Below are 72,089 nucleotides of genomic sequence, written 5' to 3'. Positions count from 1 at the left end.
TATTCACAGTCAGATAAAGTTTGAGGTGAATGTGTATTTAGTGTAGTGCAGCAGGGACTCCGGCAGGACTAATTATGACAGCCTAACTAAAAGGGTGGGTTCAGAAGAAAACACAGACATGAGGGCGCACTGGGATGTAGAGCAACCAAACACTTCACCATCAACAAACCCGAGTGATCAGTGAGAGTTGGGAAGACAGCATCTAAACATACCAGTTCACCATAATGCTCTACGTCCATGAGTCCTTCCCAGATCTATTTACTCAAATGCTTGACTAAATAGGTAGGTTTTCAGCCTAGACTTAAACACTGAGACTGTGTCTGAGTCCCGAACGCTATTTGGAAGGCTATTCCATAACTTTGGGGCTTTGTAAGAAAAAGCTCTGCCCCCAGCTGTAGTTTTTAGGATACGAGGTACTGACAGGCAGCCAGCATCCTTTGAGCGAAGTAGGCGTGGTGGATCATAAGACACTAGCAATTCCCTTAGATACTGCGGCACAAGACCATTTAATGCTTTAAATGTTAAAAGTAGTATTTTAAAATCAATGCGAAATTTCACGGGGAGCCAATGAAGTGTAGATAAGATAGGCGTGATGTGATCGTATCTTCTGGTTCGAGTGAGGACTCTCGCTGCTGCATTCTGAACTAACTGAAGCTTGTTTATGCACCTGGCTGAACAGCCAGACAGTAAGGCATTACAGTAATCCAACCTAGAGGTGATGAAAGCATGGACTAATTTTTCTGCATCATTTAGTGACAAAATATTCCTTATCTTGGCAATATTTCTGAGATGAAAGAAAGCTGTCCTGGTGATATTATCTACATGAGCTTCAAATGAAAGACTGGAATCTAGAATTACACCAAGGTCTTTGACTGTTGCACTAGATGTAACGGAAAGGCCATCTAGAGTTACGGTGTGATCTAAAATCTTGCTTCTAGCTGCTGATGATCCTATAACTAGTACTTCTGTCTTATCAGGATTTAGCAGAAGGAAGTTAATTAGCATCCAGTCTCGTATATCCTTTACACATTGCTCAACTTTATTAAGCAGTTTGATCTCATCTGGTTTTGATGAAACATATAACTGTGTGTCGTCAGCATAACAATGAAAGTTAATACCATGTTTACGGATAATGTTGCCCAGAGGAAGCATGTAGAGGGAAAAAAGCAGGGGGCCTAAAACTGAACCCTGTGGAACACCAAACTCCACTGGAGAGCATGTGGAGTAATCGCCATTTAGATCTACATACTGATAACGATCAGTCAAATAGGACCTAAGCCAGGAGAGGGCCGTTCCCCTAATTCCAACAACATTTTCTAGTCTGTGAAGGAGAATACTATGGTCAATGGTGTCGAAAGCTGCACTGAGATCGAGTAGCACAAGCATAGAGACACTACCCTGATCAGAGGCCAATAGGAGGTCATTTACTACTTTAACAAGGGCCGTCTCTGTGCTGTGATGAGGCCTAAATCCTGACTGATAGAGTTCATGTATGTTATTTCTATGAAGATACGAGGATAGCTGCCCAGCTACTATCTTTTCGAGAATCTTTGAGATAAAGGGGAGGTTTGATATCGGCCTGTAATTTGACAGCTGACAAGGGTCGAGATCAGGTTTCTTGATTAGCGGTTTAATAACTGCTAATTTAAAACACTTTGGGACATACCCACAGCTGAGTGAGGAATTTATGATTGTCAGCAGGGGTTCTATTATTTCTGGCACTATCTGTTTTAGAAAGTGTGTCGGTATAGGGTCTAATGTACAGGTTGAAGATTTTGCAGAAGAGATGAGTGAAATTAGTTCATTCTCTTCAAGAGGAGTAAAGTAATCTAGGTACTGATCTGCTGAGGTTAGCTCGTCACCTGCGTCAACTAAATTGTCTGGTTTTAAAGCTTGAATTTTCTGCCTTATATTTACAATTTTGTTACTGAAAAAGTTCATGAAGTCCTCACTACTGCACAACGTTGTTGTGGAGATATCTGCAGTAGTTTTCTTTCTAGTTAATTTGGCTACTGTATTAAATAAAAATCTAGGGTTGTTTTTGTTGTTTTCTATGAGAGTGGAGAGATACGTTGATCTAGCTGCACTAAGAGCTTTTTTATAGTTCAGGATGCTCTCCTTCCACGCTATCTGGAATACTAACAATTTAGTTTGGCGCCATTTACGTTCTAACTTTCGAGTAGTCTGTTTTAAGACGCGCGTGTCATCGTTATACCAAGGAGCAAGTTTCTTATCTCTAATGACTTTTCTTTTAACTGGAGCTACTTTATCTAAGGTATAACGTAATGACGACTCGAGATATTCAGTCGCCTGGTCTAGTTCTGTGGTGTCAGACGGTGATCCAATCAAAGTTGATAACTCTGGAAGATTACTAATAAAGCTCTGTGCGGTAGTTGATGTAAATGTACGTTTAATGCGATAGCGCGGCGCTGAGTATACATTGTTAATATGACACACTGTAGTTGAAACAAGATAGTGGTCTGAGATAACTTCAGACAGTGGGAGCGTAAGTAAATTTCTTATACTTAAACCGAATGATATTATTAAATCTAAGGTGTGACCCGCTTTATGAGTGGGTCCTACTACACACTGATCTACTCCTAGTGAGTCCAATGTGGACATAAATGCTGTTCTCAGAGGGTCTTCTGGATTCTCAAAGTGAATATTAAAATCTCCAGCAATTAACGCTTTGTCTACAGAAACAACTAGGTTAGAAAGGAAATCTGCAAATTCACAAAGAAATTCAGAGTAGGGCCCTGGGGGTCTGTAAATGATAATTAGCGGGATCGGCTGAGCAGACTTTATATTTGTATCTATACTTGTTATGTTACTATAAAGACATTCAAAAGCTTTAAATTTGTGTACATGCTTTTGTACGATAGTCAGTTTATCATTATAAATAACTGCGACACCTCCTCCTCTACCAGTCAGACGAGGCTGGTGAAAGTAGCTGTATCCAGGAGGAGTTGCTTCATTTAAAGCTACATACTCGTCCTGTTTAATCCAGGTTTCTGTTAAACAGAGTATATCAAACTCCTGATCTGTGATAGTTTCATTAACAGTAAGAGCTTTAGATGTAAGAGATCTAATATTTAACAGTCCTAACTTCAGATCAGAGGTGCTGGCTGCACAATCAGTGTGCTCTGAATTTGAGGTCTGTATGTTAATTAAATTATTAAAACATACTTTCTGGGTTTTTCTAGCTTTTTGTTTAGCTCGAGGAACAGACACAGTCTCAATATGTTGAACCCTGAGTGACGACTCTGTGCAGCTAGCAGACACTTGGTTTAGCCTGTTTGTCTGCTCCCTGGCCTGGACTCTGGGTAGTCAGCGACTAGCTAGGCCTGATCTTAGACTATGAGCTATACTGCAAGAAATGAGAGCAGCACCTTCCCGAGTGGGATGGACACCGTCCCGCCCTAACAGGCCAGGTTTGCCCTCAAAGGTCCTCCAATTATCTATGAAGCCCACGTTGTTTTCGGAGCACCACCTGGACATCCAGCGGTTCAGCGACCATAACCTGCTGTAGGTTATGTCGCCTCGTCTCATTGGGAGGGGGCCAGAGAAGAAGAAGTTATAAAGGCAGTGTATAGGATTAGTACAGAAATTATTATATGACCAAAACTTTGTGTTAACAATTGATGAGGGAACAGTATTAGTTCACATACCTTGTTCTCTGGGGTTAAAATGTTTAGTTGATGTAGGTGAGATGACAGATGCCCTGTCAGTTAGTATTATTAGATGACATCTATGGTGATTGAGGAAGAAAAAGCTTCCATTATGGCAGATTTTCTATACTAACTGGAGTAGTAATATTCACACACTGTAAAATTTAACTTCAACTTCAAAAGCTGCTTTAAAAATTTTACTTTAGGTCAACAATTTGTTCTTCTGAGACACCTAAAAGTTATCTTAAGTAAGTATTGTATGCTATGTAAACTTGTGTTTTTGGTTTGGTTGATTTAGGGTTAGGGTTAGGTGGTGGGGTGTTTACTTCTTCCTGGGGGAAGCACTGCAACCTAACTACTGTCACTAGAGCTATACCTTACTGTCTGGCGAGTGACAGGGAAGTGTCAGTTCAACAATCCCAAAGTAAAAGTCTCGACATAAAGGGAAGTGCATTCCAATAGGGAGCCTCGTCTCTGACCAGTGAAGAAACCAACAATACTTGTGGGATTTTAGGGACTCAGACGCATCTCAGGACACTCTTCCAACATAGAAAACAGATGTTAGCACTCATTTAGGAGACCACCTTGGTGTGGCCTAAGGTTAAAATTACTGATACTTATGGTTGTGACTTGAGACTGTGCTACTTGGTCACAAGCATTGTGGATCACAGGGTTGGATGCTTGACATGTTGCGCTCTGAAAAAAAAAAAAAGGTGGGGGTAGGGGTGCAAAATGTTTAGGACCTTTTGTTGTACATTTCTTCCAAATAACACAGCCTCTGATGGTAGCATTAACAGAGCATTAGAAGGATTAACAGTTTTGTCAGAGGAATTGGCCAAAATCTCATAAATGACCCTTTTAAGTATCTTCTTGAAGCATGGTTTGGCAGGTGGAGCAGATTAATCTCCTCTCTCCTAGTTTTTCTTGCAGTGGCTGTAAGTCTTATCCTGTTGTGTGGGTGTTGCTGCATTCCTTGTGTCAGAGGCCTGCTACAACGGTGGATAGACACTGCCATGACAAAGACTATGCATCAACAAGTAGGTGACGAGGAGTCAGCTGATGACGACCTGTAAAATTGTAAACAAATGACACTAGATGAGCACAAATCTGATTGAGGACTTAAATTTCACCTAATGTTTTCTGTGTCCTTCTCACTTCTCCAATGGTTGCACAATTTGTCACAGTTGAAAAACCCCTATCAGCTTCACATTTTTTTTTTTACTTTGGCTTGGTCAGGGGATGTGCCACTGCCCGTTTGTTTTGTCATTATTATAAAGAGTCAACATTCAATTCAATTTTATTTGTATAGTGCTTTTTACAATTGACATTGTCACAAAGCAGCTTTACACAACCAAAGAACAGTACATGAACAGTGAATGTGTATGAATCATAAAATCAGATTGTCCCTGATGAGCAAGCCGAGGGCGACGGTGGCAAGGAAAAACTCCCTGAGAAGGCAACAGGAAGAAACCTTGAGAGGAACCAGACTCAACAGGGAACCCATCCTCATATGGGTGATTACATGCTGTGGAGGCTGCAGGCAGTTCAGTATAACAATTTTGTCTTTAAGGTAATATGGAGTCCAGTTAGGTATTTGAGACTCTGGTAGACTTGTAGGAAATTCCAGTCCTGGAATTTCCTACAAGTCTACCAGAGCGGCGAGTGAAACCACCCGCCGCGAGGGATGTTCAACCCAATTCAAATGCCAGTACCAGAATTCGTGGTTGAACAAGCTCTTTATTATAGATTATGAATGTATGGGTAGGAGTCTGATTGCAGGAACCGGGTAGCCAGAGTGTGTGGATCTGCAGGAGCAAAGCAGGGTAAGATTGTGAACGAGAATGAGGGAATAATGTGCACAAGACATGAACTGACCTATGGATAAAGAGAGGAGAGCTGATGATGAAGCAGGTGTCGGGAACAATGGTGAGTAGCCTGTAGAGGCCCTGGGTCAGCGAAGAGGTTAGCCAGGCAAAGTGTGGTGTAGCTGGTTGGATTAGGTCCTCCTCTTCGTGTGCACACAACATACAGACAATCCAAGAGAAGGCCAGAGAGAGATCCCACAGATATACAAGGTACACGTCCAGTACTCACTACAGTCATCCAAAATCCATATACAAAAGAGGGAGATCCGGTACTCACAACAGTCGTCCTCAGTCAGTATTTTAGACAGTGGCAAGAGCTGGAGAGCAGGTCCAAACAAGAGCAGGGGTCCAAAACCGGAAAAGGCAAAGAGAATCAATTCACAGTCTTTCTAAGGAGCAGGCAAAAACTCAGGGTAGAAAATACAGTCCAGTCTGTAACACATAAGCAAACAAGATGGCTGGAAAGTCAAACACAGGGTCAGGACAATCTGGCAACTCTCTCAGGGGAAGGTTCAGAATATAAAGGGAGCTGGCACCAGGTGAAATCAATGAGCACAGCTGAAAGTGATTGGATAATAGAATCAAGCTGCCAGCAACAGGAAAGAAAAACAAGAAGTCAGCCACCAACCTTAAAATCAGGACAGGAAGCCCTGTAGGATCATGACACCTGGACTATCGAGCGTTGAGTCGAGACATCTGCCGAGGCCAGGACCGTCTTCATGGTAGCGTGGAACCAACCCCAGTCACCCATCCCATAGAGACCACATGGGGCATCCAAGCGATGAGATCTCCGACCAGAAGTGGGGCACCAGTACAATCACTTCACCGTCAACAAACCTGAGTGATCAATGAGAGTAGGGAAGACAGCATCTAAACATACCAGTTCACCATAATTTTTTTCTTTGGGGCTTTGTAAGAAAAAGCTCTGCCCCCAGCTGTAGTTTTCATAATACAAGTTACTGACAGGCAGCCTGCATCCTTTGATCGAAGTAGGCGTAGCGGATCATAAGTCACTAGCAGTTCACTCAGTATGTCTAGTACTTCTGTCTTATCAGGATTAAGCACAAGGAAGTTAATAAGTTAATTCTACTCTCGTATATTCTTTACACATTGCTCAACTTTATTAAGCTGTTTGTGTCAAAAATGCCAATGCCACTTGGACTATTCGCCCCACCACCCTGGAATGGTATGTTCCGATCAGACCAGCTAAGGGTAATTGATAGCCTGAGCATTTTTGAGACCGTATTTTGCAGCGCTTTAATATGGTTCATATATTCTGTATTTATTGTTGAGTTGTCCAATGCTAAGTACCATTTGTTATTAATATGATTGATTTACTGGTTTGGCAGACTTGTATTTGCTTTAGCTAAGAAAATTCAATAGAAAGAATTGTTGTAAAGTAAGAGCTCCATCTTTTGAGAGCGATATGCGTAACGTGCATGGTAAACTCAGTCATGCTTAATGTTATGGGTAAAACGTCTTTATAACTAGTTGTAATTGTTCTATTTATCATTGATTTTGTATTTTGTATTTCTTTCAGAAACCACACGCACACATAAAAACACATGAACGTGAATATGATAGTAATAAGAAATGCTGGAGTAAAGCTTTCCTAAAGGAAAAAAAAGCAACTCCAAGTTTTTGAGTGATCTAACAGTCACTTCAGTGGTGGGCAGTAAAGCATCCGAAACCAAGTACAAGACAGAAGCCGTTGTCAGCCAACTCCATTTTTCAGTTTGATCTCATCTGGTTTTGGTGAAACAGATAACTGTTTCATCAAATATGCTTACGGATTATGTTGCCCACGTAGAGGGGAAAAAGCAGTGGGCCTAAAACTGAACCTTGTGGAACACCAAACTCCACTGGAGAGCATGTGGAGTAATCGCCATTTAGATCTACATACTGATAATGATCAGTGAAATAGGATAGGATCTATCTCCTACAACATCTTCTTCTCTGTAAAGGAGAATGCTATGATCAGTGGTGTCAAAAGCTGCACTGAGGTCGAGTAACACAAGCATAGTGACGCTACCCTGATCAGAGGCCAATAGGAGGTAATTTACTACTTTAACAAGTGCTGTCTCTGTGATGAGGCCTAAATCCTCACTGATGGAGTTTGCGTATGTTATTTCTATGTAGATACGAGCATAGCTGCCCAGCTACTATCTTTTTGAGAATTAGCAGTTTAATAACTGCTAATTTAAAAGATTTTGGAACATACCCACAGCTGAGTGAAGAATTGATTATTTTCAGCAGGTGTTCTGTTATTTCTGGCACTATCTGTTTTAGAAAGCGCGTCGGTATAGGGTCTAATGTACAGGTTGAAGATTTTGCAGAATAGATGAGTGAAATTAGTTCATTCTCTTCAAGAGGAGTAAAGTAATCTAGGTACTGATCTGCTATGGTAATCTCATCATCTGCGTCAACTAAATTGTCTGGTTTTAAAGCCTGAATTTTATTTCTTATATTTACAATTTTGTTATTGAAAAAGTTCATGAAGTTCTCACTACTGCACAACGTTGTTGTGGAGATATCTGCAGTGGTCTTCTTTCTAGTTCATTTGGCTACTGCAATAAATAAAAATCGGTCTGTTTTAAAGTGCGTGTGATCGTTATACCAGGGAGCGAGTTTTTTTTTATCTCTAATGACTTTTCTTTTACATGAAGCTACATTATCTAAGTTGTAACGGACTGTCGACTCTAAACATTCAGTCACCTGGTCAAGTTTTGTTGGGTCAGATGGTGATCCAATAAAAGTTGATAACTCTGGGACATTACTAATAAAGCTCTGTGAGATAAGATAGTGGTGGATAGTGGTCTGAGATAACTTCAGACAGTGGAATTGTAAGTAAATTTCTTAAACTTAATCCGAAGGATATTATTAAATCTAAAGTAAATGGTAAATGGTCTGCACTTATATAGCGCTTTTCTACCTAGCTGGTACTCAAAGCGCTTTAAACTGCATCTCATTCACCCATTCACACAAACAAGCACACACACACTCACAGCAGAGCTGTGATGCAGCTGACCTGACTCACCGGGGGCAACTAGGGGTTCGGTGTCTTGCCCAAGGACACTTTGGCATGTGACGTGGCAGCTGGGAATTGAACCACCAATCCTATGATTGGCAGACAACTTCTCTATCTATTGAGCCACAGCCACCCCGAAAGTGTGACTCGTTTTTATGAGTGGGTCCTACTATACACTGATTTACTAGCGAGTCCAGTAAGGACATAAATGCTGTTCTCCGAGGGTCTTCTGGATTCTCAAAGTGATGGTGCTGGTTAGTGTAGTGGTAACCAGTAGGGGTCCTTAGGCAAGACCTCCTCACGCTTACCCTGCCTAACCTTGTACCCTACTTGTAAGTTGCTTTGGATAAAAGTGTCGGCTAAATGACTTAATGTAAATGTAAACACAGCTGCACTTAGCATCATCAGCATGTCTTCACATTGGCCACACTGCTATGCTAGCTTAAACCACAGGGGTGGCACATAAGGACGCTGTCATAGTCTGTCAATGGAGTTGATTAGCTGTGTAAATACATATGTGACTCACATCATTGGCTGGAGGAGCCCACTGACTCACACTGCAAAATAGCACAGAATGAATTGTTATATGTTTACTTTATTTTCAATTCATGATTCATTTTTTTGTTGTGCGCAGTGCAGATTTTCTGTGCGCGAAGACCATGACAGCAGTGCACAATTGGTTTGCATCACCTAAGTTACAAAAGGTTCTAGTTTTAATGTTAAGGTTGAAACATTAAAACTTAATAATGTCTTACCTGTGCTTCGCCATCATCACCTGACGCCATCATTACCACAGTGATCGAGCGCCATCCCAATGCATCTAAATGTCATGTTAAAAAATGTGACTGTTGAACTGCACAATGCAACATTGCTGATGGACTGTTTTACTCACTATTAATAGTTTGTCCCAATAACTCCTTAAAAAGCCTCCAGTTAATCTAAAATGCTGCAGCCAGAGTTCTGACTGGAATTAGCAACTGGAATTCTCTCCATGGGTCCCTGTAATATCTAGAATAAAGTTTAAAACACGTCTTCCCATATTAAGCACTTAAAAAGCTCCATCATATCTTAAAAATCTCATAGTTCCATATTTTCCCAGCAGAACTCTTCGTTCTCAGAGTGCAGGTCTACTTGTGGTTCCTAGAGTTTCCAAATATAGAATGGGAGGCAGAGCCTTTAGCTACCAATCTCCTCTCCTGTGGAACCAGCTCCTAATTCAGATTTGGGAAGCAGGCACCCTCTCTACATTTAAGACTAGACTTAAAACTTTTCTTTTATAAAGCTTATATTTAGAGATGGCTCAGGTGACTCTGGCTAATCTCTTAGTTATGCTGCTTCTCTCCTCTCCTATCCTCTCATCTCTCCTTTCTTTTCTCTTTCCAATATTTGCGCTTCCTCCTCTCTGTCGCCTTATCTCTGTACTTTTCTGCAGGTATCCTCAGCCTTGAAACTGTATCTCCAGAGTGCAGTTACTGGCCTTACCGACCTACCCATCATTTTTGCTGCTCGTTGTTCTTTTCTTTCTCCTCTTTCCACTGACCCCATCCGATTGTGACAGATGGCCGCTCACCCTGAGCCTGGTTGTGCTGGACGTTTCTTCTTCTAAAGGGGGTTTTTCCTCTCCACTGTCGCCTAGTGCTTGCTCAAGTGGGGTTGTGGGATTTTTTTGGGATGTTTCCTACGCGAGAACGTCCTCTCCGCTTATTGCTCAGATTGTTCCTGCCACGGGAACAGAAAAGATAAATACAGGAAGAAAGTTTTGTGGACTACTGTACATTTGTGGACAGTAGGGAGATGAGTTCACTATGAATGTTAACGCGGATTGCTAATCCCGTTGATTATTGTTTATTACGTTACATCGCTTGCAGAGTCATCAGACTTGGTGTCTGTGAGGAATTCACCTCCTCACGTCTCCACTTTTGTCCTCCATTAATCTGACCGCATGTTTTTAGTGGAGAAACAAAAAAAAGGAAAATTTACACACTATACAAAATCCGTTTGGTCCCGTTTAACGTTCTCACCAGGAGGACCGAACCAGAGTTCGCTAAGTGATTCGGATTGAGACCACCTCATTTTGGGGGTCTCGGTGCGGTTGTTTTGGTGTGCATTCGAGTGTGATTACCGTGTTCACACCGGACAAAACGAACCGCACCAAGAGGGAAAACGAACTTGAGTCCGATTTAATCGAACTAAATCCTGTAGGTGTGAAAGCAACCTTAAATACATGTCAACAGTGCCGTCTTTTTTTCTGTAAGTTTCACCATTGTTGGCTGTACAGTATAAACAGGGTCAATAATATTTGAAACAGAATGTGGAATGTCTGAAAAACGTAATCTGAATCCCTGCAAGGACAGAACCCAATATATATATTTTTTCTTCAAGTTATGGGTTTTCCACAACCATACACAGTAAATTCTAGGTAAATAGAGTGTAAAACTCCTGGAAAGTAAATGTTAGTGATCTCAATTTCAACTACCTGTTACTTTTAGCTCTTATGCATCTGGAAAAAAAAGTTAAAAAAGTGATTAGTACCATTAGGGTCCCTCCCTGTAACTGCACAGTTACTCAAGGTCAGTGGGGAGACTGATAGGCCTTGGGGCAAGCACACACATATTTCATATTTCATATTTGCGCCAACACATTCACTTGAATTTTTTTATTTAGTTTATTCTACTTGAGCTAGATAACATGCCATCAGTACTGACATTGGGTTCAACTGAAATCTCTTCTCATGTTTGGAACCTTTGGATTGTTTTTCCAACATTATCTTGTGTTTTTATAAATGTGTTCATTATTATAAAAAAAATAGTAAAACACTCATGTCAAACCCTCCAGATTGTTTGACTCATATGAAAACTTACATTGAATTTCCACCTCACTGTGTTGTCCACACGGAGCCTGAGTAAGCATCATTGTCATTACAAGTTGTTTATACCTTTTATTTCAAATCAAATATATAAAATTGAGTCTTCTAATCCAAGATACATTTCTCTTAGACAATACTAGTAACCTTGAACCTTAAAAAAGTAAGATATGGATGTATTTTCTTACATTTTTAGGTTAGTGAACTGAACCCTAAGCTGACCCCCGTATATTAAGCCAGCTGCATGTGAGCTCCACCATCATTACATGGACGTGTGTGGTTGTTTGTAAATGGGTAAATGAAAAGCAGTGTAAAATGCTTTGAATAACAGTAAGATACTTATAACAGTATGATGCACATCTGTCCTCTAGCACCAGAAATGTCATATGATTGTGTTTTTAGATTGCTTTTTCCTGCACACTAATAAATAACACATACTGAAGACAGAAAAGTTGTGCTGCAAAGTGAACTAGTACCAATGCTATTTTACTCTATTTTACTTGATTAAGTAAAAATAAATCTTTTTTACTTAATCAAGTAAAATAGATCAAAACAAATTAACTCATCAAGTCTTCATCAAAGAATTGCTTTTTCGGATTCCACTTTGCCACAGATGCATGAACTGTAGACATAGCAGAATTAAATTGATGGATAGATTGCAGCATCATTAGTGTCACAACATTATCTGTGTGGTGTACATTTGACTGAAGCAGAAAGAGAGCTGACCCTATGAGAAGAAACTTGTTTGTACAAGAAACACTGATAAGAGCACAGAATAAGGGAGCCAAAAGAGAGGTGGACAAAACTGAAAAATGAGGATGAGAGAACTGGAATATTATTATTATTATTATTATTATTATTATAGTACTAGTAGTAGAACATCTTGAAACACACTCTCTTTTGTAGAGTTAGAGACCTTGGTAGAGAAAGAGTGAATAACTGAAAAATCCTCTAACCTTCAGAAAATGTGTGCTGCGTTAGAATCCAAGAATCCTGTTAAGATTTGGGTCTTGCATTTGGGATAGCTATTTGAAAATCAGAGTTGTTCTGTGTAGTAACTTTCTAAGGGCATAGAAGATCAAATACTTCAACCAGAAGTACAAAGCATTGCAGGGGTTTGAACTCTTCACAGGGAAATAGGTGATTTGAAATGATACAAATATTAAGGTTTGAGGTGTGAGCTGAGTAGAAGAACATGGCTTTTTTTATCAGTTTTGTTGAATCCCTGGATCTCTGAAACACAGATCCTATGCTAAACAAAGCATTTACAACAAGCATACTTAAAACTGCTGTGTCTTCCACAGCAGAAACTGTGAAAACGCATTACATAACCATATCCGGAGGATTTCAGGTGAATAATGATCCCCCGGCACAGTAAGTTATGCTGCACACATCATGAATAATCTGCGTTGGCATTTTAACACTTGAAAAAACTGGAACTGTGTCTAACAAAATTATGATGGACTCAACAGATACAAGCCTTCCAAGTAGCAGGTTGGGTGTCAGCAATGTCATACATTTTTTGTAATGTGCACTGTGTCTAAAGACAGATGTTCTCTGTTGGGTTACAGTTTATAAAGAGAATCCTATCATATTGTTACTTTACAAATAAAACAAATATTTCACGTATTTAAGCACCACGCTAAAATGTTGTTTCATTGAAAAGTCAGAAAATAGACCAATAAAAATCTAATGCAATGACAGATGTTCTACTTTTTTCTGGCTTTGTTTGACTAAGATTTTGGTTCTGCTTTTAACGTATAAATAAAGTTTTAAGTCAACACCCACCAACTGATGTATCTAAATTGTCTTCAAAGATTTAAGATAAATGGAGTAAAGTGATGCGATTATAACAACCAGGCATAGTTTCCTGGTCAATATACAATATATGTTTTACTACAATAAAACTAGCCTAATTAAAAAAATAAAAAAAATAATAATAATATAAAAAAATATTTATATGAAACTGTAAAACGAAAGCATTTCTTCCTATGGCAGCCCACATTGCTTTAATGTTTTCTCCTTGACTTGTGTTTGTTCTTGTGGCTTTGGATAAATGTGTCTGCCAAATAACTAAATGTACTGAAGGCAGTAAAAAATGCAAAAATCACCAAATCAGAGCGGAAATGGAGAATACTCAAAACAGTCTCCAAACAACCTCATGAATGCCTGGGTCAGAATAAGAGAGGGGGATGAATGGAACACGACCTTTAACACTCCAGCAGGTCATTACGAGTAATTGGTTATTCCTTTTGAGCTGACTAATGTCCCAGCTGTTTCAAAACTTGGTCAATTATGTTTTGGGGGATATACTGAATAACTGTGTTTTTGTTTATCTTTAATATCTTGATCTTCTCTGGTTTGAGACAGAGCATGTCAACCAAGTCAGGACCTTTTTATAACAATGACTGCAGAACCATGTTTACCTGAAGGCATAAAAAAAAGTCCCCGTCCCGTTTTTAGGATTCATCATCTCTGCCGGAAACATTGAAATGGATCCGTTCAAGGTCCAAGCCATCCTCTCCTGGCCTGCCCCTGAAAAGCAAAAATAACTACAACGATATCGCCAAGTTCCACAGAAAGTTTATCCATTTTGTCCCAGAGATTGGAGGCAGACAACAAACTTCACCGTTTTCTTTCTTTTTCAGATGGCTTACTTTTGCTGAAAATAACTACTGTGAGCTGTTGGCGATCAAACTGAAGGAATATACTGTACATTGACTTGAAGATGCTGCCTTGCCGTTCCAGATTATGACAGACCATAGAAATATTGAATACCTACTTTCAGCCAAAAGACTGAACCCCAGGCAGGCCAGGTGGGCACTATTTTTTGATCATTTAGATTTTTCTCTCTTCTACCAACCATGACTGAAAAATGGCAAGGCTGACTTCAGCTGGCTTCAATTTATTCATCTGCATGAGATGCAACCACACACACCAGTCCAACTTGGAGGGCATTATCACAGTGTGTGCTGCCATTTCTGAGAATGGTGTAAGCACGCACATTCCTTCTATTTTAGGAAATTTAGAGTATTTTAGAAAGTAATCTTTTAGATGTTTTTAATGAACGTATGTATTAAGTTCATTGCCACTGTCCTGCTTTAGGGTTGTCATTACACTACTGCTAAAAACCGGAATCTGCAGAATATTAAGAACTGGCTCTGTGTTAGTTTTTTGCACCAATTATAAAATTATGTCAAAAACCCATGCCAACATAGAGAGAACCTATGGAGCAGGCCATCAATTGGGACCAAACAAACTGATATTTCGTTGGACCACCTTTAGCTTTGATTACAGCCCACAGTTTTTCCCTGATCTTCACCCAGCTCTGTGGAAAAACATTTAATAACTACTATTACAATTTTTTTGTCATTTTTATTGAAAGAATTTAGCAATATTTTCAAAATAGGTTATGAAAGGTTACCAGTTGGGGTAACATTTTTAACAGATCCCTTTACACTACATTTAAGTGTAATACATGACCTCTCTGATCTAGCGGCCTGACACTGGAGGTAATGGCTTTTGATGGTTCCCCACCAAAAAAAATCAGTTTTGGCCAAGTCCATGTCGGCTAATGTTTCCAGTTCTGTTGTGTTTATAGTGGTAAACATATGGGATCAAGGTCTTGTCCAATCTTGTGCTATAGACCAGTGGAGCCGATGAACAATTTTAAATTGGATTACAGTAGGCAAAGTACAAAGGCAAACTGAGGACTCTTTATATGATCTTTTGCCAAAGTTTATCTGATATTGTTTTATCTAGAGAAGAAGGATGACAGAGCCTCACCTACCTGGTTAGCAGCATGGCTACCTCTAGATTACAGGATTTTCAAATTTGTCCAAACATACTTGACAGGTCCATCAGATCTAGTGTGGAGGAATGTAGCTAGTTTTATTTTCAGATGGGTGAATAGCCTGGGACAAAATATGTCTCTGTTCTAAACTGATCCCAAATTTTTTAAGTTAAGTGGGCTACCTCTGTTTTATTAGGGTGTTTTTAAATCCTGGGAACTTTCTATTTGTTAAATGACATGACAATTCTGACCCTCTGCATTAGTTATTGATGGAGGTGCCATTGGACATCTGCAACAATGTGACCTGTGGTCTAATGAGAGTGCTGCGTACAAAAAACATTCTGTGTCTAAAACAGCTGCTGGATACTGCATGCAACTCTGAGAAATTAAGCAAAAAATAAGACTATATGTTAACGGTGTGAAGAGCTTACATAAAATGGAACTGTGTAATGGACAGCACACTATGTGGACAGGTAGACTGAGTGGAGGCAAAGGACTGAACCCACAATGAAGAATAGGCTATTGTAACAAATGCTTTTATCTCACTACTTAACCCTACTTTTTGTAACAAATGCTCTTTCTGTGAATTACAAGAGACTGTTTTCATGTTTTAGTTAATGCAGAAGGCTAACAGATTTCTTTATTTTTTAACCCAAGTCTTTAATTTATTTGGTGTAACTGTTCTGTCTTTGTTTTTAATATATTCTGTAGAATATCCCTGTCTCTGTGCAAAAAAAAAAAATATTTATTGTTTTTTAAATGTTATATTATATTTTTATGGAATTATTTCATTATTTTGTAAAATGTAGCTATATATTTTTATTTGTAGTACATGTTTGGTAAGGGTAGGCCAGTCACCCCTAGTGTTATTGATTGCTCAATAGACCAGTCAGTGATGCACCCACCATTATACCGGGAGCTAGCTACACACCAGCGACTGACAAACACCACATGCCACCCCAAGCTGGCACTACACAGATGTTGGTTAGCTTACTGATTTGGCAAAGAAAATTGGGGAAAATATCACATCCATCCTTAAGTTCATGCATCAGCCAGGCCCCAATCAGCCACAGTTGCGGTGATCTGTCCCAGTTGAAGGTTGTTGTTCAGTCACACACCAAAGCTCCACTATACTTCAAGGAAGACCAGATTTATTCATAAGACATGATGAGATGTTATCGGCACAGAATGAACTGCGACACATCTGAAGAAATGTTTGCCCTACTCATATCTAGACTGACTGGCAAAGCCATTGATGTAGTCCAAGTGTAACTTCACTGCTGCTCTGAAGTGAGTGGGAGTGACTGCTGTGTCACTGCTGTGACTTGTCCTGATCCCAGTCTTGTTTTGTCTTTTCAAATGAAGGCTCCTGAAGAGTAAAGTTCATAACCCTGCCCAGTGACACTGCGACTGACAAGTCTTCCATTGTGTTGCTGTAGAGGAATTGCCTATTACCCAAGGTTTCTGCACAACTTTAAAGAAGCAGCATACTAGTTATTCCCCCTCATCAGACCCTGTGCGGGTTGGCTGATACAGAAATTGAGGTATGTGGAGTGTCACATGAGTGGGGGAGGAAATTGGCTGAGCTTGTGCTGACATACCAACACGTATCCTCAAGAGACAAAATTAATTGTGGTAAGGCTAAAGACTTTGTCCATCATATTCACCTTTCTAATGACCATCCATTCCATATCGCAGAGAGACACCAGCTCACTATTATATAAGTTAAGAGAGGTGCTGTCAGACATAGAGATGAAAGGCAGCATTAGTAAACCCATCAGAGATTATGCATCACCGCTGGTGATAGTCTGGAAGAAGTCAGGGGACACTGGGATATGCACTGACTTCCGCTGGCTCAACGCCAAAACTGTTAAGGATGCTCACCCACTGCCCCATCAGGCTAATTGCCTTGATCTAAGGGATGCGGATGGGTGCACCCTACCCATCCAAAGTGAGTATCATTCCTTCACATGGTAATGTCTTACCAGCATTTCATTCGAGGATGTTCTTGCAAAGCCACTCATTGCTCAGACAGCTGGTTAGAAAAGGAGGAGTAAGGGCTGCCATGGACGTGAAAGAACTGGAACCTTTTCATGAGCTGACCCCTCAAGACTGCTTGAGAGAAAGCATTTGACAAACTCAAAGGTACACTCCGTAGCTGTGTGGTGCTGGTTCACCCGGATTCTAAGAGGCTTTTCATTCTTTCTACCGACGCTTTCACAGATGGGCTAAGTGCTATCTTATTCAAGGTGCCAGCTGGTGAGGAAAGGGTGAGACCTATATCTTTCACTACTAAGTCTCTCAGCAGTATCCAGCACACGCACTTAAATTTTTGGCTCTGAAATGGGCTGTCTCCAAGCTTGCTCCATATCCCTATGAATATGATCCTGGCAAGCTGAACATTGTGGTAGACAGTCTGAGTAGAAACCCATTTGTGAAGCCTATGGCCCTACGCCTTTTTAGAACAAGTCCAAGATGTGAAAGGACCCAGTGTCCAGGAGGCCTTCCGTTTAACCATACACAAGAGATTTTAGATTTTGGTGTACTGTCTGGTGTTCATGATGATGCTAGTCATTAAGGTCAACTTTGTATACTCTCCTTGACGCTCTTTAACGTTTCTGCACGTTCCGTTTTTTCTGTTTATGTCTGTTCTCTCATCTGTGGTCCACTTCTCATTTCAGATACAAACCCCCTCCGCATGTTCCCGATCATCAGTCTCACCAAATCTCTTTAACTCTCATCTGGTTCACCTGTGTCTCATTGTCTCAGTCTCATCACTACATAAGCCATTTTTCAACTTACTCCTTCAAATCAGCTTTTTGCCTTTGGATGTAACTCTGGATTATGATGCCACCCATCCTGTTGTGAGTGTGGTCAGTGGCGCCTTTGACCTTGGTTGGCACAGGTCTGTGATATCAGTTGTTGACACAGGAGCTGCAACAGCTGTTGAGGTCCAAAATACTGGACAGGCTAGATTCACAAAGAGCATTGGCAAGGAAAGGTAACATCAAATAAAAATAAAAAAAGGGGTCAAAGTAGTTTCCGCACTGTAAGGCGCACTGCATTATAAGGCGCACCTTCAATGAATGGCCTATTTTAAAACTTTTTTCATATATAAGTGATAAATGAACAACAATAAGTTGTGACAAAGGCAGCTAAAAAGTATTATAGTTGTTCTTAAAATTTGAGTGAGTGAGAGTTGTGTATTTTAGTTGATCTTTGTTAAGATAATTAGTTGCAGAGTGAGCGCTCTTTCCACTCTCTGTTCAATAGTACAGCTTTGACGTATTTTCTCCGTCGGTAAATTGAGCTAGTTTGGTTTCCACAGTAAAACGAACTGGTTCATGTCTATGCTGATTGTGCTTTATACGTTTGTGCCTTGGATAGCATTTGTCTTTGTAAGTGTTAACATGTTTATTGTCATTAGAAGTATGTTAGTTGTTACATGTGATAAATTACGTGTGCGTGTTATTGTAATTACCTTCATTCAATTCAATTCAATTCAATTTTTTTGTAGAGCAAAGCAAACAAACAAACAAAGCAGCTTTACACAACCAAAGAACAGTACATGAACAGTGAATGTGTATGAATCATGAAATGAGATTGTCCCTGATGAGCAAGCCGAGGGCGACGGTGGCAAGAAAAACTCCCTGAGAAGGCAACAGGAAGAAACCTTGAGAGGAACCAGACTCTACAGGGAACCCATCCTCATATGGGTGATTACATGCTATGTAGGCAGCGGTCTAGTATAACAGTTAATGTCTTTAAGTTAATGTGGAGTCCAGTTAGTTAAATGCAGGCAGATTTGTTCCATTCCTGGACTATCGAGCGTTGAGTCGAGACCTCCGAGAAACAGCTGCCGACGTCCGCCGAGGCCAAGACCGACTTCATAGTAGTGTGTGACCAACTCCAGTCTCCAAACGCATCCCAAAGGGCAAACGGTGGATCCAGGCGACGAGATCTCCAGCCAGAAGTTGGGCATCAGGACGAGTCAGACAGGTCCAGAGGGCAAAGGGTGGAATGACGTGTAGCTCGACAGAGAGACAGGAAGAGGAGAGATAGACAGGTAGAGAAAGAGAGAGATGGCAGTTAGTTGTATTCACAGTAGGATAAAGTTTGAGGTGAATGTATATTTAGTGTAGTGCAGCAGGGACTCCGGCAGGACTAATTATGACAGCCTAACTAAAAGGGTGGGCCAGAAGGAAACACAGACATGAGGGCTCACTGGGATGTAGAGCAACCAAACACTTCACCATCAACAAACCTGAGTGATCAGTGAGAGTTGGGCATACAGCATCTAAACATACCAGTTCACCATAATGCTCTACGTCCATGAGTCCTTCCCAAATCTATTTACAAAATGCTTGACTAAATAAATAGGTTTTCAGCCTAGACTTAAACACTGAGACTGTGTCTGAGTCCCGAACGCTATTTGGAAGGCTATTCCATAACTTTGGGGCTTTGTAGGAAAAGGCTTTGCCCCCAGCTGTAGTTTTTAGGATACGAGGTACTGACAGGCAGCCAGCATCCTTTGATCGAAGTAGGCGTGGTGGATCATAAGACACTAGCAATTCCCTTAGATACTGCGGCGCAAGACCTTTTAATGCTTTAAATGTCCAAAAGTAGTATTTTAAAATCAATGCGAGATTTCACGGGGAGACAATGAAGTGTAGATAAGATAGGCGTGATGTGCTCATATCTTCTGGTTCTAGTGAGGACTCTCGCTGCTGCATTCTGAACTAACTGAAGCTTGTTTATGCACCTGGTTGAACAGCCAGACAGTAAGGCATTACAGTAGTCCAACCTAGAGGAGATGAAAGCATGGACTAATTTTTCTGGATCATTTAGTGACAAAATATTCCTTATCTTGGCAATATTTCTGAGGTGAAAGAAAGCTGTCCTGGTGACATTATCTACATGAGCTTCAAATGAAAGACTGGAATCTAGAATCACACCAAGGTCTTTTACTGTTGCACTAGATGTAAGAGTAAGGCCATCTAGAGTTACGGCGTGATCTAACATCTTGCTTCTAGCTGCAGGTGATCCTATAACTAGTACTTCTGTCTTATCAGGATTTAGCAGAAGGAAGTTAATTAGCATCCAGTCTCGTATATCCTTTACACATTGCTCAACTTTATTAAGCTGTTTGATCTCATCTGGTTTTGATGAAACATATAACTGTGTGTCGTCAGCATAACAATGAAAGTTAATACCATGTTTACGGATAACGTTGCCCAGAGGAAGCATGTAGAGGGAAAAAAGCAGTGGGCCTAAAACTGAACCCTGTGGAACACCAAACTCCACTGGAGAGCATGTGGAGTAATCGCCATTTAGATCTACATACTAATAACGATCAGTCAAATAGGACCTAAGCCAGGAGAGGGCCGTTCCCTTAATTCCAACAACATTTTCTAGTCTGTGAAGGAGAATTCTATGGTCAATGGTGTCGAAAGCTGCACTGAGATCGAGTAGCACAAGCATAGTGACACTACCCTGATCAGAGGCCAATAGGAGGTCATTTACTACTTTAACAAGTGCCGTCTCTGTGCTGTGATGAGGCCTAAATCCTGACTGATAGAGTTTGTGTATGTTATTTCTATGAAGATACTAGGATAGCTGCCCAGCTACTATCTTTTCGAGAATCTTTGAGATAAAGGGGAGGTTTGATATCGGCCTGTAATTGGACAGCTGACAGGGGTCGAGATCCGGTTTCTTGATTAGAGGTTTAATAACTGCTAATTTAAAACACTTTGGGACATACCCACAGCTGAGTGAGGAATTTATGATTGTCAGCAGGGGTTCTATTATTCCTGGCACTATCTGTTTTAGAAAGTGTGTCGGTATAGGGTCTAATGTACAGGTTGAAGATTTGACTTGAAGGTCATTCAAGTCAAGCTAGCGTGTGCGAGTGTAACAAACCAAATGTGTAATGATGTGTATTATTTGTTAATTTAGTTTCTTTCAGTTACATAAAGAAAAGATAGGATAAAATGTAGTTTAGAGCAATGTACTCCTCAGTTCACAACTCCAGTAAAGACAAGAAACCGCACCATTGATTCAGTAATGTTAAATTCTCTCGCTGCTGGTCTGTTCCCTTGTTCTACTTGTGACTGATCGCCTTGAGTTTAAACTCTGCGTCGTAACCGTGTCTCTTAATAGGAGCCATTTTGGAGTCTTTGCACAAACACACAAATGGAAATGAAACGGTGTTATGCAGAGTTTTGCATGCCTGCTGACATCTGTATCCCCCACTGTAATCAGGGAGGAGGATGCAGATTTCGGCAACTCCGAGTTGCCAAATATTGCACCCCTTCCCGTATTAACTGTAACACATGTTACCTTTGCGTTACTAAAAATGCTAAAGCAGATTAGTAGTGTTGTGTGTACAAGATGTGCAAACTTCGGTATGATTTGAGCCACTCACACTTTTGCGTGTGTGAATTTTCACTGTCAGCTTAAAATAATCTAAAAGATGGACAAATGACAGCATTTTGTCATAACGTGTGTCACAGTTAATAAGGGAGGGGGGGGGGGGATTTTTGGCAACTCGGAGTTGCAGAGGTCTGCATCCTCCTCCCTGATTAGAGTGGGGGATGCAGATGTCGGCAGGCATGCAAAGTCACATATCCCAGCATGCACCGTGCGCTACTTCTTCTACGAGGGAAAATTGAGTCGGCGGCTGCTTACCTGTAGTTGCGAGACCTGTTGCGGTTCAATATTGATCCATATATAAGGCGCACCGGATTATAAGGCGCACTGTCGGCTTTTGAGAAAATAGAAGGCTTTTAGTGGCGCCTTATAGTGCGGAAAATACGGTAATTGCAAACAGAATTACAATGACTGCCAAATGACTGCCACTATACAAAAATGAGAGCCAGCTGTATTTTCTGTGAAGGTTTGGGTACTTCAACAGTGACTCAATATCAAGAGCAGTTGTCTGCCAATCATAGGATGTCACAAGTGTCCTTAGGCAAGATACTGAACCACAAGTTTCCCCCGGTGAGTCAGATCAGCTGCACCGATGGCAGCACTGCCATTGGAGTGAGTGTGTGTGTGAACAAGATGCAGTGTAAAAGTGCTTTGAGTAGCAGTTAGGTAGAAAAGCGCTATACCATCTACCATTTCCACTACTGTGTAGACGACAGGTCCCCATTTGTCAGCAAACTTCAGTTTACCTCTAACTCCTTTATAAACTAATAAAAGAGACTAACTCCTAACAAAAGAGACAGCCCCTTTGCCTTTCTGTTATATTGGTCAGTGTTTCTGCTCCACTGTGCTGTGTTCTTGAACCAGGACATTTACCATGCTGCAAAGGCTTTATAAGTTTGTTGTGGCCAGTATCATCTTTTATGCCTTGCTGAGTTTCTTCACCTGAGATGCTTTGCCAGGCATAACTGCAGTTGCTATCAGTTGCTGCTTGTATGTGGGTATTTCTGCATTTGGTCAGCATGTGTATCAAGCAGAAAGCATGCTCTACTGAGTTGAGATCAAATTACAGATCTGGCCAGTGAAGAATATCCCATTTATTTGGTTGTGGAAAGTTTTGGGTAGCTTTTGCTCCATGTTTTGGGTCACTATCCTTGCGCAATATGCAGCATTTCGCAGTCTTCTTCTCTTTGGGCTTTTCCCATCAGGGGTCGCCACAGTGAATCATCCTTTTCCACCTAACTCTATCATTGGCATCTTCTACCCTCACACCTGCCGACCTCATGTTTTCTGTTAACACATCCATATATCTCCTCTTTGGTCGTCCTCTTGCCCTCCTGCCTGGCAGCTCCATCTCCAACATCCTTCTACCAATATATTCACTATCCCTCCTCTGCACATGTCCAAACCATCTCAGCCTGGCCTCCCTGACTTTGTTGCTAACACAGGCAACATGAGCCGTCCCTCTGATGTACTCGTTCCTTATTCTGTCTAACCTGGTCACTCCTAAGGAGAACCTCAACATCTTCATCTGAGTGTAGGAAAACTGAGCGGAGACGGAAGAAAACTGGACTTCAAGTGCATTATGAAGCTATGAAAGCATTACTCTACTACAATATGACCATAAAGAATGCCAGAGCTGAATACTTCTCAGATCTGATCACTGCTCAACCATAATCCTGTTGACAAGTTAGAAAACCAAACAACTCCTACCATCCCTGCTGAAAGTGATGCAGAGTGTGAGAAGTTCTTAACCTATTTTAATGACTGGTTCTCCTCATACCTGTCCAACAGATCGTTTTGTGTTACCGTTAATAACTACAAGTCGTCTTTTTCTCCTGTAAAGTACGTCCCACAAGGTTCAGTGGTGGGGCCAATCTTGTTCTCTTTGTATATGCTCCCTTTGGGAAATATTATTCGCAATATGGTGTTTCTTTTCATTGCTATGCTGATGACACTCAGCTGTACTGTCCCTTTTACGTTAAAAGACCACGGGGGACTGAGTTCCTTACATGAGTGTATAAACGAGATAAAAAGCTGGATGTCTCAAAATTTCCTGTAGCTGAATTCTGACAAAACAGAAATAGTTGTCATCAGTCCACAGCGTATAACCAAACACATTCTGCCCTGCACAGATTCTCTCTTAGCTAATTCGAAGCCCACTGCAAAAAGTCTTGGTGTTTCTTTCCTGTTGCTGGCAGCTTGTTTCTAATTGTCCAATCCCTTTCAGCTGTGCTCATTGTTTTCACCTTTATATTCTGATTCTTCCCCTGAGAGAGTTGCCAGATTGTCCTGACCCTGTGTTTTGACTTTCCAGCATTTCTAGTCATCTTGTTTGCTTATGTGTTACAGACCGGACCGTATTTTCTACCCTGAGTTTTTGCCTGCTCCTGAAAAGACTGTGTATTGATTCTCTTTGCCTTTCCTGGTTTTGGACCCCTGCTCTCGTTTGGACCTGCTCTCCAGCTCTTGCCCCTGTCAACAATACTGACTGAGGACGACTGTTGTGAGTACCGGATCTCCCCCTTTGTATATGGATTGTGGACGACTGTTGTGAGTACTGGACGTGTACCTTGTATTTCTGTGGGATCTCTCTCTGGCCTTCTCTCGGATTGTCTGTATGTTGTGTGTGCACACTAAGAGGAGGACCTAATCCAACCAGCTACACCACACTGTGCCTAAGTCTGAAGTTTGGTTTGATAGTAAACTTAACTTGTTCAGGCATGTTTTTATCATCTTAGAAATATCTCCAAAATGCGTTCAATTCTTTCTTTTCATGACACTGAAGTAATCCTACATGCATGTATTTCCTCATTGCCTTGACTAAGTCTGTTCACCTGTCTCAGCCAGAAATCTATTAATCGGCTCCAGATTGTCCAGAACTCAGCTGCAAGACTCTTAAATAGAAAAAGAATATACGATCACGTGACTGCTGTCTTAGCTTCCTTGCACTGGCTGCCAGTATGTTTTAGGATTGATTTTAAGATTTTATTAATAACTTTTAAAGCTCTGCATGGCATTTCCCACAGCTATTTATCCCAGCTTTTAAAGCCTTATGAGCCTGCACGTAGCCTGAGATCCTCTGGTAGAAATCTTCTTTATGTCTCTGATGTCAGAATGACTACTAGAGGTGACAGAGCCTTTTCAGTTAGAGCCCCTAAACTCTGGAACAACTTACCCGAGGAAATTAGATCAGCTGACTCAGTAACATTTTTTAAATCTCTCCTTAAAACATACCTCTACCAGCGAGCCTTTTGCGATCTTCTGTAAATTAAAATATCTGTCTTTGGGAAGACTCTTCATTAGATTACTATGTCTTTACGTTGGAACTGGTCTTCCCAAGGACTGATGCAGCTGAGTGTTGTGAGTTGTGTTTGTATTATTGTTTTGTTGTATTACTGTTTCCTGCTCCCCAACCGGTCGAGGCAGATGGCCGTTTAACTTGGCCTGGTTCTGCTGGAGGTTCCTTCCCTAAGGGGAGTTTTGTCTCTTTTGTGAAGCACTTTGTAACTTATGTTTAGAAAAGTGCTCTATAAATAAATGTATTATTATCATTATTATTATCTCTGCTACCTCCATCTCAGCCTCTTGTCTCTGTCTCACTGCTACTGTCTCTAACCCATAGAGCAGAGCTGGTCTCACCACTGTCTTGTACACCTTTCCTTTGAGTCTTGCTGACACTCTTCTGTCACACAACACTCCTGACACTTTCCTCCACCCACTCCGACCCGCCTGCACTCGCCTCTTCACCTCTTTTCCACACTCCCCATCACACTGAACTGTTGACCCCAAGTACTTAAACTCCTGCACCTTCTTCACCTCAGCCCCCTGTAACCTAACGCTTCTACCTTGATCCCTCTCGTTCAGACACATGTATTCTGTCTTACTACGACTGACCTTCATGCCTCTTCTTTCCAGAGCAAACCTCCACCTCTCTAGCTGTTCCTCCACCTGCTCTCTATTCTTACTGCAAATCACAATGTCATCCGCAAACATCATTGTCCAGGGAGATTCCTGTCTGACCTCATCTGTCAGCCTGTCCATCAGCATAGCAAACAAGAAGGGACTCAAAGCTGATCCTTGGTGTAGTCCCACCTCCACCTTGAACTCCTCTGTCTGACCTACAGCACATCTCACCACCGTCATACTTCTCTCATACATGTCCTGAACTACTCTGACGTACTTCTCTGCCACTCCAGACGACCTCATACAGTACCACAGCTCCTCCCTCGGCACCCTGTCATACGCCTTCTCTAAATCTACAAAGACACAATGCAGCTCCTTCTGACCATCTCTGTACTTTTCCATCAACAGTCTCAAAGCAAAAATGGCATCAGTGGTGCTCTTACGGGGCATCAAACCATACTGCTGCTCACAAATCTCCACCTTCTTCCTAAGCCTGGCTTACTCTTTCCAACAGCTTCATTGTGTGGCTCATCAACTTTAACATTTGATATGAAAAACATTTACAATTTTAATGTAACTACCTGGAAATTTGTGTAGTATTACAAAATTATTTTAAGTAATTTACTTAGAAAATAATCACATTTACTAGTAATTACCAAAAAAAACAAAAAACAGTGATTTTATAAATAATTAATAATTAAATACTTTATTGATCCCCTTGAGGAAATTGTGATTGGACAGCTACCAGACAGTACATATCTGTGCAACTAGGGGGTGTCAGTGTCCAAGGTGTCCAAGGCACTCACCCTTGGGGTTGTAGACGACTGCTCTACCACCTGAACTACTTCCGCCCCAAATTATTTGTAGTACATGCATGACAGTATTCATCACAATTTCGATTTCTCACAAGCTACACATTTTCTGACATTGTACCAATTACACATTAATCATGGCAGTTACCTTGCAATTACTCCATACAGTACCAACTTTTTAATATTGTGCTAATTACAATAGGCAAAATACATGCTGCAATATGGCCACGTGCTTCTTACCTCACAATTGCACAGTAATTTCCACCCAACTAGTACTAACATTCTAATATTGTGGTAATTATATTACAAGAGGCAAAATACATGCTGCAAAATGATCAAGTGGTTCTTATGTCACAATTAAATAAAATTTTATTTGTATAGCGCCAAATCACAACAGAAGTCATCTCAAGGCACTTTACAGTGTAAGGTTTAGGACTTAGCACAGTATATTTGTATAAAAAATTATATAGAAAACCCAACTATTCCATTTGAGTAAGCATTAGGCAACAGTAGTGACAAAAAACTCCTTTGAGAGGAAGAAACCTCCAGCAGAACCAGGCTCAGGGTGGGTGGCCATCTGCCTTGACCTGTTCGGGTGATTGGAAAGAGGAGAGAGAAAATAACAGCAAGCAACAAAAAACAACAAGTTTCAGAAACACTGGGCAGGTCAGTAGGATCAGTAACTGGACTCTGGACATGTACAGCTCCAAGGCTGAGAATACCTGCAGAAACGTACAGAGAGAAAGAGACAGAGAGGAGGAAACACAGCTATTGGAGAGTGAAGACACAAAGTTAATGACATGCAAGGTAACATTTGAATGGATAGAGAAAAGGAGAGAGAAGCTCAGTGTATCAGTAGAGGTCCCCCAGCAGACTAACCTATCGCAGCAGAACTAAGAGATGGTCCAGTCTGGAAGTAACAAATACATTGACTAGTTTTTCAGCATCACTTGGAGGACATTCAGGCCTTTATGTCTTTTAAGCACACATGGATTATTTTTTTCTGGTTTTATAGATAAAAATAGCTGGGTATCATCTGCATAACAATGGAAATTTAGAGTTCCTAATAATATTGCCTAAGGGGGACATAATGAAGACATTTTTGAGCAGTCTATTTAGGATGGTGTCTAAAAGATATGTTGATGGTTTAGATTAATTAATTACTGAAACTAATTCAGAATGATCTACTGGGAAGAAGCAGTCTATAAGTGAGGTCTAGCAAATGAATCTAGAGCTATTGTACATATGAGTCCATCCATGCTGTTTGCAGGTAGGATCTGATCTTTTGTTTCCTCTAATGATTTTATTTGTGAAAAAATTCATGAATTCATTGCTGCTGAGAGTTAAGGGGATCTAGGCTCAACAGAGCTATGAGCCTTTGTCAGCCTGGCTACAGCGCTGAAAAAAAAAAAAACTTGCATTGTTCTTATTTTCTTCTATTAATGATGAATAATACGTGGTTCTAGCTTGATGGAGAATTTTTCTATGAACAGTTTTTCCAGCTACCATATACTGTGGAGTATAAACCCAAAGGAATCAAATTTCTAATTCCATAAGCTTACTTTGGTTAAGTAAATTAGTTGTATTAACATCAATGTCCAGGTAATTACTTTACAATTGCAAACTTTTTTATATGAAATTTGTAATTTGACTTCAATTTTGGGCAAATTACCTGATAATTATATTACAATTTCAAACTAGTTTTACACTTATTGCACTTATTTCATTGTGAAACAATTACTGGGTAATAATTTTGTCATTATAATTAGTAATTAATTATTAATTAATTAATTTTAATTAGCAAGCTGTAATTTACTAGGTTACCCATTTTGCTGATTCTGAGCAGAGTATAAACCTATACACTTCAGAATTCATCCTGTTACTTTCAGGCCTCATATTGAGAGTTCCAGTGAAAAGCTATTAAATGCCACCAAAACTCAGATCCACCTCTAGGCCTTTTAGCTGCTTGATTAATCATGAAGTAACGAGGGAACAGGATGCAACTGCTTGCTAGCCTCTCAAAAAAGGTACGTGTGTATGTATGTATATATGTGTAAATGATTCATTCTTAATAAGCTTTTTTATGCTTTAAACTTCTTAATCTTAACCATACTGCCACATTATGAAATAAATGTATTTTCCAACAGTTAGTTTTTCTACAATTCCATTCTAGAGAGTATTGACAATATACATATATACATATCAATTTGTCTGTAAAAAAAAACCTATAACTTGTCTGATAAAGGAATAATACGTAATATATTTACTATACTAACAATAAATTATTAAAATGACCATCATATGTCATCAGACAGAAGAAACATGGTAAGTTTAACTATTAGCTTCTTAGACAGCAACGCTACATCTTGTAAATTGTCTTTTAAAATGCCTGTTCCAGAAAGAAATGTCTATTTCTGTCTGGACCTGTGTGATACTGCCAACTGGGCATTTGAAGAGTAAGACAGGTCATACGGGGTGCCAGACATGAAACTACTTAGAGCCAACACCAAGTCAGCAAATTGTCTAGTTAGTTAGTATTGAGCTCACGGCTAAGGTTAGCTCATTTTAATTTATCACAGCAAATGTTTATGTTCAAATTTATACTCTGTGGTGGGCATGCATACAGTTTATGAGGGCAGCGAGTATTTGAGACACACAACTGATGAAGTGACCCAACTAGAAGGGACCTTGACTCTCTCCCCCTCTTCTCTCTGCTCCAAAGTTTCTCTGCACTTTATTACTTCATAACAGCAGTCTGAGTTTGTTTATTTTTGAAAACAGGCTTATCACAGTACAGCCACACTTAAAGCTAACACTGACAGAATAATATAACATCTACAAGAACTGAATTTGCAGACAACAAAGATGTACAGATTAGGTGAGAAACTTTACATACTGTGTATGCCCATCGTCATCTGCACAGCATGTACTCTGTTGTTGTTGGTATTAAAATACAATAAAAGAAAATCATGTTAGAACAGAATAAAGATTCAACCTTAAATCTTTCTGAAGGGTAATGAAGTACCCCCTTAACACCAACTGGAAGTCTCTCCAGTGTGAAAGTAGATAATGAGTCGTCCTGGCTGCTGGCTCCACCCTCCAGGTGATCAGTCACAGAAAATCATGGTGAAGCTGTTAGTGAGTTCTGGATTTAAAGACCTATGCCAGCCAAACTTAAACTTCCCAGAGTAAGAGATTCGGAAAAGAGATGTTCCTCTAAGAACAGGTGGAAAAAGAGTTTTATGTATCAAAGATATATTTATGTGTCTGAATTTGCAAATAGATCAGGTTTAGGCTTGCCTTGTTGCTAATGCACTGAATTTTGTGCAGGGCGTCTCTGTTGCAATAGGAGAACAGGCAAAACAAAAGACTTAATTCTTGTCACTTTTCGGTAAAGGAAAAATGACACAGCTTTGTGAGAAGAATAAGCTCAATCGGCTTCAGGTTTTCTGCAACACAATGTCATTCAGCAAAGTGCTGAATTGGCAAAGTATGTGTAGTTCAGCTGTTTACCTTGAGATCATCATGACCATGAAACTAACAAATAATTTGTTACAATACATCCCCATAAATCCCTGCCCAAGGAACCTTTATTGTTTTAATGCAAGATGCTGCATCGTCTTAATGAAAGTCCCAGTGAACGTTTTTAACTAGTCCATTTTATAATTCCATTTTTTTTATCAAAGCAAATCTTTGTTTTCCTTTTGGCAAATGCCTTATCATACACCACTCAACACGCACACCATTTACTTCATGCCATTGCTATGGCTGTTTGGATTGAGCAATACAAATGTAGCTTGAAGGTGAAATAGCACTTGTGAAATTAAGTTAGTAAGTCCTTTGTCACAGCATGCTAGACAATATGTAAAAGTTCAAATAGGGATCAGTTCAATTGACCCTGGAAGCAAAATGCTATGCTCTGCTGGTGTGCTGCTGGTAATTGATCTGGCAGCACTACTAACCATCTGGGTGCCAATTTCTTCAAACACAGTGGAAACTACTTACACTGAATTAGGTCAGATCTGTGTGGATGGGCTGGATGGATATGCACGGCAAATGGGTAGAGAACCCGGTTGAAACCTGCATTTCTCACATCTGGCCTGTCTGCCTCTGTAAACATTTTACTAACTATAGGAACCAACATCATTATATACAACTGCCCCAAGGAGACAGTTTGGGGCCACTGTTGAGGCCAGAAACACACTTTCAAGCAATAAATGGGATATCTCTGTGCTCTTAATGACAACTTAACCCCCCTGAAAAAATATCTGTTAAAAATGGTCTATTTGTAGATGTAAGTCTCCGATTGAACTACAACTGTTGAAGCTGGCTGGCACACGGTGCACTGCTTTCTTGCCCAGAAACACACAAGCTGCCATTCTCTTTTAACAAGAGCTGAATTTGAACGCTGCAAATGTCTAGATTAGCTTATCAATTAAACATACTTTCTATGACTCTATGTCCCGTTCTAGGCATGTGCTCGTCTCTCCAGCTGTAGCTACAGGCGCACCCTTTCTCTGTCAGTGGTTCCTAAGGAGCTGTCATTAACTTCACTACAAGTCAGTAAGGGCACTTCAAAACTGACATTTGCATCATCTCAAAAATGAATAAGAAGTGATTTGTTATCTGTCACATTGAACATGTATAGTTTGACATTTGAAGTCCCAGAAAGAGGCTGAATTTAGTATATGATTTTAACAGCTTTATTGCACACAACAACAGGGAAATTGGCAATGTGGAGACAGTGACACCAGGACATCCCAACCAGTAGGTGGAGTTCAATTAGAATCTGAAGAGGAGACAGAGGGGAGTAACACGGTCTGAGAGTAGTTCAGAAAAAACAACCGAGAGAGAGTTAGTGGGTATTAGTCCAGAAAGGCAGATATCAGGGACGCAGGCCTGGGGTCTGGACTGGAGGCAGCTGACTGGGAGGTCAGAAGATGGTGGATGGACTTGAGAAACAAGATTGTGGCTTCCACTGTCAGTGTCTGCCACGTGGTCGCTGAGTGGATGAACAACAAAACACTGAGAGGATGTCCAAAACTGAGCAGAGGTTGAATGCCAGAGGAATTCAGTATGGAGGGCCAAATGCAGAGACCGGTGAAAAAACAGAGCTAGAAATCCAGAGCCAGAAAAAAGACAAATGTCAGACAGAAATGGGTTCAGACAGAGACAGGTCAGGAACAGGGAGTCAGAGTTCAGAGCTGGCCAAAATAATAATAATAATAATAACACGATCAAAACAAGGCTGGAGAGTTGCATAAGAGATCAGACAATCTGGCACAGTCGATGAATGTGAAGTGCTGCTGTAATGTTTAGTGCCCGAATAAAATGCTAGATGCCGTAATGTGGAAATGAGAAAAGTAAAAAGGTTTATTGTTACAAGGCAATGTGAATGGTAATGGTGGAGATGAATGGTGGTGTGAATCTGTCAGACCAGTAGTGTATCTATAGAGAAAAATTTAATGTAGTGTACCAATGAGTAGGTATGATTGTTCTGAATATGGCCACATTCGTGGCTGGAGGTGTCCGGTCTGCTCTGGAGGGAGGTTTCACAGGAACGGACGTAGGAGCGTCTGGTGGAGCTGAGGATTCTGGAAGTTGTGGTTTCAAGGACCAAGATGGAGGGCACCTAGTTGGCATTCTCCACACGGACAGGTAAGTGTGCGAGTTGCAGTTAACGTCACAACAAGCACACACACAAAAACACAGAATTGTTGACATTTTTGCAGATTTATTAAAAAAGAAAAACTGAAATATCACATTGTCATAAGTATTCAGCTCTTTGCTCAGTATTTAGTAGAAGCACCCTTGTGATCTAATACAGTCATGAGTCCGTTGGGAAAGATGCAACAAGTTTTTCACACCTTGATTTGGGGAGCCTCTGCCATTCCTCCTTGCAGATCCTCTCCAGTTCTGTCAGGTTGGATGGTAAACGTTGGTGGACAGCCATTTTCAGGCCTCTCCAGAGATGCTCAATTGGGTTCAAGTCAGGGCTCGGGCTGGGCCATTCAAGAACAGTCACAGAGTTGTTGTGAAGCCACTCCTTCGTTATTTTAGCTGTGTGCTTAGCGTCATTGTCTTGTTGGAAGGTGAACCTTCGGCCTGGTCTGAGGTCCTGAGCACTCTGGAGAAAGTTTTTGTCCAGGATATCCCTGTATTTGGCCACATTCATCTTTCCCTCTATTGCAAACAGTCGTCCTGTCCCTGCAGCTGAAAAACATTTCTACAGCATAATGCTGCCACCACCGTGCTTCGCTGTTGGGAGTGTATTGGAGAGGTGATGGGCAGTGCCTGGTTTTCTCCACACATACTGCTTAGAATTAAGGCCAAAAAGTTCTATCTTGGTCTCATCAGACCAGAGAATCTTATTTCTCACCATCTTGGAGTTCTTCAGGTGTTTTTAAGCAAACTCCATGTAGGCTTTCCTGTGTCTTGCACAGAGGAGAGGCTTCCGTCAGGCCACTCTGCCATAAAGCTCCTACTGGTTGCTGGCTGCTGTGATGGTTGACTTCTACAACTTTCTCCCATTTCCTGAATGAATCTCTGGAGCTTAGCCACAGTGATCTTTGGGTTCTTCTTTACCTCTCTCACCAAGGCTCTTCTCCCCCGATAGCTCAGTTTGGCCGGACGGCCAGCTCTAGGAAGCGTTCTGGTCATCCCAAACATCTTTCATTTATGGATTATGGAGGCCACTGTAATAATAATAATACATTTTATTTAAAGTGTCTTTTAAAACACTCAAGGACACTGTAAAAACAACAATGAGTCAACAACACAGGACAAAACATACAAGCACAAGAGAGAGAGTCAGTGTTACGGATGTCCTGTTGTAATGAATTCCAAAGAGTAGGGGCAGAACTGCTGAAAGCTCTGCTCCCCATGATGCTAAGACGGGCAGGGGGGGCATTGAGGTGGATGGCAGAGGAAGATCTGAGTGAACGAGAGGAGGTGGCAATGTGGAGGAGATCGGACAGATATGGGGCGGTGAGGTTGTGAATAGCCTTAAAGGCATACAGAAGGATTTTAAAATCTATTCTGTATTTGACCGGAGGCCAGTGAAGTTGTTGCAGGATAGGGGTGATGTGTTCAGATGTGGAGGTATAATACGAGCAGCTGACTTTTGGACCAGTTGGAGCTTAGGAAGCAATTTTTTCAGGAGACCGAAAAGAAGAGAATTGCAATAGTCAATTTGAGAGGTGACAAGGCTATAAACAAGGATAGAAGTCATATGGGAGGTGAGGGAGGGACGGAGACGATTAATGTTCCGTAAATGAAAGTAAACAGACCTGGTGATGTTGTTCATGTGGGATTGGAATGATAATGAGCTATCGAGGATGATACCAAGACTCTTAACCTGGGGGGTGGGGTAAACAGGAAAACTGTCGATACACAGGGAAAAACTGTCAACTTTGGCAAGTGTGGATTTTGTGCCCACAAGGAGGAGTTCCGTTTTATCACTGTTTAATTTCAAGAAGCTTGAGGTTAACCAGAGTTTAATTTCAGCTAAACAGTTGATAAGGGAGATGGGAGGGAGTGTTGAATTTGGCTTACTAGAGAGGTAGTGTCAGACGAGAAGAGATTTCTTATGTAGTCGCTCGAGTTGTCGACCTTTGGCTTTCATTGACCGGAGTTCAGGGGTAAACCAGGGGGTGGAATGAGAAAAGGCTTTCAAGGCAAGATGAAAAGTCTGGAGTAAGAGAGAGAGTCATATATGTATATTGAAATCCCCCAATAGTATTACATTAGGTAAAAGAGTGCATAGGTGGGTGAGTAAGGAAGCCAAATCGTTTAAAAAGTCACTGTGAGGCTTGGGGGGACGGTAAATAGTGGCAACAATGGTCGGAGTGGGTCCTGGAAGTTTAAAAACAATACATTCAAATGAGTTGGAGGCTGACACTGGCAGGACTTTCCATTTCTCGCAATGGATTATCGCGAGACCTCCACCACGGGAGCTACGGGATTTGCAGACAAATCCCGGAGGAGTAGAATCATTACGTTGGGAGAAGTCATTAGGCTGTTGCCATGTTCCAGTAAAACAGAGAAAATCCAAGTTGACAGCAGTGTTGTCATGTTTAGCATGACAACACTGCTGGGGTTTGTTGGGGTTAGCCGACTGAGCCGCTCCAGCCAGCACACTGTGATTGACAGCCCGATCACTTTTTCTCGCAGGGCAACGAACAGTAGACCAAAAGGATTTAATTGCTTTTCAGTTGTTCTGTTGGAAATTCCTGCGGGAGCCATGGTGAATGTATCTCCGGCAGAGGTTCTGACAGCTAACAGCGAAGCCGGAGGAGGTCAGCAGCTGTATATTGGAGTAAACCAGCTGTGGGTTGGTGGAAGAACGACAGTGGAGTCCAGATGTCCAGATCCAACATTGCGCTCTGCTACAGCCATATGATCACTGAACCAGAAGGAGTGTAGGCTAATTTTAGCCCCGCTGATGGACAGGAACTCAGGAGTGACAACTAGATAGTTGGTCCAGAGGTAGAGGGTTAGTTTGAGTCCCACATAAGCGCAAGCGCTCGTACAGATCGATTGAGGAGATGAAAGTTAGTTACCGGTGAGCAGCGGTAAAAATCGTGCCAGCGTCCACTCAACTGGAAGTTCTTAGAGACACTGTGCTCACCAAGTGCAGAAGAACTTTTTTTGTGGGCAGGTCTGTGCCTTGTCACAATTCTGTCTCTGAGCTCTTCAGGCAGTTTCTTTGACCTCATGATTCTCATTTGCTCTGACATGCACTGTGAGGTCTTATATAGACAGGTGTGTGGTTTTCCTAATCAAGTCCAATCAATTCAATTCAATTCAATTTATTTGTATAGCGCTTTTTACGATTGACATTGTCACAAAGCAGCTTTACACAAGCAAGTATAATCAGTATAATCAAACACAGCTGGACTCAAATGAAGGATGATCAGAAGAAATGGACAGCACCTGAGTTAAATATATGAGTGTCACAGCAAAGGGACTGTATACTTATGACCATGTGATATTTCAGTTTTTCTTTTTTCTTTTTTTTTCTGTCAATATGGGGTGCTGTGTGTACATTAATGACGAAAAAAAAAGAACTTATCAAATGGCTGCAATATAACAAAGAGTAAAACATTTAGGGGTTTGATTACTGTAAATATAATTACATAGAAAACCCCACAATCCCATTTGAGTAAGCATTAGGCAACAGTGGAGAGAAAAACTCCCTTTAAAGGAAGAAACCTCCAGCAGAACCAGCCTTAGGGTGGGCGGCCATATGCCTTGACCGGTTGGGGTGAGTGAAAAGAAGAGAGAGGAATGAACAGGCAGGCAACAAAAAACAACAACAAGCTGCAAAAACACTGGGCAGGTCGGTAGGGCCAATAACTGCACTCTGGAAATATACAGCTCCGTGGCTGAGGATACCTGCAGAAGTACAGAGAGACCGAGAGACAGAGAGGAGAAACTGTGGGAGACAGAAGACAGAAAGTTGACAGGCACTGGTAGCATTTGAATTTTTAGAGTAGAAAAGAGCTCAGTGTATCAGTAGAGGTCCCCCAGCAGACTAACCTCTAGCAACATAACTAAGACATGGTTCAGAGTTGCCTTAGCTCATATGGAACTATGAGTTCTTTAAAATAAGATGGAGTTTGATTATTAAGGACTCATTCAGATGGACATATTTATCCTGCTGCAGTCAGGTTTTAGTAAAACAGTAAATAAATCTATTTGATAGTCATTCACTAATAGAGATTTAGATGAGAAAGAGCTGATATTTAACAGTCCACATTTGATTGAGACGCACCATCTAAAGTGGGATGGATGCTGTCTCTTCTAATCATTCCAGGTTTTCTCCAAAAAGGTACACAAAAGAGAGGCATTACAGTGAATGTCAGCCCACCAAAAGAACCCAAAAACCCATAATATCTGCTTCACTGCATAAACATCAGGCACTGGCACAAATTGAGGGCACAGACATTATGTGCTTCTGACTAGATGAATTCTAGTAACTGTGTGTGTATAAATATGTAAGCACACATACAATATCACATCTAGTTCTTGACATTAACATTTTTGCTCACCAACCACCGTGACTAGTGGTTTTTTGAAAGTACTAGCCACTCAGCATTTTCACTGGCCACCATGATGTTGTTGGGGAAATATAGGATTAACGTTGACTATAGTGTGCTAAAAATTAATTGAGCTACATTTACAACTCTTTTAAATGCAGAGGTTGTAAATAACATTTACCCATATACTGTACTTGAATACAATTTTGAGGTTCTTACAGTTTATAGGACTATCAGGTGAATTACTCAGTTAGTAAATGTTGCTGTGTGAATTTGTTTCAGTACTAGCTGAAGCAGCTAAGTGTTTAATTTTTGTTCTAAATCTTGTTAAAAAATGTATTTAGCCATGTCAAATCTCAATTTTACAATAAAACATACATACATACATACAGTACTAAAACCAGTCACCAATGTGTAAAGGTTTTAGAAGCTAAGAACTACATATGTTACACAAGCTTTTAATATTTAGGGTCTAAGAATGTAAATTTCTCTGTGTTTCAGTGATTTGAATGTCTTATGGACATCATTTTTAAAATTTATAATTTTATTGCCCACTATTGTTACAGCTTCAGGAAACAAATGGGCTGGGATTGGTTAGGTTAGCTGGCCATTTTTTCTTCTCTGTAAATCTGCTCATGCTTCGCAGTCTCTGTCAAAAGAACAAATAAGCTAAATTAAACTACAATATTATGATTAGTTAAGTCAATAGCTCAATGTTATTAAAAAGTAAAGAAAGTATTCCCTTTTATAGAGGTTCTTTTATTTAAAACAGTACTACTCTGAGCCCTGACCTTGGATAAAACAGTGAGCAATCTACAATAAGTGCACTCTCAGTTCCTTCTTTAAAACCAGAATGATTACATTGTAGTAAGTTTTTCTCCTGGCCGAAAAAGAAGCTCATCTTCATTTCTGTCTAATAGACCCTAGATCAGAATTTTCCTTAACTCGTTCAGTGTTAAACCCATTTAATGATCAGCTGACCAATGTCGGCTAAGAGCACATTGCCCACACACATATCACCATATCAGGAGTTATAAATAGGGACCCCATTGGCTGCTGGCGTCTCTAACTTGAGGTTTCTGATGAAAGAGCTGCCAATTATAAGACTTGGTTTCTAAGCAGGTGTGTTGCTGAGTGGGGAAAATCGGTTGAAGATGTGAACCCGGTTATGGTGAACCAGGGGTTCTGTTTCCTATAAATTGTCACCCAACTGGCCTGACTTCCCGGCTGCTCAGGGAACTGCTGGAGCTAACAGGACATAGACTAGGTGGCTTGTTTTCAATAGAGCAGAGTTTTACACCTCTATGCACTTTCCTTACAACCCCCCCACACCACCAAACAAAAAATCAACACAAGTGAAGTGAATCCTAAAAACAGACGACTTCTCTTAAAGAACAAAAAAACAAACAAAAAAAACAACCAAAGATGGACTATTAAATATGAGATCTCTTGTCGAACCCCTTGTAGTAAATTGATAAGTGGCCTTCAAACAGATTTATTTTGAAACCTGTCTGAGTCAACCAGTATCATGCTAATTATCATAAATTAAAACACAGGCCTGGTCTTGGTTTCACTCTTCCTCTCTGATCCAAACTGGAAAAGTCAAAAACCAATACGGTTTGTTATTTTATACCATTCTCTGTCCTTTATTCTGAGTTTTTAACTGAATACTCAGATTTAGTTCACAGGACACATAAAGTAATTATAGTGCGTGACAACAATCATGCAACAATACCTGCCTCAATACTACATTTAATTCACTGCTAGACTCCATTGGTTTTACATCAAAATGTAAGTAAGCCCACTCACAGTTTTAATCACACCAAACCTCTACTCAAAAATTCTACTCTCAGGGGTTTAAGCCAATTATAGATCAATATCCAATCTGCCCTTTATCTCTAAAATCCTTGAAAAAGTAGTTTCAAAGCAATTATGTGACCACCTGTGAATAACCTGTATGAAGATTTCCAGTCAGGATTTAGAGTACATCATAGTATAGAAACAGCACTGTATTGTGTCAATACCAATCTTCTATTAGCGTCAGACAACAGACTTCTCACATACTTGTCTTGTTGGATGTTAGTGCTACATTTGACATTACAGATCACAATATTTAATTACACAGATTAGAACATGTCACTGGACTTAAAGGAACAGCACTAGGCTGGTTTAAATTGTATCTATCAGATAGATTCCAATTTGTTCATGTTAACGATGAATCTTTCTTGCACCCAAAAGTTAGTTGTGCTTAGAAAAATTTTTTTCAGTTTATATATGTTCCCCTTAGGCAATATTATTAGGAAACACTATAAATTGCTATGCAGAAAACACATAGCTATAGAACCAGATGAAACAAATCAATTAGTTAAAGTCATGTCAAGGCACTCTAAAGTGTTAGGTTTGATTTAAGACCTTAGAAAATATAATTGTGTATAGAATTACAGTGAGGAACAGAAGTATTTAAACACCCTGCAATTTTGCAAGTTCTCCCACTTAGAAATCATGGCGGGGTCTGAAATTCACATTGCAGGTGCATCCCCACTCTGAGAGACAGAATAAAAAGAAAATTCCAGGAAATCACATTGTATGATTTTTAAAGAATTTATTTGTCTTGCACTGCTGAACATAAGTATTTCAACACCTGAGAAATTCAGTGTTAATAGTTGGTAAAGAAACCTTTGTTTGCAATTACAGAGGTCAAATGTTTCCTGTAGTTCTTGACCAGGTTTGCACACAGTGCAACAGGGATTTTGGCCCACTCCTCCACACAGATCTCCTCTAGATCAGTCAGGTTTTGGGGCTGTCTCTGAGCTCCTTCCAAAGATGTGCTATTGGATTGACGTCTGGAGACTGGCTAGGCCACTCCAGAACCTTGATATGCTTCTTACAGAGCCGTTGTCGTTGTCATATTGGAAGACCCAGCCACGACCCATCTTTTATTTTTTTGACTGAGGGCAGGAGGTTGTTGCTCAGGATCTCACAATAAATGGCCCCATTCATCCTCTCCTTAATACAGTGCAGACATCCTGCCTCCTCTGGATCATTCTGATGGTCTTTGGCAAACTTCAGACGGGCCTGGACATGTGATGACTTGAGCAGGGGAGCCTTCTGTGCAATGCATGATTTGAAACCATGACGGCGTAGTGTTGTGATAATTGTTAAAAACAATGATAATTATTGCAATATTTTATTTACAAATTTGTAATTAAATTTAACTAAAAGCAAAAAAATATATATTTTTTGACTCTATGCTCTTTTATAGAAAAGAATAGAATACAAGTTGTAATGCAGAGTCTTCCTTGGTGACTGTCACTGTTCCTTAACGCACATCTCTCTCTGAGGCTTGGGGGAACTTAAGACTTACTTGAAGCAGGCTGTAAAGACCTCATTCCATCTGTTTAATTACAGTGGAGATTAGCAGATTATTTTTGCATTACAGAGGCCTGTCGCTTCTCCACACGTAAGCAACCCAGAGGGGAGGCTGAAAATTGCACTGGTTGTGACTCTGTAAAAGCAGAAATACAGTCCAACTCTGGTAATATCATACAGAAAGTCACTTCAGAAAGTAATCAGACAATTTCTATGCTGTACATTTTATTTGAAATGCTAAATTTCCAATTAATCTAACAACCTATGCAAAAAAAAAAAAAATGCTTTATTATTATCATTGAGCAGATTTGTTCCACATCTAAGACTAAAATCTTTTTTTTACAAAAGTCCATATTCAGACTCCTCAATATTGCATACCACATTGTGATCAGGTGAGTCCTGTGATTTGATTAGGGGTATCCAAATAACACAATTTTGAATAACTAATCACAAAAAAATAATGCAAGAATTAATGAACACACAAAAAAACGGATTAAATGCATTCTTTGATGAGCTTTAATGTGGTACAAAAAAGTCTGAGTGTATGAGTATAATGAAATGGAGTGTACTGGAGGTGCTGTACTGTTCCAGCCCCTCTGTCATGTGGGCTGACAGAGTTTGTCTTGCTAGTTTGTGTATTAACGCTGTGCTTTATATGAATTATTACTGAATTAATGACTCATGGACATAATCTGTACCGTCACTACGTCAGAAGGCCGTCTGTGCCTCCTGACACACAGTACTGTCAGAAGTGGGAGTGAAAAGTTGCACCTGGTGATCTCTGGTCTGTCACCTCTGTCTCAAAGAGACATTTAACTTTAAAATTTGTTAGCTACAAAAAAATGTCTTACTTGCCCTATAAAAAACAGGATGTGTCCACTGAAAAGACAACAAGAACTGTGCACTATCCAAATAATACACACATTTTCATTGATATCTCTCCTCATATCAAACCTTCCATTGCATACTGTATACATTTTAATGTTACATATATAGATAATATTTTTTTGCTATTATTATTAATTGGTTTTAAGTTAGTGTGTGACTGAGAAGCCACCTGGGTAGTGATAAAGGAACTACACAGAAAGGTACCCTGCTGACCTGTGGTTTTAAACCAGGGTCCTTCTTGCTGTGACAGTACTAACCACTACACCACAGTGCCACCCTGTATTAAAAATAAAAAACAAAAAATCACATGTACATAAGTATTAAGTTATTTATTTAACATTATTTATCATTTTTTTAACATTTGAAATTGAGCTCTGTTGCATCCTGTTTCCACTGATCATTCTTGAGGTTCTTTTTTCAGAGAGTCCACAAATTCAGTTTTTTGGACATAATTTGTAAAAGGTGTACAGACGGAAGATTGAACTCTTTGGCCTGAATGCTAACCATCATGTCTGGAGGAAATATGGCACCGCTCACCATCTGGCCATTACCATCCCTACAGTACAGCATGGGGGTGGCAGCAACATGCTGTGGGGATGTTTTTGAGCAGCAAGAACTGGGAGAGTAGTCAGGATTGAGGTAAATATAACAGGACAATGACCCTAGGCACACAGCCAAGATACTAAAAGAGTGGTTACAGGACAACTCTGTGAATATCCTTGAGTGGCCCAGCTAAAATCCAGATTGAACATTGAGAGACACTGGTAAACTCATGCCTGGATAGTGTACTGGTAACATTGCTGCCCTCCATGTCAGAGAAATCCTTGTGTGCTTATGCATACCCTGCCTTTGCCTTTTACCTTCTAAGTCACTTTGGATAAAATGACTCAGTGACTGACTAAATGCCTGTAAAAACGCCCCTGAAATATGTGGTGGTGTGGCAGGGTCAGTGTCTTGAACACAGAAGACCACCACAAGGTGACAAGTCTTCAGAGTGACTCTCAGTAGAGGCTGAGTAGTCTATGACCTTCTTCCTAGCAGCTTTAGGAAGAAGGTCATAGACTACTTACAACATCTAGAAAAGGACAAAGTCATTGACCGATCCCTGTACACTACAACCCTGAGTCACATACGATCTAGCCACCATTCTAGCTCCCCTAGTTGGGACAACTATTCACCACAACAATGCACAGGACTTTGTCACTAAGGTGCAAAACCTTAGACTGGACACAGATAAAACAATAGTATCATATAATGTCACCTCTCTCTTAACATGTATCCCCACACTTGAAGCAGTCAAGATTGCACCACATATGTGCCTTACTGGACCTCTGCCTCCTCATCACTTAAGACATCTGCATCTGAAAGACAAGGGCTACTCCTTTGAACATATTAATGTTCCTATTCTGGACAGAGAACTGGTGTAAAGGAAGTATTTTACTAAGATTGTACGACCCTCGTTAAACAGAGGAGGTGGTCTCAGGCATAATCTATCACCCACCTACAATGCCATTCTTTCATCACTGCCGAGGCACTTTCACAGTTGTTTACACTGTCTCTTTGAAACTGGAGCTGACTGCATGAGTGTTTTACACATCTGGGTCATATTTACAGTATAAACAGCTACAGCCTGGTAGAGATTTAATGAGACAGCAACTCAATATGGGGTTTTTTAATGTTGGGTTCAGACTCTTACAGCATTTGGTTAAGATCAGGAAAAGGGTGTGAGCTTGATTAATAGAGAAAATTTGACTTCACACACATCTGTATTAAAATTAAACCTAAATCTGTCTCTAACCCTAAACAATATGTTTTTCTTGCCAAAACCCAACCTGGCACAGGAGTATGGAGACACAATCCAATGTGGGCAAGAGGAAGATATACCCAAGTTTACATTCATTAGCCAACCTCACATCCATCACGGTCATTCCCTCTCACCCACTGCATCAGACAGTGGAGACTCTGCAGCTCCTTCAGCAGCAGACCGATACACATACAGTGTAGAAAGCTGCGTTATCAGAGCTATTTCATTCTCACTACAACTCAACAGTTTAACTGTGTTCTGCTAGATTTGTTAACATACTTTGTATACACTTTACAATTTTCTAAATATTTTGTAAATATTTTGTTGTTTTATATTTCCTGTGTTTCTGTTGGGGCTGAGTGGTGGATATGTTAAGGTAGACTTACCATTAATTCCAGGTATAAGTTGTGGGGGATAAATGCAGCTCTGTTTGGGTTTGCAAAACTGGACCTGAGCAAAAGATAAGAAAGACACACAGACACAAAGAGGATGTGCACATTCAAATGCATTGATGCTAATGATTCTTTAAAAACAAAAACAAAGATCAGTGATTTGAAATAGAGACTGTGAATGTCTGCCATAACTAAGAAACAAATTTTGTCCCATCTCTATTTATCATGCTGTGCTGAACAGAGATCTTGTGATATTTTTTGTTATATTTTTTAAATTATTGTTGTCATTACAGTTTAGTCATTAAATAATTATTTGTCAATGAATACTTACCGTTACTTGTTAAATTAACACTATCCAACACACACAGGAACTAAATGTGATTGGACAAACTGGCTAATGAGCTTGTAAGGACTGTATTGTATGTCAGCCTGGTTATTTATGGATATGTTGGTGTCTATGTGAATGTAAGTGTTGGCGTTGGGTGCTCAAGTGGAAATGCTTATGGTGGGATGGATAGAGAGTAGCTGTGAGTAATTGTTTTTCTCAGATGTCGAGGCTCATTCTGGTCCTTTATAGATAAGCTGGAATAAATCTTTCTTGATGTCCCGGGAGGGCAGGGGAGAAGATAGAGAAGTAGGAGAGGCCATAGCTACCCTCAGTTTAAACTTCAACAACCACAGCTTCAAATGACTTTATACACTGAATGAAAGAAGGACCGATATACTCCTCCTCCTACTTGATGTTGCTGTGGCTTTAACACCAAGAGGTTCTCTCATATTCATAAAAAGTGTAAAGTGAAGATGGAGAGGTGTGTCAGTGGGAAGAGTTTTGTCTGACTGCTTGTGCAACAGTGGCAATGAGATTGTTTAGAAAGTTAAAAAATGACACAAGGCTGCCTCCTGATTTCCAGTGAGCGAGAGAGGCGTTGTAGGAAAGAGAGATGACAGAATTTACTGAAATTACCAAAATTGATGGTTAGTGATGTACAAAGAATAACAACCATGTGCACAAAGATACCACAGAGCAAACTTGACGAAGGTTTATGTCTTCTTATCTCAGTCTATCGCAGTTTTGAAGGTATGTCAAGAGTTAGTTAATAATAATAATAATAATGATGATGAAGTTACTACTTAAAGTGTCATTTTCAGATGTAGCATTAGACTGTAGCACACAAAGCATCAGCCGTTTTTGCTGTGGTGTGGTTGCAGCATGTTATCATTGGCGGTATGTCATGTACTATTTTGAACTCTGCAACATGCACAAAAAAAATCCAACCTGCAGTTCTCCGTTCTGCCACTGGGTGTTGCAAAGTCGCTCCTTCATCCCCACTCTACAGTGTAAATGTACAGTACATACCTTAGTGTAGTCAGCCTCATAGTCATATTCATATTCTTTGGACGTCTTGTGTGTGGCTCTCTTAAAGTCGTTCCATAGCATCTCTTTTGGGTTGAGGTCTGGGCTCTCACTTGGTCACTCCAAAAGGCGAATTTAGTTTTTCTGAAGCCATTGCGTTGTGTTTTGGGTCATTGTTCTGTTGCATCACCCAACTTCTACAGAGTTTCAGCTGACATACAGACATTCTGCTGAAGAATTCTTTGATACACTTACAAATCACTGCAAGCTGGCCAGGCCCCGATGCATCAACGCAGGTCCAAATCATGATGTTTTCTCCACCATACTTTACATTTGGGATTATGTTTTTGTAGCCCCTAGCAGGCCTATGCCTTACCCTGGTTAAGAATCTGTACTGCTTAACCTGAGCTGAGTATCTGATCTTGTTATATAAATGTTCTATAATGACTAAAAGGTGAAAAGAAAAACAGCAAAAAACTACCTTTAGATCTCTAACTCAAATTCAGCTGTAGAAACAAAATGATAAATATAAACAAAATTATCAGAAGATTGACCAAGTGACAACATAATTAACACATAATATAAACAAATAAAATTGTTGTCAGGTCAACCCAAATATTCAGTTGTGAGTTAATATTGTTCTTTACTTGTGTCATTTAACCTGTTGAATGATTCCTTTGAATGTCTCACTGAGTTTCATTCCTTTCAGTACTTGGCCAAAATTATATCTGAGATATCAAAGGGAAAAAAAAGTAGAACGAGAGGGTGAATTTCCTTTTAGTGAGTCTCTTTTAATTTGGTTCCTACCACTGCCTTGGAGTGATACTAAATCCAGCAATCAGCGTCCTGATGAGAAGACTGCAGCTCCACAACAGCAGAAGAATTGTTCCTCAAAAAAAAAATTAAAAAAACACAGATAAGAGGAAGACCAGTCTGGGTTTTTCTCTCGTCTCTTTCAAATCGGTTACATTCAGTGATTCCTCTCACTGGTGCAGCAAATGTCTAGTCAAGAATGTCCTACTTGACTTTTATAACTTTATGTTTTTCTGCTTAAACACCTGTCTGAGTTGCATGGTCTGCTAGAATCGCAGGTGGGAGTCTAGAACAGGGGGGGGCAACCCTGGTCCTCAAGAGCCACAGCCCTGCTTGTTTTCCAACTATCTCTGCCCTACTCTCTGCTGATTACCTGGATCAGGTGTGTTCAGCCAATCAGAAGCAGGAAGTGCAGGGATGGTTGGAAAAGGGTTGGCCACCCCTGGTCTAGAAGCTTCTATGTGCGCAGTACCCCAGAGAGCATCTACTGCTAACCTGTTCATGATGCGTTTAGGAACACTGTGTAATTCAGAGCTCCAAAATAATAACCTGGGTTACATTCTCTCCCTCTAGACTGCATGAGTCCCTGCATGCATATCTGGACCTACAGGTACAGGCATGTGTGGAAGTACAGTTTGGGAAAATGCAACTCCTAGAGTCTGGAAAAACAAACTTATGACCAAAACTAAAGGGTCTCCTAATTCATCATAAGTGAGTTAGCAAGGCTGACGTCTTTCTCTATTAGAACATCTCAACTCTGCTAACTCAGGTTCCGTTACAAAACTACCTGCACTGGCATCAGACTGTCTGCTTCTTCTGTCGTTAATTTGTCCACCTATCTGCAAGTTTGTGTTTTCTGCTGATCACTCACATTTCGCACTAAAACTCTATCTCCTTCAAAAAGTTCAGCTGCTCTGACGTTTTTATCAAACCTTGCTTTATTTTTTTTTAGTTACTGAGCAGACAACTGGGGAAACTCATAGTGAACAGAGGGGCAGCCTTCTGCCTTCTCCTGAGACAACTTGCACACTTCTTATATTTTTCCTCAACCAGGGTGGCACATTCAGATCCAAGGGGACCAACTTCATCATGCACTCCCTTAAGTGCTCTTTCTCTGAACTGTTTAGGTAAGACGAGCTGGTACATGAGGTCGTCTCTCAGTATACCTTCTGTACACTACTCCATCTCTAATTTCTCCTTCTCTGAGAAGGAGCCTGACTTCAGCAGGTTCAAGTTGCAAGATGTCGTTCATATTCAACTTCTTATTTAACTTCATCTCCTACACCCACAAGTCTCCTCTTCATGTCATCAATTGTCATTCTCTTTAATGAAAGCTTCATCCTCACAGGGTGGGCCCTGAGGACGCCCTGACAACCCGTCTGCATCGTGGTTGGCCTTCCCTGCTCTACTTAGTGGCAAGAAAAACTTTGTGAATCTTTCAGAATTTCATGGTTTTGTGCATTAATGGGTCATAAAGAGGAGTGGTCCAAAATTACTCCAGATTGTTGTGCAAGTCTGATCTTCAACTACAGGAAACGTTAGGTTGAGGTTATTGCTGCCAAAGAAGGGTCAACCAGTTATTAAGTCCAAAGGTTCACATACTTTTTCCACCCTGCACTGTGAATGTTTACATGTTATGTTCAATAAAAACATGAAAACATATAATGTTTGTGTACTATTATTTTCAGCAGACTGTGTTTTTGTATTGTTGTGACTTAGATTAAGATCGGAGCACATTTTATGACCAATTAATGCAGAAGACCATAAAATTCCAAAAGTTTCACAAAGTTTTTCTTGCCACTGTATAACTCTACACACTCTGTGTGTCTTATAGTCTAAATGGAATCAGGAGAGGTGGGGGAATAAAGACAAATACCAATAAAAAAATGTTTGCTCTATAGTTCCAGTACTTGGTGCAAAACCTCTGCACAGTCCCTACAGTAGTGAAGCTTCGCTATAATGACCCACGGTTTCCCTCCTGGTGTTCGTTGGACAAGATATCTATGTAAACAGTCACCAAGAACTTCTTTATCCATCTGCAGGACCTTGGTTAGCAACTTGGACACAGATGCAATGGAGTTTGACCCAGGGTCGAACCTTGGCTTCTCTGACACTCCCATGATTTGATGTAAGCTCCACATAGTGCTTTGTAGCATAACCAATTCATGACCATGTCGGCAACCCACCCTCTATGTCCTTCACAGGGGTTTTCATCTTTTCTTAAGTTCACAGCCACCAGATTAACCCAAGAATAGTTTGTTACGAGTCTGTCTAATTGGTGTAATCACTTACTTTAAAACTCTCCTAGTAGCATCTTTATGTCACAAAACAAACCTATCCTTCCCCACAGTCTCTTTTGCTATTCTAGGAGGGAAGATACATATGATAAATAACATATTTCCAACACATGGCTTCCAACAGGGGGCATTACCCCTGTATCTCTAGAACTGCCTTTTCTCACCTGCGAAACATTGCTAAAATTAGGAGCATCCTGTCCCAAAGTGATGCTGAAAAACTAGTCCATGCATTTGTTACTTCCAGACTGGACTATTGTAATTCATTAATAATAGTTTGTCCCAATAACTCCTTAAAAAGCCTCCAGTTAATCCAAAATGCTGCAGCCAGAGTTCTGAGTGGAATTAGCAAAAGAGAGATCATATTTTTATCCTACATTAGCTTCTGTCCATTGGCTCCCTGTAAAATCCAGAATTCAATTTAAAATTCTTCTCCTCACATATAAAGCACTTAATAATCAGGCTCCATCTTATCTTAAAGACCTCAAAGTTCCATATTTTCCAAGCAGAACTCTATGTTCTCAGACTGCAGGTTTACTTGTGCTTCCTAGAGTTTCCAAATGTAGAATGGGAGAGGAGCTTCTACCAAGCTCCTCTCCTGTGGAACCAACTCCCAGTTCAGGTTCGGGAGGCAGACACCCTCTCTACATTTAAGACTAGACTTAAAACTTTCCTTTTTTATAAAGCTTATAGTTAGAGATGGATCAGGTGACTCTGAACCATCTCTTAGTTCTGCTGCTATAGGTTAGTCTGCTGGGGGACCTCTACTGATAAACTGAGCTCCTCTTCTTTCTCCTTTCTTCTATATCAATTCAAATGCCACCATTGCATGTCATTAACTTTGTGTCTTCTCTCTCTTTTAGTTGTGTTTCCTCCTCTCTGTCTCCCTCTCTCTGTACTTTTCTGCAGGTATCCTTGGCCTGGAGCTGTTTATCTCCAGAATCCAGTTCATCTGCCCAATGTTCTTGCTGCTTGTTGTTTTTTGTTGCCTGCTGTTCTTTTCTCTCTTCTCTTTCCACTCACCCCAACCAGTCGAGGCAGATGGCCGCCCACTATGAGTGTGGTTCTGCTGGAGGTTTCTTCCTCTAAAGGGAGTTTTTCCTTTCCACTGTTGCCTAAAGCTTGCTCAAAGCTTGTTTTCTATATCATTTTTTGTATAATTACACTCTGTAAGGTCTTAAACCTTCAACACTGTAAAGTGCCTTGAGATAACTTCTGTTGTGATTTGGCGCCATACAAATAAAACTGAATTGAATGGAACTGAATACCCTTTGTTGCTCAAACCAGTGAAGAAACCAACAATACTTCGGGGATATTAGGGACTCACCACCACCAGAGACCACCTTGGTGTGGCCTAAGATTAACATAAATGATAGTCGACTTTGCTGATTGTTACACCCATATTGTGGCAAGAAAATATAACTCCAAGAAAATAGACGTGTAATATGCTAAGAAATGTAGAAGTGCACAGTATCACGTGGTGATATTATTGATTTTCTTATATTTATTTCCTTTTTATTGTTTTTATTGACCAGTATTGAATCTTAAAAATCATAATTACTTTTATGATTTTGACAAGTTACTGTTTTATTTACAGTTTCACAGATTTATTTACTTTTATTTTTCATATTTACATTACCATGGTTTTCATTGTATATAAAAGTATAAACAGGAGGGAAATGTTAGAAATATAAAAGGATAACTGTTTCTCATGACGCTACATAACTTGAAGTGGCTCTTGTAAAGCATGCCCTTGTCCTGAATTCTTATCTTAGGAAGTTAGACAGAATGTTACAGCATGGAATTCACCTAAAAGAAAATAATTACAATTATAATGCCACAGCTGTCAGTTGTCCGAAATCCTATCCTATCTGTAATCCATAAAAAGAACTGTCTGTGTTAGATACTTTGAGTGTGTCTGTCAGTTGCTGTGCATGCGTGCATGCTCCCATGCACAAGAGAAAATAAACTACAGCTTTATTGAATCTCATCTGTGGTCCTGAGAGGTTTATTTAAAATGTTGCCTATCAGATGCCTTAACCTGAACTCACACTACGTCATATGCGCTTCTGCAAAAAGGAGTGGGGATCACATCTACTTTGCATACCAAGCAACATAACCCAGGAACAGCTCGCTCTGTCAGAGGGCTTGAGGCACACATTTTCAGACAGGCCAGTGGCAGCAATCTACATGGTTTTTTGGCATGAAAATTTACAGACACACTCTTGGTACATTCAGGTTCAATACTCTTTAGTCTAAAAAACTGTATAATGTGACTCCATGAGATTGTTGGATTATTATTATTATTATTATTATTATTATTATTATTATTATCTTACCGCATTGATCGCTACTTCCTTTAAATATGTGGTCTCTTCAGTCCCGTCTAAATGCTTCACCTTTAAATAACAGCTGCAGAGGATAATAATTTATTAATTGTAAGTCCTTTCTCCTCAGTGTAAATTATGATATTGAGGATATGTTACGAACAGGCTGACTCAAATTGCTTTTCGGTTGTCTAGTGTAACTGCGTCAGTAGTATTTTGTGTGCTGTGCACTTGCAACAGCTGTTCTGAGTTGATGTCTTAAGTCATAATTTAACCTAAAATTATGAGTTAAATGAATGAACTCAACTCGTGAAGTTGATGAAATACAATCACATTTGTTCCTTTTCACATGAGTATAAACTATGACAGAGGTGGGTGTTGAATTTAGTACCTACCCCAGTAATCATATATCTTTTAAAACCACTTGGTGCAGCCTAACATGATTGTCATGTACTCACTATACATTTTGGTTCAAGCTGAAGCCAGTATATTATGGTAAATGCAGTACCATGGGTGCTTTACTTAGTTTGAAGAGTTACTTCTTCAAAGTAACTAACAAACTTTTTAGAGGCTGGGCAAGTTAGCGAAACTGGGAGTATTTTAAATATTAGATCACACCGACTGATGTTTGTAAAGTAACTACCTAACTTGTTCAATTAACTAAGAAATCTAAATCAACCAAACCAAAAACAAGTTTACACAGCATACAATACTTAGTCAAGATAACATTTAGTTTTCTTAGAAGAACAAATAGAAGAACAAAAATAATTGTTGACTTGATTTTAAGGCAGCCTTAGATTTGAGTTTTTAAGTTTAAGTGTGTGCAAACTACTACTAAATCATTCATAATGGGAGAATATTAACATTAATTAAATCTAAAGGAAAATTTAGGAATAATACTTATTGGCAGGGCATATTTTATCTCACCTACATCAACTAAACTTTTCAGCCACAGGGTATTAGGTATAGAAACTACTGTTTCCTCTTCACTCGTTATCACAAAGTTTTTGTCATATAATAATTTCTGTGCTAGTCATATACACTGCTGTTCTAATTGTCAAGACCCAGTTAAATTATTAAGTATACATTTGCACTTTGGATAAAAGTCTGTCTAGGCAAGGTGAATATGGTTTACCAATCATCCATCTCCTCCCCTTATATCACAAGAAACTCCCACATTAGTCCACTAGACTGAATGTGGTTTTCCCAATAAAAGTTAATCAATTTACCAGCAGATTTACTGGACACTTATTTAAAAATACAACTAGAATTATTCTGAAATAGCAACTGTAATATTAGTTGATCATAATTAATGCAAAATCATATAGAAATCAATCAATGTGGTTCCTGCACCAAATATAAAACAATGTTTCAACGTTTGCCCTGTTACTTTCACCATCACTGACAAATTCTTCTGTTGTAAACTATCGCTCACTGTTCTTACATTGATTTCATCATTAGTGATCACGGATCTACATGCTCTTTTGTCACACAAAAAACGTGTGTGTGTGATCTAGTCATGCTCTCCAGTCCTCACCACCTGTTTTCTCTTGTCTTTCTTTTCCAAATTGGCAGTCTGTTGCCCAATCGCTGACTTTTCCACATGCATAACATGGTTTGTCTCCCTTTTGGGTCCGTCCCCCTCCCCTACACCTCAATCCTCTGCCCCTCCCTCCTCCGTGACCAGCTCCGTCTCTGTTCCTCCGTCCTGTGTTCTTATCTGCCTGGTAAAACACATCAGAAAGCTGGTCTCCTTAAGGAGTGATTAACACATATGCTACATTCTTTTCCTTATTAACTTTTTTCTTGTTAAAATAATTTTCTGCATGCCTGGCATAATTAAGTGTGTCAGCAAATGCACAAGTACAATGGTTCACTTGCTGCTTAGTAATAAAGCTATTTATCGTGGGCAAAGATCCTCTAATTGTAGTGCATGTGGTCCAAACCTCAGGTTCTATGTCAGGGGCTGAGGTTGGAGGACTAGGGAAGAATCATCTGTGCTTAAGTGTGATATGGCAGGATAGAGGGTATCATTGGAATGAGGTGGTGGGTCTGGTTCAGGTCCTGCTATGACCATATTATCATCTATACTTTTATTTCTGTATCGTTTTCCCTTTTATTTTCTCCTTCCTCTCTTAACTTTTTCTCTTTCCCTGTTTCTATTCCTTTCTTCCTCCTCTCTGATTCTTTTAACCATTCTTTTGCTTTCCCATGACCTTCTTTTTCTAGCTTCTTTTTGTCTTTCTTGCCCGACTTTTCAATTTCCTTTACTAATTAAAAAAAAAAATATATATATATAATATAATTAATTTATAATAAATTAATATAATATAAATATAAAAATATATAATTTCCCATATTTTAAAATTGCTATTTTACTATTTATCATGAAAGTTGTTGCACAATATATTTATATCTATATTATAACTATTTATTTCTATTAATATATTAATTTCAAATTCAAACTTTGTTGTATGTTATCTTTTTATAAAATAGGTATTTTATTCTCCCCTCAACAGCCAGTCCGTTTGTATGGAGTTCACCCGGGCAACTGGCCCAATTAGTAGTACACTGTTTCTGTTGACACCGTAAACTTTCCACAGCCGAACAGTTTGTTATCACCATTAGGTTGCCCCTGTTCATTGTTATACTGAGAAACTGTTAAAAACTATTTCCCACAAAAGTTTTTGTCTTTTTCTATATTTTTGTCTCTTTTTTTTTATCTTTTATTTTGTTGCCCTTGCAATATCTTTAATGTGCGGCGCAGCGTTATTTATTCCTGTAGTTTTCTTACATAGACTATAGACTGAAAAAGAAACCTAGTTTCCCCTTGCTCCTAGAACACATTCTTAATGTACCAGAAGTCTAATTTAAGTTATATTTCAATCTATTCTTTAACTTATCTGTTTATTTGAGTGACGGAATAGAATTGCTTTAACTTTGTATAATTGAACAATTTAAAGTACAATTTTAATCTTTAATATTACCTCATCACCACTAGCTTCAGAATGATGGATCAAACTTATACCTGTTATGTTTTTAACTATTAATTTAATAATAGTTGTTTTTTGTCTCTTTCCTATTATAAAATAGGTCCTACTTTATGAATCCGGCATCCTGGATATCTATCAATCCTGTCACCAGAGAACTTAAACAGGAGTCCCAGACTCATCAGTTCATGGTTTCAGGTCCTGTAGTCTGGACACTGCAGAAGATGTTGGGACCGGGCTCATTTTTTAAATAAACCTCTCAGGACCACCGATGAGATTCAATAAGGCAGTAGTCTTACTGTAACACCCTGGTAATGTATATCGCTGAAATACAATGGTTTCAGTAAGACTTGAGCAACTAGAGTGTCAGGTTTGGTTGAAATCAGAGAAGCTCACTAGTTTTATGGAGACAGTTTTCAGCAGAGGTCCATGCCGATGTACAAACCTTTCCATCAGGATGTTCTAAAAGGTTAGTAAACAGGTTAACATGTGACTAATGCTAGTGGGCTAATTATGTTAGCTATCTCAGTTGGTAACACTATAGTAACTTAGTAAAGGAATGTCACACTAGGTCAGCTCTAAGTTGGTTACACACAACTATTTCCAGTTAGATGTTAGCTATTTTGGTTAATAACACTATAGTAACTAAGCAGTTGACTGTAACGTTAGCTCAGGTCTAATTTGCAATGTCTCTAATACAAAAGTTCTCATCTTTCCAGCCAGACCTGCATTACAACATAACATCAGCATCAACATAGGATCTTCAGTGACTGTCCGCACCAAGTCTGGGTAAGTGGAAGAAGTATGTGAACCGAAGTGCAGACTAGAGAAAAAACACTTTTTTTAGTATGCTCTGCACCAGAAGGAGCTTTCACAGGATCTCCAATCAAGAATTGTTGATTTACGAAAAAATGGAAAAGGTTACAAAGTGATTTCAAAAGCTCAAATTCACCAGTCTACAGTTAGGCAAACAATTTACAAATGCAGACACTTTGGGACTTTGCCAAGAAGTGGTACTTAATAAAAAGAACATTCCTGAGCACCTGAAGTTTGCCAAAGAGAACATTGACACTCCACAGCAGTATTGGCAAAATGTTTTGTGGACTGATGAAACTAAGATTGAACTAATTGGAAAGAACACACAACACTACATCCTGAGGAGTCCTGAGTAAATTATTATCCAAATAGATAATAATTGTCTGTGAGACATTACAGTTGATTCTTGTCTCGAGGTAAATTCCATGCCCGAACATCCTATCTGACTCCCCAAGATAAAAGTATGGTGTACTATCTAACAAAGGCATGTTTCACAAGGGTCACTTTAAGTTATAACAAATGGCAGTTTCATGAGAGAAACAATGTGAAAGGATAACTTTTTGTACAATGTTTCTAACAGTCCCCTGCCAGGTCCCTACATCACTCATCTAGATTCTGCTTTTGGAGTTGAGAGTTCTTTTGCAGCATTTCTCAGTTCCAACCAAAACAGTGGAGAAAAACCCTCAGCATACCTAAACAGACTTAACTCCCTCCTCACTAGGGTGGTTTCTAGAGGGGGAGCCTCAACCAAAAACTCAAATGAGCTGCTTCTCAGACAGTTATGCAGGGGTTGCTGGGATCAGAGCCTTATTATAGGCTTACAGCTGGAGTATAAAAAGAACAATCCCGCTCCATTCCCTGAATTGCTCCTCATGCTGAGGTCTGAGGAAGATCGGAGGTCATCAAAGGTAGACTGCATGAAAAAACACTTGGGGTCCACAAAAGCTGCTGCACATGCTCACTCCATTTACATGTGATCCTATGACCATGAATCAGTCTCAACATCTGACACAAGACACTCTGAGACATCTAACCTTGAAAAGAAAGTGAATGAATTAGCTAAACAAGTGGAAAAATTAAACCAAAAGCCAAAAAACCACACTAAAGACAGTGCCTATCCCAACACCCAAATAGTAGCAAGATGAAACAACGAAGCTTGAAAGTAAGATAAATGAGATGACTAAAAAAGTCCAAATGCTTAGAGCTAGAAGCTTCCCAAAAGGTGTGAGAAGGCTGATGAGCATGAGTATTCTGCAGTCACTTAAAGTCCCAGGCATGCCAAGAGCATGGTTCTCTTTCAGGTGTGGGGAAAGTCATATTGCTGCTTGTTGCTCAAATGAACCCAACCCCACACTTGTTCAAAAGAAAAATGCAGAGCTGAAAGGGAGACAAGAAAAGTTCAAAGCTCAGCAGGCTGTTGCCTCATTTTCTTTAAACTTGTAGCAGCTCTTGCTGTGGGACACCCTGTGGGAGCTGAAATCTGTAATACCCTAGGTCCCAGTGCTTGAGCCCAGTGAGCAACATTGTTTGTCTGGTGGTGTGTTTCTTGAAGCTGATTTGGTAGATATCCCCGACAGTCTTAAGTTCAATCTTGATGAGTCACTGATAGGAACATTTCTGTAACAAACTTCTCAGGACCACCGATGAGATTAATAAGGCAGTAGTTAATTTTTTCTTGCACAAGGGAGCATGCACTGACTGCAAAACTCAAAGAATCTAACACATACAGTTGTTTTTATAGGTTGCAGATGGGAGGGAGATGTTTTTCTGTTTGTAAGTAAAGACATAACAATGTGACGTTGCAGTTGATTCTCGTCTCGAGGTGAATCTCTGCTGGAGCATCATATCTGACTCCCTAAGATAAAAGTATGGTGATCTCATTAGGGCAAAAGCAAGTTTCATAAGAGTCACTTTAAGTTATAACAATGGCAGTTTCTTGAGAGAAACAAATGTAAAAGGATAACTCTCTCTACAATTTTTCTAACAGTCACCCATGTCAGATCAGTGGAAAGAGCGCATTATCACTAAGCTTAAGTCGATTTCTGAGGTTTTTGCTACTAATGACCTTTCATATGGTCACACTCAAGCTGTAAAACACCACATCCAACTGCATGAAGAAACCCTCTTTAAGGAATGGCTAACGCCTATTCACCCCAGTGGCAGAGATGCTAGAATTATCAGAGAATCTGAAAGCCTCTTTGCGTTACCAATAGTATTGGTTCAGAAAAAGACTGGCTCGATCAGGCTATCCATTGACTACAGGAAGCTAAATGCACAAACTATCATTTACATTTAGTACACGCTTTTATCCAAAGCGACTTCCAGGGAGAACAAGGCAAGCAAACAAAATCTAAATGAAGGAGAAAAAACATCGAAAGTGTTATCAAAAAAGTGTTTCTGTTTCTGTTTCAAGAGATGTGAGTACAAAAGAGCAGAACCATCAAAGATGCATATGCCCTCCTGAACATTGAGGACAAATTCACAGCTCTCAGTGGTGATAAGTGGTTTTCCATCATGGACCTCAAGTCTGGTTATTACTAGGTAGAAGTGGCTGAGGAGGATAAGCCTAAGACTGCATTTGTATGTCCCCTAGGCTTCTTTGAGTTTAATCTTTGATGCTCAGGGAGTCCATACTGACCCTGACAAGATTTTAGCTCCAACAACCTGGCCTCGTCCTTCCAACAGGATATTAACGTTTTGTTGAGAGTTATTAACAAATAGCCAAACCCTTAAACAGCCTGATACCCGACTACTCTCCTCTAAAGAAAAGAGGCAAGGTGTATAAGAAAAACCACTCTAGACCTCCTGTAAACCCCCACATTCCCCTTGCTGATGAGTGGATACCAGGGCATGAACATGCTTTCCAAACTTTGATTGCAAGATTAACATCTGTACCCATCTTTGCTTTTGCCAATCCACAGTTCCCATATGTTCTAAACACGGATGCTTGTCATGAAGGGTTAGGAGCCTTGGAAAAGCATAGGATTATCGTTTATGGTAGTAGGGGGCTTTCGAAAACCGAAAGAAACTACCTCACTCACAAGTTCGAGTTCTTGGCTCTAAAGTGGGCTGTTTGTGAGAAACTTAACGACTACTTCTATGGTTCCAGCTTCACAGTTTTGATGACAACCCTCTCACTTATGTGTTGACATTGGCCACACTAGATGCTGCAGCACACCACTGTTAGTGGCTTTGTCTACTTACAGTGGCAAGAAAACTTTGTGAACCTTTTGCAATTTCATGGTTTTCTGCATTAATTGCAGTCATAAATTTAAGTCATAAAATGTGCTCTGATCTTCATCTAAGTCACAACAATAGAAAAACACAGTCTGCTGAAAATAATAGTACACAAACATATGTTTTCATGTTTTTATTGAACATAACATGTAAACATTCACAGTGCAAGGTGGAATAAGTATGTGTAAGTAACCCCTAGCCTAATGACTTCTCCAAGAGCTAATTGAAGCCAGGAGTGAGCCAACCTTGAGTCCAATCTGTGTGATGATATTGGATGTGTTGCTAAAAGCTGTCCTGCCCTTTAAAAACACACACCAGTTTTGGGTTAACTGTTGCAGCACTGTTGCTAGTCTCCCTAGGCGTGGTCGTACTGTAAAGATGACTGCAAGAGCACAGTGCAGAATGCTGAATGAGGTAAAGAAGAATCCTAGAGTGTCAGCTAAAGACTTCCAGAAATCTCTGGCACATGCTAACATTTTTGTTAACACATCTACAATAAGGAAAACATCAAACAAGAATGGAGTACATGGGAGAACACCACAGAGGAAGCACTACTGGCAAGATATTCTGTGGACAGATGAAACCAAAATTTAGTTGTGTGTTTTTTCCAAACAACATCAAATCAACATCAAAACCTCATCCACACTGTAAAACATGGCAGAGGCAGCATCATGGCTTGGGGTTGCTTTGCTGCCTCAGGGCCTGGATGGATTGTTGTCATTGATGAAAAATGAATTCCAGAGTTTATCAAGACATTTTGCAGGAAAACGTAAGACCATCTGTCCGCCAAGTGAAGCTCCGCAGAGGATGGGTGATGCAACAGGACAATGACAAAAAGCATACAAGTAATTCAACAAAAGAATAGCGTCAACAGAACAAAATACACCTTCTGGAGTGATTGAAATGCTGTGGCATGACCTTAAGAGAGCCATTCACACCAGACATCCCAAGAATATTGCTACACTGAAACAGTTTTGTGAAGAGGAGTGGTCCAAAATGACTCCAGATCGTTGTGCAGGTCTGATCTGCAACTACAGGAAACGTTTGGTTGAGGTTATTGCTGCCAAAGAAGGGTCAACCAGTTATTAAGTCCAAAGGTTCACATACTTTTTCCACTCTGCACTGTGAATGTTTACATGTTATGTTCAATAAAAACATGAAAACATATAATGTTTGTGTACTATTATTTTCAGCAGACTGTGTTTTTGTATTGTTGTGAGTTAGATGAAGATCGAGGCGCATTTTATGACCAATTCATGCAAGAAGTTATTTCTCATAAAGTTACAAAATGGCATGTCTCCCCAGCTGTACCTCTTTAGGTACCACGGCACATTTTTGTACCAGGATATAAAGGTAAATTTTTGTCACTAGGGGTACAGAAATGTACTCTTAGAGGTACAGACAAAAAAGTAACTTAAATCTACCAGTTTCAAATACAGTGCTCGTACCCTGCTAGGGTACACCTCAAGTGACAAAGTCCGTGTACCTTTTTATGTCTATTACTGTACCTAGTAGTTAATGTGTACACTAACTCCCCTTCAAGTTTTAGCACTAGAGACTTTCTTTCAAATGATTGGCATTCCCAATATAAGAACAGAAGCAGCCTCAGAGCTCAGTAAATCTATTTTAGCCACAGAAATATCCCTGGATGGTTGCCCAGATGGTTATCCTACCTCTAAGAGTGAAGATGGTGTTGTTCCAGGTTGTAGGTTGTTCAACGATGGTGGAACAACCTAGCATCACTCCCAATTTTCAAAAAATACACTGAAAACTAAACTGTTCTGCAATTTTCTCTGAACTTAAACAACAACAAAAAAGAAGTTGCACTTACATCTCTTAAAAGGAAATGGTTCTAGCACTTTACTCTCCTCACTTGAAAGTGACTTTGGATAAAAGCGTCTACCAAATGACTAAATGATTCACTTGTGGGCCAAAATTGATTTCGATTGAATGAACATCAGGCAGATTTTTATTATGATTAAAAACAATCACACTCACAAATAAAAGCAAATGACATACACTAAATGATTCCCCATTACACAGCAAACTGCACAAGGATTGTAGCTGTGGACCATCTGCCTGATAAATAGGCTAATAAAAGATTTAATTCTATTCAATTCAAAGATGTAGGACATACTGAATGTTCATGTATGAGCCACACAGCATGTACTACTAATCACTCACACGTCTACTCGACAGGTAAAACATAGTCCAAAATTGCAGCATCATCTATTAGAAATTGTGTTAGCCTACTGCATGGTTAGTACACCAACATACACCCATAAGGGTGGAAATTCTGTGCATACTTATAATACAGGGACACAGGCACATGTACAGTTGTTATGTCAAATCCTGCAAAGCTTAGTACTGGAAGGCATACCCCACCTGACCCAAACTACCTGTATTCTAGTAAACAACATAATTTGGTGGTTTTAATGTTATGGTGGACCGGTCTGCAGCTCCAAAGACCCATATTGGGCAAACAGTAACAGATGGTGTGTTTTGACATTGTTAATCTTTTCCCATACTGATCCCTTTCCATCACAATATTAAAACTGCTAGATTGTGCCTGATTGGTGTCGTCACTGACTCTAAAAAGGTTGTAAACTGTTTATAGGGTATATAGGACTTCGTGTTCTATTCAAATATGCAAAACATTCAAGCAAAATAAAAGGATAACATCTCTTTTTGCTGTCAGTCAGCTGTATTTTGAATTGAGTTTAATTCAATTCAGTTTATATAGTGCGAATTCAGTTCTTTTGTCTTCATGGCGTACCATTACGCCATGAAGACAAAAGAACACAAGAGCCAGGACCAATGACTGGACCTTCCAGACACAAGTGTCTTTATACTGCAATCACTTGAGACACATTCAGTGCACTCAGGTGATCCCTACTTCAGTAATTGTGAGAATAGTAGCACCAAATATCTGGACTTCTGTTGGATTATGTCAGTCATTTTAAAAGGTGGTGAATTGTTACAAACGGACGGACAGGACCAACAAAAAAGGTTTATTAACGAAAGGGGCAGGGGACACAAGGAACTAAAACACTACAAAGTATCAAATAAAAGAGACCCAACACACAGTGGTGAAGTACAAACAAAACCCTTGACAAACCTACAAAGTACCAACTAATAAATCACTAGACAAAAATACAAACTACAACTCACTAATAGAAATACAAAGTAACAAACGAAAATCACTGCCAGAGGCAGGAAAACAAGAACAAACATACAAAGCAAACAAGACAAAGTAACAACTAAAACACTGCATAAACGCAGATCAAACAATTCAAACTTACAAACAAAACTGACGAATAAACGAACACACAAACTTACGAGAGTGGAGGATGATTCCATGAGCATGAATGAACATCAACAAACCCGCAATGAACTGAGGACTGAGGGGTGCTTATAAAACAGAGGGAGTAACAGGTGAATTGAGTCTGTAATTAGTCCGGTGTGTGGAGAGTGGGGGAAGAGGAAGGCCATTTGTGGGTGTGACAGGAGGGTGAGACAAGGAACAGAAACAAAACAAAACCCACAGACAAGGGCAGAGGGAGGAACTGTAACAGTGAATATTAATGCAGACACTGATTTTACCTTACATATTATTAATTAATTAATACAACTTTGTTACTTTTTTCTGAAATTAATTTGTCAAAATTTTATTGACCATTATTGATTTATAATATCAATAAAAGGATCAAACATCCAAGGGGGAGTGAATACTTTTTTATAGGCACTGTATGTCTGATTCTGATTTTCTTTTCAAGATTCAAAAAACTTTATTAATCCTAGAGGGAAACTGTTTTGACGCATTACAGTTCTCAACACAGAGAGAAATAAAGGGAACCACAACCAGGAAAGATCCACACCAACATAAATACACAATAACATCAATACAGAAAACTCATGTACAGAATATGTAAAATACGTATGTATGCTATGTGTTGTATAAAAAGTATTTTCTGTAGTGCCTCTGTACTTAAAGTGACAACTGATAAAGATGGTTACTAATGTTAGATTATCCAATCTACGCAGATCCTTGATCCTCAAAGGAAAATCAGGTCGTCTCATAGACAGAGTTAGTATTAAGTATTAGTAGTATTAAGTAATCATCTGCTGTTGGCAAGGGTGTTGTAGAGCCTGATGGCTGTGGCGCAGAAGGATCTGCTGTAACTTTCAGTCTTATATTATGCCACTTCTACACCGAAGTCACGCAAGCAGTTATTTTTTCCTGTTGATCTTATGTTGCCTGACAGACTTGACCCCCAAACCAACCTTTCTTTGCCAACTCCCCTTTGGATTTTGTAAGTCGCCTTTTGATCACCATTTCACCCGCTGTCTTCCCTCCCAAGTTTGACCAACCAATTATACCAGAATAATTTGAAAAGGCGTACATCCTGGAGTTTACCAAAAGGCATCTGAAGGACTGGAACGATGCATCTGATGAAACAAAGATTCAATTCTTTGACCTGGATGCGAATTTTATTTGTACAGGGCTAAATCACAACAGATGTCATCTCATAGCAATGTTGAAGGTTTAAGACCTTACAAAATTTAACTGTATACAGAATTATATAGTCTGGCTTCAAGAGTGGTCACTTCACAGAGATGGCACTTCTGACTGTTGTGGACCTACGGGTGGCAAAAGCTGCAGGTAACTCTTCTGTCTTAATTCTATTAGACCTACCTGCAGCCTTTTACACTGTGAACCATCAGATCCTTAGGACTGCACTCTCTGACTTGGGCATCTCTGGATCAACTCAAGCCTGGCTTTGGTCTTACTTATCTGAACCTTCAAGGTATTCTGGCAGGGGATTCTGACTCTCATAACCTCTCCACTAGTGTACTGCAGAGCTCAGTCCTTGGTCCTTCTCTTTTTTCCATCAATACTTCTTCTCTAGGTTCTATTATTCATTCACATGGCTTTTCCTATCACTTCTATGCAGATGACACACAGCTCTTCCTGTCCTTTCCGCCAGATGACTCTACTGTCTCGTCACGTATCTCTGCCTTTCTCGCTGACATCTCTGCTTGGATGAGAGAAAGACATCTTCAGCTTAACATCTCTAGGACTGAAGTTCTAGTATTCCCTGCCAGACCTACAACACAACACAACATAAGCATCGACATTAGATCTGCGGTGATTGTCCCCAGTAAGACGGCCAAAAAAATGGGGGTCCTCATCGATGACCAACTGACCTTCAAGGATCACATTGCCTCAGGTCGCTTTCACACCTTAATTTGTTTGCTTTGGTCCGAATCAGTTAATGAGTTTGTAACATTGTATCAGTTTCTCTTCGGTTCGGTTTCGTTTCACACCGAGTAAAAATCCAAACAAACCAAAACACGTTACTTCAAACTAAGTGAGAACGTCCTCTCCACTTATTGGTCCGATTGTTTCTGCCGTGGGAAATAAAAAGTAAATACACACTACCCAAAGTCCTCAAATCATGAGATTTATAGCGTTTGGTTGCATTTTGGTTCGGTTCACGTTCTCACCAGGAGGACCGCACCAGAGTTTGCTAGATGATGCGGATCGAGACCACCTCATTTTTGGGGTCTCGGTGCGATTACCGTGTTCACATCGGACAAAACGAACCACATTAAGAGGGAAAACGAACTTGAGTGCGATTTAATCGAACTAAATCCTGTAGGTGTGAAAGCAACCTCAGTCTCTAGGTCGTGTTGATTTGCCCTCCACCACATCAGAAAGATCCGATCCTACCTGTTGAAGTACATGACCCAACTTATTGTACAGGCGTTCATCATATCTCTCTGCAATGCACTGCTGATGGGTTTACCGGAATCCACAGCCAAACCCCTCCAGATGATCCAAAATGCGGCACCATGCCTCATTTTCAATCAGCCGAAAAAGTCTCATGTCACACCGTCTCTCCATTGGCTTCTTGTGGCTGCAAGGGTTAAGTTCAAAGCTTTGTATCTTGCCTACAGAGTGGTCAACTCTGTACCATACAAGGAAAACTCTTTAGCTCATTGATCCCACAATGGTGGAATGAGCTACCAAACTCTGCACGTTCAGCGACCTCTCTTTCAACATTTAAAAAACTGTCAGTGGCGAGTGAAACCACCCGCCGCGAGGGATGTTGAACCCAATTCAAATGCCAGTACCAGAATTCGTGGTTGAACAAGCTCTTTATTATAGATTATGAATGTATGGGTAGAAGTCTGATTGCAGGAACCGGGTAACCAGAGTGCGTGGATCTATGGATAAAGAGAGGAGAGCTGATGATGAGGCAGGGGTAGGGAGCAATGGTGAGTAGCCTGTAGAGGCCCAGGGTCAGTGAAGAGGTTAGCCAGGCACAGTGTGGTGTAGCTGGTTGGATTAGGTCCTCCTCTTCGTGTGCACACAACATAGACAATCCAAGAGAATGCCAGAGAGAGATCCCACAGATATACAAGGTACACGTCCAGTATTCACGACAGTCATCCACAATCCATATACAAAAGCGGAAGATCCGGTACTCACAACAGGCGTCCTCAGACAGTACTTTAGACAGGGGCTAGAGCTGGAGAGCAGGTCCAAACGAGAGCAGGGGTCCAAAACCAGAAAAGACAAAGAGAATCAATTCACGGTCTTTCAAAGGAGCAGGCAAAACTCAGGGTCGAAAATACGGTCCGGTCTGTAACACATATGCAAACAAGATCACTAGAAACGCTGGAAAGTCAAACACAGGGTCAGGACAATCTGGCAGCTCTCTCAGGGGAAGAGTCAGAATATAAAGGGAGCTGGCACCAGGTGAAAACAAGGAACACAGCTGAAAGTGATTGGATAATGAGAATCAAGCTGCCAGCAACAGGAAAGAAAAATAGGAAGTCAGCCACAAAACTAAAAGCAGGACAGGAAGCCCAGTAGGATCATGACAGTACCCCTCCCGGAACAGACGGCCCCCGACGTCCCCCAGGCTGGCCAGGGTGGAGGAAGGAGGAAGGCGGAGATCAAGGCAGGGTCAAGGATATGACGGGCCGGAACCCAGGAGCGCTCCTCCGGGCCATAGCCCTCCCAGTCAACCAGATACTGCAAACCACGCCCCCGCCGCCGGGACCGCAGAATGCGCCGGACAGAGTAGACCGGGCCACCGCCGACGAACCGGGCGGGCGGAGGGGGACCGGAGGCGGGCACGAACCGACTGGAGAGTGCTGGCTTCAGACGGGAGACATGGAAGGTCGGGTGAACACGCAGAGCCCGAGGGAGTTGCAGGCGGACCGCCACTGGATTCACCACCTTGGAGACAGGGAAGGGGCCAACGAAGCGAGGCGCCAATTTGCGACACTCAGTCCGGAGGGGTAGGTCCTTGGCGGAGAGCCAAACCTTCTGACCAGGTTGATACAGGGGGGCAGCAGCACGGCGTTTATTAGCCCACTTCTCGTAACTACGGACAGAGCGAAGGAGGACAAATCAGGCACGCCGCCAGGCTCGGTGACATCTCCTGACCAGAGCAGAAGCTGAAGGTACCAGGGTCTCAGGGTCCAGGCTCGGGAACACGGGGGGTAGATACCTATAGACGACTTCGAACGGAGGCCGTCCGGTAGCAGAGGAGGGAAGGGAATTGTGGGCGTATTCCGCCCAGACCAGATTCTCAGCCCACAGGGAAGGATCCCGACCACAGTGCCGTCTCCAGCTGTTGGTTCAACCTCTCTGTCTGGCCGTTAGTCTGAGGATGGAAGCCAGAGGAGAGGCTTACAGAGATGCCCAGGAGGCGACAAAACTCTGTCCAGAATCGCGCCACAAACTGAGGACCACGGTCCGAGACTACATCGCGGGGGAGGCCGTGTAGGCGGAACACGTGTTGGAGGAGTGCTTGAGCTGTTTCCTTGGCAGAGGGGAGCTTGGGAAGTGGGACGAAGTGAACCATCTTGGAGAAACGGTCCACGATAGTGAGAATGGTCGTCATGCCCTTGAAGGGTGGCAGGCCAGTAACGAAGTCCACAGAGATGTGTGTCCATGGGCGGAGTGGAACAGGAAGGGGGCGAAGCAAACCAGCAGGACGTCTGTTGGAGGGTTTATTCTGGGCACAGTCAGGACAGGCAGCGACGTACTCTCTGACATCTGCCCGCAGGGTAGGCCACCAAAACCTACGTTGCAAGACAAAGCAGGTCCTAGCAGCCCCTGGGTGACAAAAGAGGCGAGAAGCATGACCCCACTGCAAGATCTTAGCCCTGAGGGCTTCTGGAACAAACAGCTTCCCCTCAGGACAGGATGAGGGACCTGGTGCAGACCTCAGAACATCCAATACCTCTTGTTCGATGTCCAGCCTGGCTGCCCCGAGACGAGCTGAATGAGGGAGGACAAAGGCAGGTTCTTCTGTCACGGTGCTGGGATTGTGCAGCCTGGAGAGCGCATCAGCCTTGCCGTTTTTGGTACCTGGAAGATAGGACAAGGAGAACTGAAAACGGTCAAAGAAGAGAGCCCATCTAGCTTGTCTGGGGTTAAGCCTCTTAGCAGTCCAAAGGTATTCCAAGTTCTTGTGATCAGTCAGAACCTGGAAAGGCTGACTGGCCCCCTCTAGCCAATGTCTCCATTCCTCCAAAGCAAGTTTCCCTGCGAGAAGCTCTCGATCTCCAATGCTGTAATTACGTTCTGCTTTTGTTAACCGTCTGGAGAAAAAGGCGCAGGGGTGTAACCTCTGGTCTGAGACAGAACGTTGTGAGAGGACCGCTCCTGCCCCAGTGTCAGAGGCATCTACCTCCAGAATAAACTGGAGCTTGGGATCAGGGAGAGTGAGGATGGGAGCGGAACAGAAGCTATCCTTGAGCGACTGAAATGCTTGCTGGGCTTCTGGACTCCAAGTGAAGCGAACCTTGGCGGAGGTGATACGGTGGAGAGGTGCTGCTATGGTACTGAAGTTGCGAATGAACTTTCTATAGAAGTTTGCGAATCCAAGGAACCGTTGGACCTGTTTACGGTTCTCAGGGGTAGGCCACAAGGCTACTGCTTGGACCTTAGTGGGATCCATCTGGACCTGGCCCGCTGAGATGATGAACCCGAGGAAGGATACTGTAGGGACATGAAATAGGCATTTCTCTGCCTTGACAAAAAGGCATTGAGACCACGAAAGTCTATGCAGGGCCGAAGGCCCCCGTCCTTCTTACCAACAAAAAAGAATCCTGCTCCGGCTGGAGAGGAAGACGGACGAATCAGGCCGGCTGCAAGAGATTCTGATATGTAGGAGGCCATGGCTTTCTGTTCCGGAGGCGAGAGTGGGTACAGCCTGCCCCTGGGAGGAGTGGTACCGGGGAGTAAGTCTATGGTGCAGTCGTATGGCCGATGAGGAGGTAAAGAGGTGGCCCTAGACTTACTAAAGACTGCTTTAAGGTCCAAATACTCAACTGGGACCCCGGACAGATCAGGAAATGACTCAGGTGGTTGGCAAGGTAAGTGTAGTTCTGGAACCGCCGACTTGAGACACTCGGAAGAGCACCGGGAGGACCAACCCACAATCTGACCCAAGGACCAATCTACCTGGGGGTTATGTGTAGTGAGCCAAGGGATACCAAGAACAACAGGGTGATGGGGAGACCGGATCACAAAGAATTCTATTGTCTCCACATGGTTGTCTATTGTGAGAGTAAGGGGTGCAGTTTGCGAAGTGACATGATGTAATAGCCTGTCATTAAGGGACTGAACCTGAAGAGGCTGAGGTAATGTGGCAGTAGGTATATTATGGTCTTGAATTAACTTCCAGTCGAGGAAGTTAGCATCTGAACCAGAATCTATGAACACTGGGACCTGAAGTGAGTTGAGCTTATAAGACAGTGAGGCTTGAACCAAGGAGCGAGAAGATGAGGGAGAAGCCATGGAGCGGCTCAGCAACGACCTCCCGAATCGTGCTGAGCCCGACCTTTTAGTGGACAGGAAAGTGCCTTGTGACCAGAAGCTCCGCAGTAGAGGCAAAGGTTATCTCTGAAGCGTCTCTCTCTTTCCTCAGGAGTCAAGCGAGATCGACCCAGCTGCATGGGTTCCGGTTCCTCCCTTGAAGGGCTAGGAGACAGCTTAGGCTCCGGTGTCCGCCATGACGAGGGATGAGATGACGTGATGGTAGGTCGGGAGGGACGAGAGGAACGGTTCCGCTCGAGTTGGCGTTCCCGGAACCGCCCGTCCAGACGGGTGACGAGATCCATGAGACTCTGGAGATCTGTGGATGGGTCGTGGGTGGGCAAGGCATCTTTAATGCGATCCGACAGACCTCGGTAGAAAGCGTCCATTAGGGCTGCCTCATTCCAACCACTGTCAGCAGCCGCGGTCTGAAAGTCTATAATGTAATCTATGGCAGATCTAGATCCTTGGGTTAATGAGAGCAGAGAATGAGAGGCCTCAACAGCAGGATTAGCAGGATCAAAAATTCTGGTCAACTCCAGCCCAAACTCCCGAAAAGAACCACAACAGTCAGCTCGGCGAGCCCACTCGGCGGTTCCCCACCGTCGAGCCCGCCCGGTGAGGAGAGACAAAACATATGCTACTTTGGCACGTTCAGTAGGGAAGGCAGAAGGTTGCAATTCAAAGACCAGCTCACACTGCGTCAAGAAGGGCCGACATTCTCCTATCTGTCCTCCATAACGTTCAGGTGGCGGTATCTTCGGTTCCCAGTCAGGTCGGTAAGTGGGCCCGGTAGATGCAGAGGTGGAGGGACTTTACTCTGGGGAATTAGACATGTTGGCTACCTGTTTAAACAGACGAAAGACAAGAGTGTACAGTGAGCCGACACTGAATTCATGGGAGACCAGAGCTTGTTCTATGCGTTTCTGCCAAGACACAGCATCCATCCATCAGCAAGATGCTGCCATCACTGTGTTTCACAGTGGTGTGTTTGTGGCGATGTGCAGTGTTTGGTGTGCGCCAAACATAGCGTCTTGTCTGATGGACAAAAATTACTTTTTTGGTCTCATCAGATAAAAGAACCGTCCTCCACTGGAGTATTTCACATGCCTATTGGCGAACTCAATTCGTGATAAGTTTTTTTTTCAACAGTGTCTTTCTCCTTGCCACTCTCCCATAAATCTTTGACTGGTGAAGAACCCTTTATAATAATAATGAATACTTTATTATTATATAGACTTTCTCCCATGTCTCATTTACTAACATGGGGTAGGCTGGCTTTATGACTGCAAACACTTACTAGGAGGTGATCAACTTGAAGGACATTCCATTTTGGAGAGCTGCCATGTTGTCCATCTTTAAATACAGTCTATGCTACCACAATGCAAATTACAATGTCTAATGTAAAACATCATTAAGATCTATTTAAATTGGAATTTGGATCAAATTAAGATACCTATGCAACTATAATAACAAGACCTGTGTTAAAGTAAATAGGCTGTACAATATGTATGGTATGAATAATATTTTTCTTTAATACAATTTCCAAAAAACAAAAATCCTGAGCAGCTATGGCTAGTCATTTACCAGTAATGGGATGGGTGGTTTGATTATTGGCTCCTCCTGTCACGTGGGAACCGAGACAGTGTTGGGCCAAAAACAGATGTTATAGACCAGCTCTTCTGTTCATTGCATTCCATTCTCGGGGTCCTCATCTCTGATGACATCTCATGGACAGAGAACATCACAGCGGTCATCAAGAAGGCCCAGCAGAGACTCTACTTCCTGAGAGTCCTCAGGAAGCACAACCTGGCTCCCAGCCTGCTGTTGACCATCGAGAGCCTGCTGACTTACTGCATCACTATATGGTACGGGAGTTGCACTATAGCAGACAGAGGGAGGCTTCAGAGAGTAGTTTAATCAGCACAAAAGATCATAGGCTGCCCTCTCCCCTCCCTGTCAGACATTTATACCTCCCGCTGCCTCAGCAGAGCGGAGAACATCATTGAGGACAGTTCCCATCCAGCTTCTGGACTGTTCAACCTGTTACCCTCAGGTAACAGGTTGTAGGTAGCTACAGGTGCCACAGAACGAGGACAAACAGACTCAAGAACAGCTTTTTCCCAAAAGCCATCACTGCCATAAATTCACAAATGCACCGACTACTTACTGAATCATCCGAACTACTGAATGTTAAAAAAAAAAAAAACATCCACCTTGTATACACCACTGAACTTACAATTGCTGTGCAATTTTTTTCCACCTTCATATTGATATATGTACATATGACTGCTACCTTTTTTTTGTGTACCCTACCTCATTTGACCTGCACCCCATCCTGCTATTGTTGAAATTGTTATTTATTTATGTCATATTTAAGCATGCTACACCAACAGTGAGATGCTTTCAATCTCATTGTACATGTATAGAATGTATATTGTATATATGAACAGTGACAATAAAAGGCATTCATTCATTCATTCATAGACTGTTGTTTCAGGCCAAATAATGGTGGTCCTGCATTTCCCAAGAACATGTCTGATCTGTTCCAAAAAACTGATTATTACCTGGATCTGTGTGTTCTTTCAGCTTCTGAATGACTGAAAACACCTGATCCAGGAAATCAGCTGTGGAAGGTCAGGCACAGTAGAAAAACTAGGTTGCTTTTGCTAAGGATACATTTAGCACCAGGTCTGCAAACACTAGATAAAGACTACAATGAAAGAATATAGTACTGATTACTCAAAAATCGCACTGAACCCATAATAGTAACGAGCTGGAGATTTAAAGAATTGACGACACACCTTTGATAGATATTTATGACATAAACTAAAAACTACATTTAACAATATTTAGTACTTTTTACTTTGTCCCGTTCCCCAGGTTTTAGAGTTCTGTGCTACTAGGAAATAAGCTGTTAATTCAGCCAGTGTGGTTCATGGATTCACAGGTAGCATGACCACCTCATTGAAAACATCACAACGTTGTGATCAAAATGTGTATTAGTAATGACAGTGTCTGTGCTATCTCTGTAATACACCATTAAATAAATCAAAAGCTGTATTACGAAGCTTGCTGTACTGCTGCTGAACTCATCATAGGAAAAAGGTGTGACTATTCAGCCTGTCTTCAGTAATAGAAATCGATATAACAAAAAATAAACATCTGTCAGCATATAGCAACACAGTTTAAAAACAGCATAAGCTTAATCTTCTAAATGACAGAACTTAAAAAGCTTTTATAAAGTCAAGAAATATTGTGGGACTCTTGAATCAGAATTAGTGTGCTTTCTTTTAGCAGATGATCTGGAAGAAATTTAGATAAATCTGCAGGATGAAAACAGGACAGACACAGCACTACAGTATTCTGTCAGTAGTAACAGCACTGCAGTAAAGCTGATGTTATCTGTGGTTCAGAACGATCATTCTAGCAGCACCACCACTTTACAAATTCTGTTCCATCACCACTGCAGCTTTCTGATGTGTACATATCTTTGTGCTATGGTAAAATGCTTGAGAAAAATGAGACAGTAATTTGTCTAATAAGAGTAACTTCACTCTTATTAGTAACACAGGGCTGTTGTGCTGTCCTGGAGCAATGTCAGGTCTGTCTCTGGTAGTATGATGTGTGGATCACAGAGATTCTGCCACAACACAAACAGCTAAACTGCTGTTATAAAAATTCTAGATAGACAAGCTACTTTAACATAATCCAACCTACTAATCCCATTAATATACACACAAGGGCCAAATTGTTGGTACCCTTCTATTAAGGAAAGGAAAACCCACAGTGGCCAAAATAAAAAAAAAAAAAGTTTCTTCAGACCCTAAGAGGATGGGAAGCTTTTTAGCTACACAAAGCTGTATTGACGGTTCATTTTGTGACACAGTCATTTCATTTTGTCCTGTCATGCTTACAGGGAGTGTTTATAAGGAAACTTTTCTCTAATGTTACTTCTGCCATTTCCACTGCTGTAACATTGCAAGTTTATACACTGTTCAAAATAAGGTTTATCTTAGATTGTACAGATTCTAGGGTCATGCCACCAGATCTGACAAGGCAACAATATTTAACAATATAGAAATATGAGCAGGTTAAATTATTATTAACTAACATATTATTAAATGTAAGCCCACGTGGCCGTTAATACAGGTATGGAGGTCACATAATTAAAATCACAATTGCAAAATTGGACCCAAAAATAATTCGAATTTTTCAAATTCATCATAATTATAGAAATGAACTAAACTTTCCATGGGTTTTTGGCAGGTATCACATGATCATGTTTACATGTTGTGATGACTGTCAGAAAGTCAGAAATAATATATAACCTTAAATTTCTGCTATTTGACCACTTCACCTTGTGCTCAGATTGACCAATCCCTGTATAATGTTGACAGATCATTCCCTCTCAGAGCTCAGAACAGCAGTGTTACTGTACATTATAGGTCAAGCTTTTTTCCAAGCATGGATTTACAGTATATTACATTATATACATATATTCAGTTTATCTCTGAATTTCTCCATCTTTTTAGACTGTGCACTCCTGCTTTGGTATAATGGCAAATGCAGTATCTGCAGTAACGATACAAGTTTTCACAGCAATCAGTATCCTGCTGTAAATAATTCCAGTGGGATCTCTCTCCCCTCAATGTAAAGAAGTCCATGGGTTTATGACAGTTTTTATTTTATTTGTAATACTGCAAATGTACAAACAGAAAAGGTTGATCAGTAAAAAAAAAACAGTTCAAAATCTACTGTGACCGTTTGTTAAATACTGTAGATAAACAGATAAAATGACAGTTTCAGATGAATCCTAACCAGGTTTACCATTTTCACTATGATGGGTGTTTCCAAAGTGGATTGAAATGTTAATACAAGATCATTATTTTTAATTGGCTGGATTAGCAGTGGCATTCTGTGACCCACTATAGAAAAAGAAACAAGAACCTCTAGATAAAGAGCCAATAACTGGTGGATTACAGCAAACATTTTGATGTTTAAGAGACTTTTAAATAGAACGTTGAATTAATATCCATATAAGCTATTAGCCAAACCAAACACTGGACTCCGCTTGTGGCCCATTTGTTAACATACATGGGGAATTCAGACCAGCATTTTTAATGATGTGAACATTTGAGCAGACAAATAAGCCACAAATGGCAGCCCATCACCATGTCATACATTGTTTGTAGGCCACAGACACATTTACTAGATACTGTTTGCAGTTCCTTGGATTTCTGCATAAATCAGTCATGAAATGTGATCTGATCTTCACCAAATTCCCAAATATCAACAGTCGTGATCTTGCAAGGCAAAAAATACAAAATTAAATTCACTACCTGAAGTTAAGCAAATGGGTTTTTGCTTGCATCAAGCAAAAAAAACATCTAAGGAGATTGCTGAAACTACTAAAATTGGGTTAAGAACTGTCCGATGAAAGAAGATGATTTTAACCTGATGAGTTCAGATTTACTCTGTTCCAGAGTGGTGGGCGCAACAGAGAAGAAGAGAAGAGAGACTGGTAAAGTGACACACCCTTCATGTCTACCGTACAAGC

The 72,089-nt window shown here is 40.7% G+C and overlaps 1 protein-coding gene across 1 annotated transcript; it reads right to left on the bottom strand.

Annotated features, from left to right (window-relative positions):
* Positions 1-64,603: 64,603 nt before the first annotated feature.
* Positions 64,604-66,918, bottom strand: LOC113154109. The gene is made up of 3 exons (XM_026348114.1): positions 66,555-66,918; positions 64,950-65,797; positions 64,604-64,822 (listed from the first exon to the last, which is right to left on the bottom strand). The coding sequence occupies exons 1-3, from the start codon at positions 66,916-66,918 to the stop codon at positions 64,604-64,606; spliced, it is 1,431 nt and encodes a 476-aa protein (XP_026203899.1).
* Positions 66,919-72,089: the final 5,171 nt, after the last annotated feature.

The sequence above is a fragment of the Anabas testudineus genome, chromosome 11 (genome assembly GCF_900324465.2).
Source record: "Anabas testudineus chromosome 11, fAnaTes1.2, whole genome shotgun sequence".
NCBI lineage: Eukaryota > Metazoa > Chordata > Actinopteri > Anabantiformes > Anabantidae > Anabas > Anabas testudineus.
Note: the sequence above shows the minus strand (reverse complement) of the source record. Positions and strands in the feature narration are given on the sequence as shown.

Coding starts and splice junctions, on each gene's coding strand:
- LOC113154109 (XM_026348114.1), bottom strand. CDS start 66,918: ATGGACGCTTTCTACCGAGGTCTGTCGGATCGCATTAAAGATGCCTTG. Junction 65,798..66,554: donor ACTTTCCTGTCCACTAAAAG/GTCGGGCTCAGC, acceptor GTTGGTAAGAAG/GACGGGGGCCTTCGGCCCTG. Junction 64,823..64,949: donor GGCTGGACATCGAACAAGAG/GTATTGGATGTT, acceptor TTTGTCACCCAG/GGGCTGCTAGGACCTGCTTT.